Source organism: Eleutherodactylus coqui, chromosome 10 (genome assembly GCF_035609145.1).
Source record: "Eleutherodactylus coqui strain aEleCoq1 chromosome 10, aEleCoq1.hap1, whole genome shotgun sequence".
Classification (NCBI taxonomy): Eukaryota; Metazoa; Chordata; class Amphibia; order Anura; family Eleutherodactylidae; genus Eleutherodactylus; species Eleutherodactylus coqui.
Genome location: NC_089846.1, coordinates 121,911,118 through 121,983,206, shown reverse-complemented (window position 1 = coordinate 121,983,206; position 72,089 = coordinate 121,911,118).

Sequence of the window (72,089 nt, the reverse complement as noted above, 5' to 3'; positions counted from 1 at the left end):
AGTTTATATAATAAATCAATGTAAGGGTATGTTCACACAGATTTTCACACAGATTTTGACAAGGATCTATAACAGACTTCACCTGAACATTTGAACGGGTGAAATTAGCTGCGGATCCACGTCAAAATTCACACCAAATGAAGGGACAATGAAGTTTTGCATCACAGGAGTTGCAGAAAGGGATACTAATCACTCAACTGTCTGGCCATTCCACAATTACTCAACATGGGCAGGGGGGTGAATATGGGCAAGGATAGTGGGTGTCTTCAATACGTTTCTCCACCCATGGAGGGGGAGAAACATACGAAGGGGGATTCAAGTGTCCGCACACCTACATTTGGAGTGAGATTCAGGTGTCCGCACACAACCACGGATGGAGGGGGAATAGGATGTCCGCACACCTATGGACAGAGGAGGATTCAGGCGTTCACACACCTATGGACGGAATGGGATTCAGGCATCCACAAACCTATGAACGGAGGGTATTCAGGCATTAATACACCTCTGAATGAAGGGGATTCAGGCATCAACACACCTCTGGATGAAGGGGATTCCGGCCTCAACACACCTCGGGATGAAGGGGATTCAGGCATCAACACACCTCGGGATGAAGGGGATTCAGGCATCAACACACCTCTGGATGAAGGGGATTTAGGCATCAACACACCTCTGGATGAAGGGGATTCAGGTGTTTACACCCCTATGGATAGAGGGGCACAAACAGCACCATGGCTGTAATTGTCAAGGGACAACCATTGCACTTATGATAGTAATAATATACCTTCAAAAATGTGAAACTTGGAGGCTTGCTATTTATTTCTACAAATTCATCCTAAACTGTGTTAATGTATAGCACATGTTTACTTCTCAACAGTGCCTGTAATGCCTAGATGTCTCCTTTATACAAAACTTGGATGCTCAACTTTCTTCTGAAAAACAGGTACAACATTATGGTGCAAAGAACTGCTTTTTTATTTGCCTGATATACATTGCATACTGTATATTGTGCATTAAATATGATTATAGTAACTGGATCTAATATCACCATTTGCCTCTAAACAAACAACAGTGGAAATAAAATAACAAAGGCTTCCTTATTGCCTTCCCTAAATAGAATCGGCCACAGCATATATTTGAGTTTGCTATGTGATAATATGGGCGCAGACAACAGATCATGAATTAGAATGTGAAGACTAGAGATGAGCGAGCACACTCGTCCGAGCTTGATAGTCGTTCGAGTATTAGGGCGCCCACCCACTGGCGATTTTTGTTTCTCTGCGTTTTGCGTTTTTTCTCAAGAGCAATTAGAATTGAATGTTCTCCTGTCCACTGGCGTTTTGCGTTGCGTTGCGTTTTTTAACATAGGAACTGTCAGTTGCATATGTGTCCTTATTTTTCTCCTAATGCACCCATGAAAGTCAATGGAAATTAATGGAAAAGCCGCGAAAACGCGGCAAAAAACGCCGCGAAAGACGCGCGAAAAACGCGGGAAAAACGCTGCGAAAACGCGGCGTTTTCACGCACGAAAATCGCAAACGCCAGTGGGTGGGCGCTCTTAGGGTGTTCGAGATGCTCGTTACTCGTAACGAGTACCACGCGATGTTCGAGTTACTTTCATTTTCTTCACTGAGAAATTTGCGCGCTTTTCTGGCCAATAGAAAGACAGGGAAGGCATTACAACTTCCCCCTGCAACGTTCAAGCCCTATACCACCCCCATGCAGTGAGTGGCTGGGAAGATCAGGTGTCACCCGAGTATTAAAATCTGCCGGCCCGCGGCTCGCCACAGATGCGTTCTCACTTAGCTGAGGGAAAGTGCTGTTGATGCCTGGGCTGCTATAGGGAGAGTGTTAGGAGTGATTTTAGGCTTCAAGAACCCCAATGGTCCTTCTTCTCTATATGCGCTCAATGGGGCCGGCGGCAACAGCGCCGACCCCATTGAGAACATATAGAAGACAAATCATTCTTCTCTGCCACAGCTGTAACAGCTGTGGCAGAGAAGAACGATGTTTGCCCATTGAATTCAATGAAGCCGGCAATACAGCAGGTTCCACTGAAAGCAATGGGCTGCCGGCGTGCGCTGGATGAATTGTCGGGAAGGGCTTAAATATATAAGCCCTTCCCTGCAATTCATCCAGAAACGTGTTAAACTAAAAAATATATATATACTGACCTGCTACCGGCAGCCGGAGTTCCGCGCGGCCGTCCTGCAGTGGGTGTGAGTCAGTCCTGCCCCCTGATTGGCTCAGCGCTGAGCCAATCAGAGGCAGGTCTCACTCACACCCATTCAGTGGGTGTGAAGGGGGTGTGAGTCAGACCTGCCCCCTGATTGGCTCAGCGCTGAGCCAATCAGGGGGCAGTTCTGACTCACACCCCCTTCACAGCCACTGCAGGACGGCCGCGCGGAACTCCGGCTGCCGGGAGCAGGTCAGTATATATATATTTTTTAGTTTAACACTTTTCTGGATGAATTGCAGGGAAGGGCTTATATATTTAAGCCCTTCCCGACAATTCATCCCACACTCGCCCGCAGCGCGTTGCTTTCTATGGAGCGGGCTGTATTGCCGGCTCCATTGAATGCAATGCGCTGGACAGCTCCGCCCGATTTTCGGGTGATTTTAGGGCACCGGTCACGCGATTTGCGGATGCGCATCCTTAGTCAGACGGGCGTTTTTCGCGCGATTTGCGCATGCGTCCGGCGAATTTTTATCGGACACATGAGCACTTTTTATGCGCTCGTCCGATAAATTATAGAATAGAAATCGCAGATCGCACCTATCTGCGATTCCTGTTCTCTTCTCTATATGCTCTCAATGGGGCCGGCGGCAGCAGCGCCGACCCCATTGAGAACATATAGAAGACAAATCATTCTTCTCTGCCACAGCTGTAACAGCTGTAGCAGAGAAGAACGATGTTAGCTCATTGAATTCAATGGAGCCAGCAATACAGCCGACTCCATTGAAAGCAATGGGCTGCCGACTTTCGCGGGATGAATTGTCGGGAAGGGCTTAAATATATAAGCCCTTCCCTGCAATTCTTCCCGCGATCGTCGGCAGCCCATTGCTTTCAATGGAGTCGGCTGTATTGCTGGCTCCATTGAATTCAATGGGCTAACATCGTTCTTCTCGGCCACAGCTGTTACTGCTGCGGCAGAGAAGAACGATCTTTATGCTGACAGTGCGGGGGGGGGGGGGGTGCCCACTCTTGCCGCTATTGTGGCTTAATAGTGGGACCTGTGAACTTGAGATGCAGCCCAACATGTAGCCCCTCGCCTGCCCTATCCGTTGCTGTGTCGTTCCCATCACTTTCTTGAATTGCCCCGATTTTCACAAATGAAAACCTTAGCGAGCATCGGCGATATACAAAAATGCTTGGGTCGCCCATTGACTTCAATGGGGTTCGTTACTCGAAACGAACCCTCGAGCATCGCGGAAATTTCGTCCCGAGTAACGAGCACCCGAGCATTTTGGTGCTCGCTCATCTCTAGTGAAGACCAATGTTTGTACATATACCAACAGTCTAGGGTTATTTATATATGGAGTATGCATGACTAGTTTTGCTCTAAGGGCTCAGTCACAGGAGCGAAGTTACGAGTGTATCAGCGGCGATACGCGCGTATTTCCGCGCGGAAAAACATCCGAACCTGACAAAAAAAATAACATATGGGTGACAATGGAGCTGGTCATGTGGATTTTCATCCACACATAATGCGGGCGTTTTTCCGCGCGGAAATGCAAGTGAATCGTGGCCCATATGACTGAGCCCTAAATGTGATCTCAGTTTTTAAAATATTCTACAGTATTTAAATTCAGACCACTACCGTGTTTCCCCCAAAATAAGACAGTGTCTTATATTAATTTTTGTTCAAAAAGGTTTAACTTTTTTACATGTATAGCTGCCTGGGCACTATTTAAATTGACTTTTTAAATTAACTGTTAGCAGGGCTTAATTTTGGAGTAGGGCTTATATTTCAAGTATCCTCAAAAAGCCTAAAAAATCATTTTGCATCCTCAAAAATTCAGGAAAATCATGCTATGTCTTATTTTCAGGGTATGTCTTATTTTCAGGGAAACGGGGTACATGGACAGGCAAACTATATGAATTAGTATTTATGAGCAATATGCATCCTTATCTGCAGGTGCAGTTTCTAGTAAAGAGACATGAGTCTTCTTGTAACTCCCAACAGCATTCCTTTAAGCAAAAGTAAAACCATGATCAGATGAGTAATGAGCACAAATAAACATTGTTTTACAAATGGTTGTATGACCTGGATAGCCATCGAAAGTTCCACAGGCACATCATATATATACAGCTGCATATTGACTTGCTAAGGAATGACTTAATTTACACGTACCGTTCATTTCACAAGAATTAATTTCACAGTTCCAAGGGACAAGAAGAACTCACAGCTTGACAGATATTAAGTGCCTGAAGGAACATTGAAGTACCTGAAGGTCAATAAATCCATATAATGTCATTCAGTTTTGTGAAAGTTATTAGACATATGGTAATTCTGTTTTTAACGGATATTTTCTTTGTATACATGTAATCAATATTTATGACAAATGCAAACATGTAAACTATGCTAGTGATACATTGGATAGCTTGGTATAGACAGGTGGAATTGTCTACATACATTTCTTTCTAGAACTATTGTTATGTTGGTGTAATTGAAGTATCTTACATAATTCTTAAGGGTGGGGGTACTTTGTAATTTTCTGCGAACCATCTGATTAATTCCAACTATATCTAGTTGCATTTCTTTCATAGCGATGACGTATAATAAGTAGGTTTTTTTTTTCTCAATAGACAATAAGGCTGGCTTCACATGTAGTGATAGTGTGCCACACAGCCAAAAACATCACAGTATGTGGGAGTTCACTCTAAGGGCTCAGTCAGACGGGCGTTTTTTCGCGCGATTTGCGGATCGCATGACGGATGCGCATCCGCAAATCGCGTGACCGGTGCGCGCAAGTCGCCTGCAAATCGCCCGAAAATCTGCTCCTAGCCGCGTTTCATTAGAAACGGGCCGGAGCTGTCCAGCGCAGTGCATTCAATGGAGACGGCAATACAGCCGTCTCCATTGAAAGCAATGCGCTGCGGGCGAGCCCGGGATGAATTGTCGGTAAGGGCTTAAATATATAAGCCCTTACCTGCAATTCATCCTAAAATGTGTTAAAATAAAAAACAATTGTATACTCACCTTCTCCCGGCAGCCGGAGCTCTGCGTGGCCGTCCTGCAGTGGGTGTGAAGGGGGTGTGAGTCAGACCTGCCCCCTGATTGGCTCAGCGCTGAGCCAATCAGAGGCATGCCTCACTCACACCCATTCATGAATTCATGAATGGATGTGAGTCAGACCTGCCCCTAAGGCAGCAGTCACTCACCCATTCATGAATTCATGAATGGGTGTGTGAGTGTTTTCAGCCTCTGATTGGTCAGGGCTGTGACCAATCAGAGGCAGATCATTCAGCAGGCGGGGATTTTAAAGCCCCGCCGGCTGAATAGTGCCGAGAAGCAGTTCAGGAGAACTGACAGCGGCCGCGGCTGGACTCTGGCTGCAGCGGAAAGGTGAGTACACAATTTTTTTTTTATTTTAACACATTTTAGGATGAATTGCAGGGAAGGGCTTACATATTTAACCCCTTCCCGACAATTCACCCTGCGCACGCCGGCAGCCCATTGCTTTCAATGGAGCGGCTGTATTGCCGCTCCATTGAATTCAATGGGCAAACATCGTTCTTCTCTGCCACAGCTGTTACAGCTGTGGCAGAGAAGAATGATTTGTCTTCTATATGTTCTCAATGGGGTCGGCGCTGCTGCCGCCAGCCCCATTGAGCGCATATACAGAAGAGAACAGAAATCGCAGATCGCAGATAGGTGCGATCTGCGATTTTTTGTTCTATAATTTATCGGACGAGCGCATAAAAAGCGCTCATGTGTCCGATACCATTGCAAAGCAATGGTTTTAAAAAATCGCCGGACACATGCGCATGCGCAAATCGCGGCTAAAAACGCCCGTCTGACTAAGCCCTAAAACACATGCATCTTTGCAGTGTGGCACTACTACATAGTGTATGAACTCAGTCTAAACATTTCTTGTGAAATGAAGCATTTGTGCCAAAACAAATAAATCATCACCATTACAAATATTAGATTTAAATCAAACAAAATGAAGTTTGTACACAATTGTTAGATTGCTAGTCAGATTTTGGCAACTTTGCAAAGTGATATTATGGCTTCATGCAGAAGACATATTTTAAGGGGCACCAACTTTTCAGACAACTCATGGTCATCTACTAGTTTGTGTTGGTCTCATTATTTTTGTAATATGCTTGCATAAAAAATGTTGTTGCTTTACCACTATAAATCACATTTGAAGTGGCTGCCACTAGGGGTCTCCCTTCCAGCTTCTCTGCAATTGCCTCTCTGTCACTAGGTTCAGAGCTTCTGTCATAACAAAGACAGAAGTACATTTCAATAGCAACTAGAGAAGGGGCTATATTCACAAGCAGCATCCATTCACTAGGGCCTCATGTCCACAGGCAAAATAGCATTTAAAATCCGCAGCGGATCACCTGCATGCGGATCCGCACCCCATAGGCCTCATGTCCACGGGGAAAATCAGGCCCGCTACTGATTCTCCATAGAGAATCCGCAGCGGGCCCCTCTTGCCCCGCGGACATGAGGGCTGAAAATAAGAATTACTCACCTCTCGCACGCTCCAGATCTTCCCTTCTTCGCGGCTTCATCTTCTCTCCATCGCGGCCGGATCTTCTTTCTTCGGCCTGGCGGATGTGCACGGCACGTTGGTTGCGTGCTGCACGCATGCGCCGTTCCGAAGAAAAAAGATCCGGCCGCGATGGAGAGGAGATGATGCCGCGAAGAAGGGAAGATCCGGAGCAGGTGAGTATATTCTGATTTTGGTCTCCCGCGGATCCGGACGGCTTCCATAGGCTTCAATAGAAGCCTGCGGGAGCTGTCCGCGCAGGAGACCCGCACCAAATGGAGCATGGTCCGGATTTTTTCATGCTCTATTTTTTTTTAAATCACTTTTATTGACCATCTGCGGGTATTTATCTACCCGCGGATGGTCAATGCATCCCTATGGAAGCCGTCCGGATCCGCGGGAGACCTAAAATAAGAATAACTTACCCGCAGCGGACCGGGCAGTTCTTCTCTTCTTCACGGCCGGATCTTCTTTCTTCGGCCCAGCGGATGTGCCGGGCGCATGCGCGCGGCACGCAGCCAGCGTATCGAGCACATCCGTCAACCGAAGAGAGAAGATTCGGTCTGCTGCGGGTGAGTTAATTCTTATTTTAAGCGCTCATGTCCGCGGGGCAGGAGGGACCCGCTACGGATTCTCCATGTAGAATCCGTAGCGGGCCTGGTTTTCCCTGTGGACATGAGGCCTAAGGCTGCAAGCTGACAGATCTACAGACACTATGATAAGGATTCCCACAGTCTTTGCCATTCCTGCTCTTACAGCATGTTGATATTTGTGTGTGTGCACACATTACACAGAGTAACCATTTGGCCAGAATGTCTTTAAACGTTGTCCTGAAAAATAAGAAGAGTGGGCATTCAGGTTTTGCTTCCCTGCTGATTTGACCAGAGACAGTGCAATTCTGCATGTGAAGTAAGGGCAAGGAAGTCAGGACAGTGAACTATAGATAGAATGTTAGGCTTGCTACATGCCCCCTCTGTGAAAGTAAATTGCAGCCAGCAAAGAAGCAGAAAAATAGAAAAAGACAACCTGGAAAACAGACATGAAACAGGGTGCCTAAAGCAGCAAATGAGTAGGTAAGAAGAACCTGGGGGTATTTTAGAAAAAGTTTTAAAAACTCAGGTATGCTTTAAAGCCAAGAACTGGATCAAATTGTATCCTGTTATCTCAGAAAACTGTTTCCTAAAGCTAACTTCAGGTAAAGTCTCAAGTAATATAGCTACATGCAACCCTGTATAGAGCTCTAATATGTCACCCAAAGACCTTTATGTGGTCCTACTGTACCCCCATATGTCTCTAGTTTGATGTTGAGGCCACTGAGTTTTTATTCTGTCTTATTTTAGATAGTGTGTTTCATTAAACGCCCTGATATGGAAGCATTTTTTCCCTAGAAGCATTGATGTTTCTATTATATGGCGTGATACCTACACATCATTTGTCTCATTTGTATAGTGAGGCATGTAGACATTTAAACTTAATCAGAGAAGCGTGAATAACACTAGGCATACAGGCAGTTACTGCACGGGATGTACAACGTTTCAGACCTTTAAAATGTAATGTCAGACAGACATAGGATTAGAAACTGAGTTTTATCTGATTACACTTCAAAGGTTAGTGAAAGTTTTCATAAAAGTGTTTGACCTTTCCTAGAATACAGAGTACTTCCTGGACACCTGCCAGAATGCAAAAATGAAATTGAATTATTGATTCTCCTCTGAATGACAAAGCAATAAAGTACTTCCATTTTATTACCATCTGGATGTAACCAGCTGCTGCAGATACTGTTTAGATATTTAAACTGTACAATAAATATGAATTGACCTGTTGCCCATTTATATGCCCACACACATTTGAACCTTTGGATTAATGCTAATCTGATCAAAATAATTTTTATTAGATAAATATTAGACATTCTGCAAAGTATTGAGCATGGAGAACAGTAGTGTTGTTAGAGCAAAGTACAATAAAAAGTTGGGTTTTAGCACAATGGTGAATGCTTATCAATTAAAGATTCCATCAAGTATAGTTTCAGTTTGCATTGCTTTTTAGTAGTGTTGTCAATTGTAAAGCATAAGGAATAGAGATGAGCGAGCACCAAAATGCTTGGGTGCGCGTTACTCGAGCTAAGCTTTTTCTAATGCTCGAGAGCTCATTTCGAGTAACAAACCCATTTGAAGTCAATGGGGACCCGAGCATTTTTCAACGGAGCTGCGGCTGCTGCTGGCGGCTCCATTGAAGACAATGGTCTGCTGGCACCCCTGGATTGTTTTTCATGGAAGGGCTTTACATATAAGCCCTTCCCTGAAAAACAAGGATTTTAGTGTAAAAGAAAAAAAAGGACCTATCCGTCGCTGCTCTGTCCCCCGCAAAGATGAAGAACACATCTGCTATATGTTTCCTTCATCCCCGCTAGTAAAAAGAATTCCCTGCTGCTACATCTGCCCCATCTGAATGAATGACAGGCCAGAGCTGCCTGTGATTGGCTGAGCGCCTCAGCCAATCACAATCAGCTCTTTCAGCAGGCGGGGATTTTAAATCTCCGCCTGCTGATAGATCAGCACTAGAGAGTCAGGGACAGCGAAGAGAAGACCCATACTATTAATGGGCAAGAATACCACTAGTGAAAACAAAACCATTGAAATCAATGGTTTCATTTGTCCCGTTATGTGGCCGAGATTTTCATGGCCGCATAATGGGACAAAATCATGCCCATCTGTTTAAGTCCTAAGAACCTGATATATATATATATATATATATATATATATATATATATATATATATGGGGGGGGGGTTGATATGCGTAAGTGGGAATCATCATGTTTGTATTCACCTTCAATTCAGTGCATATGCCTGCTTTTGGGTGTTTCAGAAAGCGGCATAGCACAAGCGTTGGACTTCACCACTGCTTGCGCTGACATAAGCAATAAAGGGCAGTGCCAGAATGTTGGAGGGGTGGGGCACTTTCCCTTGGCTTATTTAGGTAGGAATTCAACACTTTCCTTGGACTCTTTTAGTTAGGAATGCACAAGGGCACAGACTGAGGGCGTCTGAATCCTACCTTCTTGTTCTTCTTCTTGTGTTCCTTTGAGTTACAGCATTTGGAGCTTATAATTGGCTGTTGCCACTTGAATGCAAGAAGGAGGAGAAAGGAGTGCAAAGAGGTCTTTGCTCTGTCTGCTATGGCTCCCTCTCCATTACAGGGATGTGACATATCTAAGTATTTGTAATATATATAAATATATGTCTGTGTATCTAATATGTATGTAATGTGATTTTATATGTGTAATGTGTATCTGCATGTGTTCAACCTTTAACTGTGGACATGAAGCTTCACAGACCACTCCAGATACTAGATTTCTGAGAATGTGGTTTTGGCACATTGTCACTAAATGAGCTTCTGAGCTCTGATGCCCTGACTTATATGTGGAAGATATTCCATGAGTCGTTGTATACTGTATCAGACTACTCAATAGCTATTTAGTTTTCACAATAGGTGAATTTATAAATAACGTTTATGTGATACCGAAAAAAAAGGGTTTTCCAATGATCCCCTATACGCATATTGCTGAAGCCCTCACGCTAATTTTATCTCCCACACTTATCAAATGATGTGCAAGAAAACAAAGTTGATTTGAGAATTAGGGCTCAGCCACACGGGCGCATTGGCACCTGTACACAGGTGCTGATGCGCCCCTGTGACTGAGCCCTCACTGCAGGAGGAAGACGGCTGTACCTCAAGATTGACGTCTCTCTGCAGCGCTGAAGAAAGAACTCATGATCGGCAATGAAGCCGGTCACATGCTCTTTCTCCCGGCGCTGCAGAGAGACGTCCGTCTTGAAGTACAGCCGCCTTCTTCCTGCAGTAACACGGGCGCTGATGCACCCGTGTGACTGAGCCCTTAAAGGGCTTCAAAAATACTTTGTAACATATAGGAAGTGTGAAGGTTATTCAACTGTGATTCTTCTCTTCAGAATTGTGAAATATAAATGATGCAGTTTAGTCAATTATCAGATACCCGTGAACCATAGATGATACTTTCATTTGTCTTTTAGTTAGGTCATTGCTACATTTTTCAAGTTTTTTCATGTTTATTTCCAACATAAATCAAACTGGAAAAAAGACAGCGAATAGAAAGAGCATTTCAAGGTTAACGTTACGTTAATATTTTTAAACTATTGAATCAATTCTTTACAATCATGCTTGTGTTATTATTATAATAGATTTTATAACTTGTATATATTTTAATTTCTTATACTTTTTTGAATGAGTATATCTACAACATTCAAGATCACTAAACTTTGGCTTTGGGGACATCCATTTTACTTGACTGAAGATCTTAATTATGGAAAAGCTGAGTACAAAATGAATTAGTTGATATAAACTGTGGCAAGTAATATTGTAAATGTTGCCATTTAAACTTTACGTTACAATTAATAAAATATCTTAAGGGAGAGTTATATCATTTCTGACCTATATGACAGATTGGAAGGGAAGGCGATGAGAAAAAGTTAAGGACAAACATTAAAAATATGAAAATTGTAGTATTTGACACTTACAAAATAAAAACTTTTACAAAACTTGTTTTTATATTTTCCTACCATTAAAAGTGCTGACATATATTTGGAAAATAAAACATGCATCAGTCAAATGTCAAAACCATACATACACATTCCCATGACACTTTCATGGTGTCAGAGTTCAGTAAAAACTCATCGCAAAATAGGCACTAGAGATGAGCGAGCATACTCGATAAGGCAAATTACTCGAGCAAGTAGTGCCTTATTCGAGTACCTGACCACTTGTCTCTAAAGATTCAGCGCGGGTGACAGGTGAGTTGCGGCGGTGAGCAGGGGGTAGCGGGGGGGAGAGAGGGAGAGAGAGATCTCCCCTCCGTTCCTCCCCGCTCTCTTCCCCACCACTCACCGCCCCTCGCCGGCACCCGAATCTTTAGAGATGAGCGGGCAGGTACTTGAATAAGGCACTACTCGCTCGAGTAGTTTGCCTTATCGAGTATGCTCGCTCATCTCTAATAGGCACATACAGTCTATCCATGTATGCTGGACCTACCCAGAAATTCTGCAGTTTTATATAAACCAATTGAGAATGAGTCTATAGTTCTGGGAATAATAGAATCAATTGCCAGGGCAATGTTCCCATGGTATCTTGGGTTGCCCTTTATATAAAGATAAAAAAGGAATATAGGTGCCACTGCAATTATCTATGTTATATACTATATATTCCTCTCACAGAACACCATCTGATATACCATTTGAAATGTATTCCCTTGACCTTGCATTCATAGTAATTACACAAAACAGTGGTAATGTATCCTATACTAAGTTTGCTAAAAAGCAGCTTTTTGATTTATGTACCTATTTCAGAATATACCCCACTTCGTCTAAAATTACATTAAAAGCTACATTTTAGTATTTTCAGTTTGTTTATGATTTAAGCAGAATAGATTAAACTAGGGTTCACAGTCTACATCACTACTGAGCCTTTCATTAATATTGGGGACATTGGAAGTCTGTAGAAAGGTAATATTGCTAAAATGAACTGTACTAATACAGTTCAAAAAGAGTTTTCTTGCTCACATTACCTCTGGAACTCATTTCTGAAAGTACAAGATCATATTAATTTAGAAGGAAATTAATTCTTCAAGCCAGTAGGAAGTTCATAGCAGGCAACTGATTTACTAAAAAAAACGTACCTAAAAGTTGCTATGAGATTATACAATACGTGTTATAGAATAGTTGTGATTGCAAGTTATAGATTCAAATAGCATACTGACATACAGACTTCACATACCCAATTAACAAGGAAGTGACAAGGGTTGTTTCTTTCCTTCAAAGTGAGTTTCCAGTTGAGGCTTTACCTAGAGAGTAACATAAGAATATAGAAGAGAGTTTGCTTTTGGCAGCCATTGAGAAGACATGTGAAGTATAATGAGACATTTTCATTAGGAAACCCCTTGAACCATGTTCAAAGGGACTGGTCAAGTATCAGACACCCAAGTCTGTTGCAACAGTGGATGTTAAAGGTACCCTTACATGTGATGATCAGTCAAATAATTGCTCAATAGACTAAATCGAAGTGATAGTTGTTCAGTGTAAACTAGGCTACCAACAGGGTGACAAGCAATACATCACTAGTCATTTGTTTCAGCTTGCCCAAAAAGTAGTTGCTGATTGATCAAAAGATGTCTGATATAAAGTCACAGTCCTGCATATTTGAAAGACTTGCAAATGAATTTGCATGGAGATCCCCAGTACGACCCATATCTTGGCAAGCAACTAATGAACAATCATCGCTCCATATTAAAGCAAACAAATGACTGTCAATTAGAGATGAGCGAACGTACTCGGTAAGGGCGATTTCGCAATCGAGCACTGCGATTTTCGAGTACTTCACTACTCGGGTGAAAAGTACTCGGGTGCGCTGTGGGTGAGCGGGGGGTTGCAGCGGGGAGTGGGGGGAAGAGGGAGAGAGAGAGGGCTCCCCCCTGTTCCCCGCTGCTACCCCCCACTCCCCTCTGCAACCCCCCGCCCCACAGCGCACCCGAGTACTTTTCACCCGAGTAGTGAAGTACTCGTAAATCGCGGTGCTCGATTGCGAAATCGCCCTTACCGAGTACGTTCGCTCATCTCTACTGTCAATCTTATGCTTCAATGACTTTTCTGAGTGACTATCTGAATGAAATTTGCTCCGTGTAAAGGTACCGTAATCTAGCAAGTCCAGGCTATAATATATAAATACTTGGTCTACAATGTACTACATTTGCCCTGATGCTTGGATATGTCCTGAAGTTGCAGAATAAGAAAACTGAAGCAGCAACTACAAGGTGCAATGAATCCTTGAAAAGATACTCACATCGGCTGCAGACTGTGCAGATTCTTTACTGAAAATCACAAAGCCACTGCATGTCCTGCAACGATTCGACTGTTGAGGTCAGTCTTTTTCAAGCATGTCCTGAAGATGGATAAAATGTATATATGTTTGAAATGGCACCTTAAAATACAGACATTTCAGTATGCTTCATTGATACGACACTTAAATATACCTACTGTGGCAACCATTTAAGTTGTCTAATCTTAAAGACTACCATGACTGATCAAAGTAGTTAATGAAAAGATCTAATACTTTCCCCAGGTATGCCTCCTTATTAAAACCACAACAGCATAAAACTAAAGATTGCCTGTGGCATAATTGTGACCTCTTTGATTTTTTTTCTCATTTCATTCCCAAGAAAAACCCTTTAGTTAATGTCAGACTCAATGGAGCAATCATTCCATATTCTTTCTATGTATAAGCAAAATTATTTTTCAGAGAAATCAATCTTGGATAAAGGGCTTGAAATTCACCTCTATCAAAAGGAAGATTACATCCCTGAAGCTTTCAATATTTAATTAAATCTAAAATGAACTTAAATGGTACAGTTTTCCAGTCCTCATACAAGTTACAATAGGAAGTTATAGAAAATAGTCTAATAAAATAGTAAGCCCCATGTCTCTTCAATCCTTTGATCTCAAATTCCATTTCACTGTCAAAATGTAACCAGGGTTATAAGGCGACTCTTGCTAGAGTGGAATTTTAAAATTAAATGGACAGTTTTCCTCTGTGTGGTAATTCACTTTTGAACTGCAGGTGAGTCAAATTTGACAGACATGAGACCAGGCTGCAAGATAAAACTATTGAGGGGTGACAGACCATTTTCTTTTTCAGCTGCAGGTTTACAGGAACATATATTTTCTATGTGCATTTATATTTTAAGGCTTTTAAGCAAATTCACAATTTAACTTTAAAAATAATGTTAGCTACCTGGGCCACATGTACACCTGTGTTATAATACAGACATCTAATCAACCAATCACATGGTAGAAATAAAACAATTGGCGAAGCCCAGCCAGCTCCACAAGGTGCCAGGACAAAATAAAAAGAAATAACTACATCCTGTTATTTGTATAGCGACCACATTATTCTGCAGCGCTTTTGAGTATTTTATTTATTACACCCCTCCAAGCTGGGTACTCATTTTACTGATCTCAAAAGGATGAAAGGCTAAGTCAACCCTGAGCTGGCTATCTTAACCATGCGGGGATTGAACCTGCAACTGTCAGGTCGTGAGCGAGAGCATTTCTGCTGTCTTAGCACTCTGCACCGCACGAGGCTCTTCATGCAAATTTTGGTGCAGATTTTTCCACACGGTGGAATACTCTGAATTATCCTGCGGAATGTTCCCTCGTGAAAGTACACTGATAGGATACAATATAGTGTGGCTGTCAAAAACTGTCATGGTACTGGGTGGGGGCGTGGCTTGGATGGCAGAGAGAATTGCTGCTTTGCTGTGAGCTTTATGGAATGAACGCCTCAAAGGGATGTTAAACAGCTGTTCTGGATGACTACAGTAACAGAGAAATAGTTCAAAATACCACAGGATGACAAGAAGAAGAGGAGCCCAAGCGGCTAACCAACTTCTACCTAGTGCAGAAGATAGGAGGAGAGGAGGCAGAGCATCCTGCAGGCTTGAGGAGGGCAAGCACAACTAAAGTACAGGAGCTGGAGAAAGCCGTGGTGGGACAAGAATGACCCGTTCACAGCAGACCTGGTAAGAAAACATTACCCAGCCCCTCAACTCCCCAATGACAGACACAGTGCAGGCCACAAACATGGAGATGACACCGCATGCCTTCTCAGTATAAAAGCGGCAGCTGGAGGCAGCGGGCCCAGGGGATGCCGTTCCACATAAAAACTGTGGGGAGTCTTCTCCCTGTCCCTCACCAACTAAGCACATGAAGAATCCCTACATGCAGCAAATTTAAGAGGGAGTAGAACTAGTGAACAAACAAGGAGGCAGCTGACAATTCAACAGAGGAGGAGAGAGAGACAGGGATTACAGAAAATGAAAACACTAGCAAGAAGCTGGAGTAGTAGATCCTCTCCAAGCCCATCACCCCTAAGTCTCACCTGAAATGGAAGTTTGACTTACCATACGTCAGTCTCCTCAAGTGGGAAACAAACGCCCCTGAGCTGCAAAACTAATCCCTGAGAGGGAATCCTGAAAGAAAAAAGTACAACTTAGGGTGGCTTCACACGAGCGTGTTTTTGCGCTTATATAGGTGCGTACATAGGTGCGCACTCATGTACGTGCAAAAACACGCGTGAATGCAGGTCTGTGCACTGTCTGTGCAATGACCTGCCGACACCCCTGAGTTGTCTTTCAGGGAAGGGCTTTACATATAAGTTCTTCCCTATAAGGGCTTTACATATAAGCTCTTCTTTTTCAGGGAAAAGCTTTACATATAAGCCCTTCCCTGAGAAAAAAAAGATTTTAGTGTAAAAAAAATAAAAAATATACTTACTTCTCCGCTGCTGCCGTCACCCCCGCTGGGATGAAGAACACATCTGCCTCATGCGGCAGATGTTTCCTTCATCCTTGCTAGTTAAAAGAATTCCCTGCTGCCACATCTGCCACATCTGTGACAGATGCAGCAGAGGAATTCTTCAATTCTCTACCGCAGCTGTCACACATGTCAGCTGCAGTAGAGGATTGTGCTGCCAGCAACCCCTTCAATTGATTTCAGGGAAGGGCTTTAAATATAAGTCTTTCCCTGAAAATCCAGTAAAAGTGCTTTAAAAAACAAAAAAAATAGATACTCACCTCCCTTCCGCTGCCTGGGCTTAGCCGTGTCTTCTCCTGCTGTCCCCTGCACTGTGAATGACGGGCGAGAGCTGCCTTTGGTTGGCTAAGCACCTCAGCCAATCACATTCAGCTCTTTCAGCAGGGGGGGGGGATTTTAAATCCCTGCCTGCTGATAGATCAGCACCACAGTGCAGGGCAGCAGAAGGGAGGTGAATATCTATTTTTTTTTTTTAAAGCACTTTTACTGGATTTTCAGGGAAGAGCTTATATTTAAAGCCCTTCCCTGAGTTTAAATGAAGCGGTTGCCGTCAGCACAATCCTCTACTGCAGCTGACATGTGTGACATGGCCAAACTATTTTGTATGTTTTCTCTCAGAAAGTAGATGTAACATCAACTGATCTTGACTGTGATATTGGGGGAATAAAATAATGCAGGTTATCTATAAGCAGAGAAATGATGAGGGAACACATAGCTAAATTAAATGAATTCAAGTCTCAAGGTCTAGATGAATTGCATCCTAGGATAATAAAGAAAGCAGTGGAGGTAATTACTGAACCACTCACCATAATCTTTGAAAATTCCTGGAGAACAGGAGAAGTCCCAGAAGATTGGAAAAAGGCAAATTGTGTCCCTATCTTCGAAAAAGGGTATAAGGTGGATCCAGGAAACTACAGGCATGTGAGCCTGGCTTCTATACCAGAAAAGATCTTTAAACAAATTATTAAACAGCATGTATGCAAGTACTTGGATAAAAATGGAGAAATTAACCAGAGCCAGCATGGATTTGTAACAAACAAGTCATGCCAGATGAATCTAATTTCCTTCTATGACAGAATCAACAACTGGGTTGATCAGGAAAATGCTGTGGATATAGTATATCTTGACTTTAGTAAAGCATTTGACAAAGTATCTCATACCATCCTTATTGAAAAAATGACCAAATATGGGATTGACAAGGCAACTGTTAGGTGGATTCACAACTGGCTGAGTGATCGTACTCATAGAGTGGTCATAAAGGGCTGGACATCCAAGTGGAAGAATGTATCAAGTGGGGTACCACAAGGTTCTGTCCTAGGCCCAGTGTTGTTCAACATTTTTATAAATAATCTGGAGGAGGGAATTGATGGGAAACTCATTTGCCGAGGACACAAAGCTTGGAGGGATAGCTAACACTAGGGAAGAGAGAGCGAGAGAGAGAGAGAGTTCAAAAAGATCTAGAAAAGCTTGAACAGTGGGCAGCAACTAAGAGAATGATATTTAACAAGCAGAAATGCAAAGTGCTACATCTGGGCAAGAAAAATGAAAAACACACATACAGAATGGGAGGAATTGGGCTAAGCAGCAGCACGTGAGAAAAAGACTTTGGTATACTAATAGATCATAGACTGAACATGAGTCAACAATGTGATGCAGCAGCCAAAAAGGCAAACACAATTTTGGGATGTATTAAGAGAGGCATAGAGTCTAGATCACGTGAGGTCATTATCCCCCTCTACTTTTCCTTAGTCAGACCTCATCTGGAATACTATGTCCAGTGCTGGACACCCCACTTTAAAAAAGACATAGACAAACTGGAGCATGTTCAGAGAAGAGTTACCAAGATGGTGAGCGGTCTGCAAATCATGTCCTATAAGGAACGGTTAAGTGATCTCGGAATGGTTAACTTGCAAAAAAGGCTGAGAGGAGACTTAATAGCTGTCTACAAATATCTGAAGGGCTGTCACAGTACAGAGGGATCAGCCCTATTCTTATTTGCACAAGGAAAGACTAGAAACAATGGGATGAAACTGAAAGGGAGGAGACACAAATTAGATATTAGAAAAAACTTTCTGACAGTAAGGGTGACCAATGAGCGGAACACGTTACCATGGGAGGTGATGAGTTCTCCTTTGATGAAAGTGTTCAAACAAAGGCTGGGAAAAGGATATAGGCGCATATTTTTTTACCCCAGCAATGGGCTACTGCTTTTACATGGGCACACAAGTGCTCCAAGAGCACTAACCTTATAGAATCCCACTATAAGACAGTATCAAGGTGGTATTATACCCCTACCAGAATAAATAGGATTAGCCCAGATATATCTCCATTGTGTTGCAGTGAATGCGGGAGTTCAGGCTCTTGATTCTACATTGTGTGGGAATGCCCTCCTGTACAAACCTTATGGAGTTCAGTGTTCACAATGATCTCCAGGATTGTGAGGTTTCAGTTAAAACCCTCCCCTCAGCTAGCTTTACTGTTGTTGGCGATAGAAAATGTACCAACCAAACACAAAAAACTCACCTCCCACATTCTCCTCTTGGTGAAGCACTCTTTAACCAGATGTTGGGGGTTTCCTAACATCCCCTCTATTCAGTCTATTATATTGAAGGTTTCTGAATACTGCTGCTATGAGAAGATGTTTTCCATTGAAAACAATAGCTGGAAATCTTACAATTCAACATGGAGTCATTGGAAGCTCTTTATGCAACACAAACCATGCCTTTACAGGCCAGGGTTGTTGGGAGATCCCTCTCATTTCATTTCATCATTCATATACCTCTAAGTTATATCAGATGCATATATGGTAAACATTTGAACAAAAATTTTGCCACCCACCTTAACCTCATTATCTCATCCCATATTTTCCGAGCCTTCCCAGTTTCCTTACCATCTCCCCACCTTCCCTTACCTCCCTCCCTACGTAACTTCCCGCCCTACTACGATCCCTTTCTCAGGTTAATTTAGACGAAAGTTAGCTTCATACAATTTTGAATTAATATAACAGATAAGATAAAATGTACCCACGAATGTTGTTAGTATGAGAAATTTATTGTTATGTATTATCATGCGACTCCTTTATTGAGCATCTCATGCATATATATGGTTGTACAATTGCCACTCTGAATACAACTTCATTGGAGAAAAAAAAAACTGTCATGGTGTTGACAGAGCACTGACTTTCTAGTATCAAGTACTGGTCTGGGATGACATCACCTCGTCATACTCAGACCACATGACGAGTTGGACAGTACATGCCTAGTGTCATTCTGCGCTGGACACCAAGGGAGTAACATCTTCCCTTGGTTTTAGTACCTATAGGCTGGCTGTGTTGCCTTTCAGTCGACTCAGCCTACCAGGGTATTTGTGAGAGTATTTTAGATGTCTCCCTTGCAGTATCGGAATGGGGTGTCCAAGGCACCAGAAAAATTAATTATACAGCTACATGCAAATATTACCTGATTCTAATTCACAAATTATTTGTCATTGTGTTCTCCATATAGCTCAATAGAAAAGTGGCTGTGTTTACTTTGCTTTTGTTTCCAGTGAAGTATACAGAAAATGCCATTATCCAACATTTGCAAATCTTGTGGCATAGCTTGTGATAAGGGTGGGGGGCTGAGGAGTGACTCATATAGTACTGTGGCTGCACAACTGCTTCTCCCTGCCTGGATTGACAAGTCTTTTCCTATTTATGTATAGGGAGAGATCTGTCAATCTCAACAGAGCTGAGAATTGATGTCTGTAATGTGGGAGCCTGTTGGAATTTTATATTGCCCACAGTTCAGGCAGCAGAAAACTTCTGACAGGCTCCCTTTAATACTTGTCAGTGAGAAAATAATGATAAAGTGGACAACCCCTAAAATATGTAAGCCACACCTTCAATACATAATGGAAAATAATAGTCGAACATATAAATACCTTATCACACAGCCAAAAACAGGCACATATGTTTTTCGAAGGCAGGGCAAGTATACCCTAGTACTATATAAGTACTAATATAACCTATAATGCTGCCATACACAACACAGTGAACAGAGAGTGGTTAGATTTTTACATACTATTGCTGAACAAAATTAATTATGCAAATGCAAATAATACTGCCCTGTAAGGCCAAAATATCACCATAGTATGGCAAAAAATACTGATTACTTTTCAGTAGTGACTGAAAAATACCACCATACTGTTACAGGGAAAAAAAACACACACCCTACAAAGACCAATATTAGTGGCAGATACCATCTCCATACAGGTGCTCTGTGATCACAGTACAGTTTACTTAGTGACTCACAGGCAAAGATCTCTGTCTGGAGTCATTCACTTTTCTGATCTTTTCTATCTGGCCCAGACCACCATGAAGATTTCTTCCATCCACAACTTGCTTCTGCACACCTTCCTCATCCTGCTGCTGCTGCTACTACTACCCCTAATCAACTTTTCAGTGCCTCCGATAGAATAAAAAATTGGGTCAAACCAGAGGATGGAAAAACGGTCAAACATAGGTGACTGGAATGGGCAAATGCTTGGAACTGTGATTGTGGTGACAAACATGTCTTCTGAATAGAGATGAGCGAGCACCAAAATGCTCGAGTGCTCGTTACTCGGGACGAAACTTTCGCGATGCTCGAGGGTTCGTTTCGAGTAACGAACCCCATTGAAGTCAATGGGCGACCCGAGCATTTTTGTATATCGCCGATGCTCGCTAAGGTTTCCATTTGTGAAAATCTGGGCAATTCAAGAAAGTGATGGGAACGACACAGCAACGGATAGGGCAGGCGAGGGGCTACATGTTGGGCTGCATCTCAAGTTCCCAGGTCCCACTATTAAGCCACAATAGCGGCAAGAGTGGGCCCCCCACCCTCCCAACAATTTTTACTTCTGAAAAGCCCTCATTAGCAAGGCATACCTTAGCTAAGCACCACACTACCTCCAACAAAGCACAATCACTGCCTGCATGACACTCCGCTGCCACTTCTCCTGGGTTACATGCTGCCCAACCCTCCCCTGCACGACCCAGTGTCCACAGCGCACACCAAATAGTCCCTGCGCAGCCTTCAGCTGCCCTCATGCCACGCCACCCTCATGTCTATTTATAAGTGCGTCTGCCATGAGGAGGAACCGCAGGCACACACTGCAGAGGGTTGGCACGCCTAGGCAGCGACCCTCTTTAAAAGGGGCGGGGCGATAGCCCACAATGTTGTACAGAAGCAGTGAGAAATATAATCCTGTGCCACCGCCGTCAGGAGCTGCACACGTGGGCATAGCAATGGGGAACCTATGTGCCACACACTATTCATTCTGTCAAGGTGTCTGCATGCCCCAGTCAGACCGCGTTTTTTTATAAATAGTCACAGGCAGGTACAACTCCACAATGGGAATTCCGTGTGCACCCACAGCATGGGTGGCTCCCTGGAACCCACCGGCTATACATAAATGTATCCCATTGCAGTGCCCTGGACAGCAGAGCTAACGTCAGATTAAATGCAGGTGGGCTTTGGCCCACACTGCATGCCCTAACCTGACCGGGCTTTTTAATTCATAGACACAGGCAGGTACAACTCCCTATTGTGAAGTCCCTGTGGACCGACAGCATGGGTGGGTGCCAGGAAGCCACCGGCGGCACATAAATATATCCCATAGCATTGCCCATCACAGATGAGGTAATGTCATGTTTAATGCAGGTGGGCTTCGGCCCACACTGCATGCCCCAGTCAGGCTGGGGTTCTTTAGAAGTGGACACATGCAGTTACAACTCCATGTGGACCGACAGCATGGGTGGCTCCCTGGAACCCACCGGCGGTACATAAAAATATCCCATTGCATTGCCCATCACAGCTGAGGTAATGTCATGTTTAATGCAGGTGGGCTTCGGCCCACACTGCATGCCCCAGTCAGACTGGGGTTCTTTAGAAGTGGACACATGTAGTTACAACTCCGTGTGGACTGACAGCCTGGGTGGCTCCCTGGAACCCACCGGCGGTACATAAATATATCTCATTGCAGTAACGTCAGCTGTAATGCAGGTGGGCAAAAAATTAATTGGATTACACTGTAGGCGAGGGCCCACAAAAAATTGGTGTACCAACAGTACTAATGTACCTCAGAAAAATTGCCCATGCCCAACCAAGAGGGCAGGTGAAACCCATTAATCGCTTTGGTTAATGTGGCTTAATTGGTAACTAGGCCTGGAGGTAGCCCAGTTAAAATAAAAATTGGTTCAGGTGCAAGTTTCAACGCTTTTAAGAGCATTGAAATGTATAAAAATTGTTTAGAAAAATTATATGACTGAGCCTTGTGGGCCTAAGAAAAATTGCCCGTTCGGCGTGATTACGTGAGGTTTCAGGAGGAGGAGCAGGAGGAGGAGGATGAATATTATACACAGATTGATGAAGCTAAAATGTCCCCGTTTTTGATGGTGATAGAAAACGATGCTTCCATCCGCGGGTGCAGCCTACGTATTGCTTAGGTATCGCTGCTGTCCGCTGGTGAAGAAGAGAAGTCTGGGGAAATCCAGGCTTTGTTCATCTTGATGAGTGTAAGCCTGTCGGCACTGTCGGTTGACAGGCGGATACGCTTATCCGTGATGATTCCCCCAGCCACACTAAACACACTCTCTGACAAGACGCTAGCCGCAGGACAAGCAAGCACCTCCAGGGCATACAGCGCGAGTTCAGGCCACGTGTCCAGCTTCGACACCCAGTAGTTGTAGGGGGCAGAGGCGTCACCGAGGATGGTCGTGCGATCGGCTACGTACTCCCTCACCAACCTTTTACAGTGCTCCTGCCAACTCAGCCTTGACTGGGGAGCGGTGACACAGTCTTGCTGGGGAGCCAGAAAGCTGGCAAAGGCCTTGGAGAATGTTCCCCTGCCTGCGCTGTAAATGCTGCCTGATCTCTGCGCCTCCCCTGCTACCTGGCCCTCGGAACTGCGCCTTCTGCCACTAGCGCTGTCGGATGGGAAGTTTACCATCAGTTTGTCCACCAGCGCCCTGTGGTATAGCATCATTCTCGAACCCCTTTCATCTTCGGGAATCAGAGTGGAAAGGTTCTCCTTATACCGTGGGTCAAGCAGTGTGTACACCCAGTAATCCGTAGTGGCCAGAATGCGTGTAACGCGAGGGTTACAAGAAAGGCATCCTAAAATGAAGTTAGCCATGTGTGCCAGGGTACCTGTACGCAACACATGGCTGTCCTCACTCGGAAGATCACTTTCAGGATCCTCCTCCTCCTCCGGCCATACACGCTGAAAGGATGACAGGCAAGCAGCATGGGTACCCTCAGCAGTGGGCCAAGCTGTCTCTTCCCCCTCCTTCTCATGCTCCTCCCCCTCCTCCTCCTCCTCAACGCGCTGAGATATAGACAGGAGGGTGCTCTGACTATCCAGCGACATACTGTCTTCCCCCGTCTCTGTTTCTGAGCGCAAAGCGTCTGCCTTTATGCTTTGCAGGGAACTTCTCAAGAGGCATAGCAGAGGAATGGTGATGCTAATGATTGCAGCATCCCCGCTCACCATCTGGGTAGACTCCTCAAAGTTTCCAAGGACCTGGCAGATGTCTGCCAACCAGACCCCCTCTTCTGTAAATAATTGAGGAGGCTGACTCCCACTGCGCCGCCCATGTTGGAGTTGGTATTCCACTATAGCTCTACGCTGCTCATAGAGCCTGGCCAACATGTGGAGCGTAGAGTTCCACCGTGTGGGCACGTCGCACAGCAGTCGGTGCACTGGCAGATTAAACCGATGTTGCAGGGTCCGCAGGGTGGCAGAGTCCGTCTTGGAGTTGCGGAAATGTGCGCTGACCCGGCGCACCTTTCCGAGCAGGTATGACAAGTGTGGGTAGCTTTTCAGAAAGCGCTGAACCACCAAATTAAAGACATGGGCCAGGCATGGCACGTGCGTGAGGCTGCCAAGCTGCAGAGCCGCCACCAGGTTACGGCCGTTGTCACACACGACCATGCCCGGTTGGAGGGTCAGCGGCGCAAGCCAGCGGTCTGTCTGCTCTGTTAGACCCTGCAGCAGTTCGTGGGCCATGTGCCTCTTCTCTCCTAAGCAGAGTAGTTTCAGCACGGCCTGCTGACGCTTGCCCACCGCTGTGCTGCCACACCGCGTGACAGCGACTGCTGGCGACATGCTGCTGCTGCTGACACATCTTGATTGCGAGACAGAGGTTGCATTGGAGGAGGAGGAGGAGGGTGGTTTAGTGGAGGAAGCATACACCGCCGCAGATACCACCACCGAGCTGGGGCCCGCAATTCTGGGGGTGGGTAGGACGTGAGTGGTCCCAGGCTCTGACTCGGTCCCAGCCTCCACTAAATTCACCCAATGTGCCGTCACGGAGATATAGTGGCCCTGCCCGCCTGTGCTTGTCCACATGTCCGTTGTTAAGTGGACCTTGCCAGTAACCGCGTTGGTGAGGGCGCGTACAATGTTGCGGGAGACGTGGTCGTGTAGGGCTGGGACGGCACATCGGGAAAAGTAGTGGCAACTGGGAACCGAGTAGCGTGGGGCCGCCGCCGCCATCATGCTTTTGAAAGCCTCCGTTTCCACAAGCCTATACGGCAGCATCTCCAGGCTGATCAATTTGGCAATGTGCGTGTTTAACGCTTGAGCGTGCGGGTGCGTGGCGGCGTACTTGCGCTTGCGACATCTGGACGCTGCGCTGAGAGACATTGCTGGATGGGGCCGATGACAGCGGAGGTGAGGGTGTGGGTACAGGCCAGGAGACGGTAGTGCCTGTGTCCTCAGAGGGGGGTTGGATCTCAGTGGCAAGTTGGGGCACAGGGGGAGAGGCAGTGGTGCAAATCGGAGGCGGTGAACGGCCGTCGTCCCACCTTGTGGGGTGCTTGGTCATCATATGCCTGCGCATGCTGCTGGTGGTGGCTCCCCAGCTGATCTTGGCGTGACAAAGGTTGCACACCACTGTTCGTCGGTCGTCAGGCGTCTCTGTGAAAAACTGCCACACCGTAGAGCACCTTGACCTCTGCAGGGTGGCATGGCGCGAGGGGGCGCTTTGGGAAACAGTTGGTGGATTATTCGGTCTGGCCCTGCCTCTACCCCAGGCCACTGCACTGGCTCGGCCTGTGCCCACACCCTGACTTGGGCCTCCGTGTCCTCGCCCGCGTCCACGTCCTCTAGGCCTACCCCTCCCCCTCAGCATGCTGTATTACCAGTAGTGCAGAAACAGAACACTGTACTTAAATGTGCCGCTTATTGGCCTGTGGTTGGAGGCTGACTTCGCTTACGGAACGCACAGCAGAGCCAGGAAATAATTTTGCGCAAGCCTGCTGTAACACTTAGCTGGCTGCGTATGAATTAGGACAACTACCCCCAGCACAGACCCAGTACACTGAGGACAGTCACAGGCAGCCCAAATAGATTTTTTTCCCCAAATGTTTTTGGAAAGGCCCACTGCCTATATTCAATAAATATGTCTTCTGTCCCTGCCTCACCACTACTGGCCCTGGAGTATGTAAAATAACTGCAGACTGTTGCACTGTGGACTGGAATACAGCGGTGATGTAACAGCCAACACAGAGCCAGAAAATAATTTTGCGCAAGCCTGCTGTAACACTTAGCTGGCTGCGTATGAATTAGGACAACTACCCCCAGCACAGACCCAGTACACTGAGGACAGTCACAGGCAGCCCAAATAGATTTTTTTTCCCAAATGTTTTTGGAAAGGCCCACTGTCTATATTCAATAAATATGTCTTCTGTCCCTGCCTCACCACTACTGGCCCTGGAGTATGTAAAATAACTGCAGATTATTGCACTGTGGACTGGAATACAGCGGTGACGTAACAGCCAACACAGAGCCAGGAAATAATTTTGCGCAAGCCTGCTGTAACACTTAGCTGGCTGCGTATGAATTAGGACAACTACCCCCAGCACAGACCCAGTACACTGAGGACAGTCACAGGTAGCCCAAATAGATTTTTTTCCCAAAATGTTTTTGGAAAGGCCCACTGCCTATATTCAATAAATATGTCTTCTGTCCCTGCCTCACCACTACTGGCCCTGGACTATGTATAATTACTGCAGGGCGCAATGCTCTGCACGGCCGATATACAAAAAAAAAAAAAGTGCAACACTGCAAAAAGCAGCCTCCACACTACTGCACACGGTTAGATGTGGCCCTAAGAAGGACCGTTGGGGTTCTTGAAGCCTAAAATACTCCTAACACTCTCCCTATAGCAACTCCAGCAAGACAGCACTTTCCCTGATCTCTGTCAGAACGCATCTGTGGCGAGCCGCGGGAGGGGCCGATTTATATACTCGGGTGACACCTGATCTCGCCAGCCACTCACTGCAGGGGGGTGGTATAGGGCTTGAACGTCGCAGGGGGAAGTTGTAATGCCTTCCCTGTCTTTCTATTGGCCAGAAAAGCGCGCTAACGTCTCAGAGATGAAAGTGAAAGTAACCCGAACATCGCGTGGTACTCGTCAGAGTAACAAGCATCTCGAACACGCTAATACTCAAACGAGTATCAAGCTCGGACGAGTACGTTCGCTCATCTCTAGTGACCTCAGCTTCCTCTTATATGTTTTATTAGAAAACTGGAGGAGGACAGAATGTGGCAGTCAGTACTATCTACTACAGATTAAGGTACCAATGAGATGATCATTTTAAAGTGACATAGCACAGGAGACATCTTCTTTCTGTCTCACATATAATGTTCGAAGGGTTCTTAAATGATGCTGTTCTGGACTACCTCAATGAAATTAGCTGTATAACTCCATATCAGCATGGGTTTATGAGGGGGTTGCTCCTGTCAAATCAATCGGATCAACTTCAACGAGGAGGTAAACTGTAGACTGAACGGGAGAAGTAATTAGATAACATAGCTATTGATTTTTCCAAGTATTTAACACTGTGCTACACAAAAGGTTGGTATATAAGCTGAGAATGCTTGGCTGGGCAAAAATGTGTGTAAGAGCTTAGTCACACAGGTGTATCGGTGCACATGTTACTGCAGGTAGAAGACGCCCGTACTTCAGGACTGATGTCTCTCTGCAGCGCTGGAAGAAAGAACATGTGACCAGCTTCATTGCCGGCCATGTGTTCTTTCTTCAGCGCTGCAGAGAGACGTCCATCTTGAAGTACGGCCGCCTTCTTCCTGCAGTAAGGGCTCAGTCACATGGGCGCATCGGCGCCGATGTGATGCCGATGCGCCAGTGTGACTAAGCCCTTAGCGTGCATTTACATGGGCATTTGTGAGATGCACAGAAATCACATTGGAAAATAATCCAATGTTTTGAATGGGTGCATTTACATGTGGAATTTGTCTCTCACTGTGCAAGAGAAAAATTGCATCATGCGCTATTTTAGGGTGATTCTGTTGAAAAATCGCCCATTCTGTTCTATGGGAGCAGGAATAAAAATTGCAACACGATGTGAGTTTCATGAGAGTGTGATGCGTTTTTGCTCCCATAGGGAACAAGGGTGAATTTTCATGTGTGTTTTTCACACTCATTAAAACGGCAAGTGCCGTGATGCAAGCGTAATGTGATTTTCTCGCAAAATGCATCACAATAGCATAAATGTCACAGGTTTGCACATGTGATACTGGAAAAAAAAATTGTTTTATTTAACACAGTTGTTAAACAAGAACAGTATACAATAATGTAGCATTAAAAGTACCTATGATACATTTTGTCTTTCCAATAGTGTCAAAAATAAGATATTTCTGTTATTGCAAAACATTAAAATCAGTAAATTGGTAGATTTACAAACTCAAACTTAAATTCAAATTCACTGGCATACAAGGGTGAGAAAAAGAAATTGACCAGGGGAGAAAAATAAACAGTTAATTGGTGTGTAGTGTGGAATCCGTATCCAGCCAAGAGCTCCATATTTTTTGGAACTTACCAGGGCAGCCCCTATGTTGGTATATGACTTTCCCATAAGTAATAATTGTGTTGACCAGCCTCTATAGAGTTACATTAGCTTGATATCGTCAGATGGGGTTCTAATTTACTGGTCCAATTTTCTGGGACTGATATTGCACTCGCACGTGTAAATTCACCCTAAGTGGGTAAGAAATTGGTTCAGTTTCAGAAAACAGAATGTGTACACAGTACATACTCTGATCGGGTCGATTTCCAGTGGGGTACTACAAGGTCAATAATGGGCCCTATTCTTTTAACATACTTAACAACCTTGTAGAAGGATTATACAGTAAGTTATGAATATTTTCAAATTATATGAAACCATGTAAAGTAATTGCCACAAAAGAGGACAACTTATGGTTGCAAATGAATCTGGATAAATTGGGAGATTGGGCAGAAAAGTGGTAAATGAGTTTCAACACTGATAAATGTAAGGTTATGCACATGGACTGGGGGAATGCATGTCACCATTACACACTAAATGGGAAACGAATCACTGAGTAGATAAAACTGACAAGGAAAAGGATGTTAGCGCATTATTGTCTAGTTGGTATGTTTTTAGGTGGCCAAATTCAAAGAGTCAATGCTCGAGCTCGAGAAAGCTTACAAATCACACACAGCATTGAATGTGATAGGAAGTCATATTTTTATTAGTTAATCAGCAGAAGTATTTATACTGGGTCTGAGGGTAAGAGACTCATATGTTCTGTGTACGGGGACAGATATAGCATGAGGAAACACAACATAATCATTTAGTTTTGTCTGGGCTGGATTTTCCATAAAATTAATTGCGGTCCTGTGTGTTTGTGGACCGGTGTACCAACTATTACACAAACTCATTAGATTTAGGCCCGATGCCCACTGATGTATTTTTGCTGCGGAATTCGCGGCCAGACACCCGACACTAATTCCACAGCAATTTCCGTCCATAGACATGCTATGTTAGAAGATTTTTACCTGCTAATGAGCGGAAATCAACTGCAATTTTTTGCACGCGGGGGAGAATCGCAGTATGCTCTATTTGGTGCATTAAATCACACAGATGGCTTCCATTGCATTTCTTGAGTATAACAATGACATATTATAGTCACTGATTACTTTAGAATGGTTGTTAATCCAGAGATTATTCTGAATGTTAGATTGTAGTTGGGAAATAATTTTTTCCCCTAAAATTAGAAAAAATGGCTTTATTTTGCCTTCCTCTGGTTAAACATTGCAATTAGAGATGAGCGAGCATACTCGAAAAGGCAAACTACTCGAGCGAGCAGTGCCTTATTCGAGTACCTGCCCGCTCGTCTCTAAAGATTCGGGTGCCGGCAGGGGGCGGGGAGCAGCGGGGAGGAATGGAGGGGAGATCTCTCTCTCCCTCTCTCCCCCCTGCTCACTGCCATGACTCACCTGTCACAAGTGGGCAGGTACTCGAATAAGGCACTAATCGCTTGAGTAGTTTGCCTTATCGAGTATGCTCGCTCATCTCTAATCGCAATATAATAGGCTGAACTGGATGGACATATGTACTTTTTCAGCCTCACATAATATGTTACTGTATTACTGCTACACACTGGTAACTATAGTTCTTTAAACGGCAGCCCCTAGTGCTCTAGTGATTTTATACAGTATAATACACCATAATGAAAAGAGCATTCAAAGAAAGTAGTGCATAGGGCACCAACCAACCAATATTAAGTTGTCCTAACAGTGTACATCAGATTTTGTAGTCTATTGCTGAGGCCGGACTCACACAAGTACTGTAGGCTTCTTCCATTTACTTCAATTGATCCTGAATACCTGTGTCTCGGTATGTCACTTCAGTGGAGAATGCAGGAGCTTTGAATGGTAACCAGATGCCAGGCCTTCATATTTCACATTACTCGTTATAACTTGAATGCAATGTGCTTCATAATAAAAAATAATCCATAACATAACTAAGATATAAAACTATTGTACTTTCCAAAATGATCCTGACATATATAAAATCTCCCTCACAAGCAATCCGTAATAAAAAAAATTGTACTATAGACACAGTATTTCCCGCAATGTTACAGCATGTCTATAAATTGCATTGGGACAAAGATTGCATATAGCATGAAAAATCCACAGGGCTGTTCCAAGAACAGAGAGTTTGTGTACTCCTGAAAAATACAGCACCATGTCCCCAGAGGAAACAGTTTTTGCTGTGTATACGATGCTTAAAATAAATCCAATTTTGTTGTGGACTAGTTTTGAAAGACATCACTTAATGAAATATAAATGTTAAATTGCTGAAAGGTCAGGCTGCTCCACAGTTCTTGCTATGAGCATATGTGTCTGTATAAATATTCAATGATATTTTGCTTAGTTTAATGTTCACAGTATAAATAAAAGCAGTGAAAATTGTCTATTTGTGAATATTTCACATTTTTACTTGTTAGCGACAATAGGGTAGTTCTCAGCCGTATTCGGTAGTCTCAGGATTCTTGTATGCATTGGCCATTGTTATCTAATTTTGCAATTCCGCAACTAATTTTGCCGTCTGAATATTCACTGTGTGAGTCCCCTAAAATATAACTTTTATTTAAAGATTTCTTAAAAACGTTAGGTGCCTCACAACACACAAATTCAACAAAGAAGAGACAAACAACGGAACAATAAGTTCCACACTGAATCAGAACCAATATGGTAAGACCACAGCCCCTCAACCAAATAGGTCGGGAAGCCGGGTTGTGTCTAAGGCCACAGAAACCCGAAGCAGTGGCCACTCAATCAGCCCCTCAAAGAAAGGGGTAGACCCACAATGGGGAATCGTTACCAAACTGCGTATTTCTGGGCAAAGAAAGGCCCCATTGTATAATTATGTTGTGGTCAGGGCCAACAGCTTTATTCAGTGATTGGTTACTCTCAATAGTCCCTAGTCCTGAAGTATGTAGGTACAGGAGATTATTAGATATTGGTAGAGTAGAGACCAGAGTGAACTTCGCCAATCAGGATAGGGAGACACAAATCATTGATGGGTGCCCAGGAAGAACGGGTCTGATTCAATCAGGGTACGAGCCCTTGTTTCTGGAAAATGAGACTGGATGATACCAGCAACAGATAAGAACTGGGCCAGAAAATAAGAAGGCCCAGCCGGAATGACAAATAAGGTATCGGTCAATAGGAATCAATGTTAAATTCTCACCAAGTTTAAACTCTATGATGACACAATAAATATCGGTCCGTGAGGATCAATAAGTATTTGCGATTCCCACCAGGTATTAGTTCAACGCGTTTCTGTCTTATTAAGACTCATCAGGAGCCTTAGTCTATCCAAAAATATGTCATCTAGTAGATGTGCAAATAATAATGCTCGATGGAATACCCTTGATGTAAAGAATTAGATAAATGCTGTAGGTGTCCAACGGGGACCCTATCGTCATATAATGGAGGCGTATAGACTATAGTGTCTACCTAATGACTGAATAGAGCAACCTTAATTTTGCCATCTGCACTCACACACAGATGTTCCAATCTTTCGTTTAACTTCATGCAACTTCTTTTTAGTTTGGGACTACATGATGAAACTCTGAAAGGGATTGACTGGGACTTTTATTATGGATGACCAATTTTCAGGATAGGTCATCAATAGTTGATTTGTGTCAGTCTGCCATTTAAGATCTCCGCCAATCAGCTGTCCATATTGAAGCGTCCCGGGTTGGTGCTGCAGGCACAGCTCCCATTAGATTTAGTGGGAACTATGTCTGTAATGCTAACCCAGGCCACTGCAATGTTGACAACACTCTTTGCTTTCAATGCTGTCTGCACTGATAGCAGTACAGATGATAAGATAATGGGGAGGGATCCAGAATGGTGGACCCCTACCAATCAGCTCTTGATGATCTATCCTAATTAGGGCTTGCTTATCTTTACATAAGACAAAAAGACTGCGGCACAAGTAAAGACTTCTATTTTCTAAACGTTTCATTCTAGTTGAATATTAGTGACTTGGGTTAAAATAATTTGTAGAAGAATCATAAAAATGTAGTAAAATGAATGAAGTATAGTCATTGCTTAATTTATAATGGCTTCAGGATTCAATATTTTCAACATACAAAGTTCTTTCCCGCCATGGTAACTTAAAACCAGATTCAACATACAATGCTAAAGACAGTCTGGATCTGCCGTGCATGCAATCAGTTGAAAAATCCCGCCAATCGGCATGGGAATTTCACTGGTAAACCACCTGTATTACCAACGTGTCTGCACTGATTACCTGTCTAGTAGTTCCTCTCAACGGTTCAGTCCTGTACAGCTCGGTACCTATGAGAGGATAAGTGTCTCGTTTGGACACCAGATGAGGACGACTTTGTGTACTGTACAGAACCCTGAAGAAACTACTATTCTCACACAGAAAGTGATTTACAGACTCCTGCGTCTGGTCCTAGTTCTTATATATTAGCACTCACGTTATCTGTATTGTAGCACAGCGGGGGTTAAAGAGCACGCCAAACGGTCACTTTTCTTCTTGTTTGGTTTATTCATATAATCTTTAACAGAAAACAGACTGCGTCTCCAGAGAAACAATAAATGATGGCAACAACAAAGTCTCTTTTCAAGTTTAACCCCCCACAGTCCGTAGGTGAAGCAAGTAAGTCCTCAGCTAAGGAAATAATACAAATACAAGTCCATAGGATTGCACAGACCTGTGGATGTCCAGAGCGCAGCCGGTCCTTACGCCTTCAGTATCCTCAGACTCTAGTCCAAGGGCAGGCGTACCCCAGGGGTCCTGCTGGAACCATGCAGCGCCTCGTCCACAGCGCCTCTCTGCTCACAAAGGAAGTCACAGTTTAACTGCAGCCTGAATCTCCCAGGCACACACACACCTCCCTCTACCTTCCACCTGTCTCCTTAAATGGCATGCTGGACTCGTTGTAAGATCTGGCCTGGAGTAAAAGAGGACCAGACTACATCACAGAGGCTAATAACCTCTGTGACATATACCTTCCACTCCAGACCACACCTCTCACCCTGTTACAGTATGTATCTGCTTCATTCTCTTTATATCGTAATTTTGCATTACTTTTGCTTGACATTTGGGGGCTTTAGAACCAATTACAGGTTTTCCATAAAGTTATGGTTTCAATTTACAATATTTTCATCAAGTTGTTCCAGAAACAATTAGCATTGTATTAACGCTACAAGGGCCAGACTTTGCAAGCCCCCTGATTAGGTCAACGGGACAAACATTTCCCATTAGTAATCAGGCGTGTGAAGTATATTTTTTAAATATCTTCATGTAGTGTTAACTGAACAAAACAATTCTCGACTGCAAGCGAATAAATGAAAACATAATAACATGTAAATGAACAATGGTACAAATGGCAAATCTTAGCCTAATTACCATTATGGCATTCTCAATAGTTTGAGGATTACAAGAGGCACAAACATAAGAAACTGAACAACACATTTCTTGCACACGGGTGTTTCACATGATGCACATTTAGAAAAACGTTTCCCTTTTTAACAGGATATTTACTTACGGTAGCGGCGACTGGGACCACCTATTTCTGATGGTTCCACTTGAGCAGTTAGTGCATTGACATGGTTTTTGCATTATCTTTGATAAGTTCCTCTGCATATTTTAGAAGGAAATTTTGCCTTGTTATTTTGGCATTTGTATATATTTTAACACGCAAAGACATATCATGCATGTACAGGTGCAAAAAGACCCCCATGCAAAATATGTAGCAGGGACCACCACTTAACATATGCCATTTAGAATCCTTGGGCCTCCTGTATGGCAGAAGGATTTTTAAGCCCTTGAGCCAAGGTACTACTGCTTCTACCACTCCCCATATACCATGTTCAAGATCATGCAAACATGCATGTTATTGGGCAAATCACAGTTAATAGCTGATAGCTACATGATTTTCAAGCTGACAGCCATCATGCTGAATTCCGGTGATCAAGGAGAGAAGACGACATATTCTAAAACCCATGTCTATCACATTAAAACAATCTCATCCTACCCCTGTTTGTTCTTTGTTGCACCAGGATCCCATACACACAATTTTCAGGAACACAAATATATTTTGTTTTAGGTATCTTGAACTAAATAAGGACCACTGGTTTGGAGATACTATATAGGCTATAAATTATAGTCTAGTTTGTATACAGGAAGCTGCCCTACTCTATATTCATATCCTACTGCTACAATACTAAAATAAGTAGTTCCAGCAGTAAAATATATGAGAAAATCATTGTGTATGATATCCCCGATATTGTATATAAAACATTCCCATTCTAATGGTCTCTTTAACTCATATCCCCAATGATTACAAAATGGAGTAACAATTTTCTCCACTAGTGGATTAGTGATGTACTATCTGCTGTAAATATGGGGGGTAAACTATTTACAATGAACTCTTCAGTTGCTAACAAAAGGAAATAATTATGTTATTTCATATAAAGATTCATTTTGGATCCTACACTCGCGAAGGTGGCAGCAAGCCTGTTTCTACTGTGAAACCCAAGCTTCTCCAGGAAAGGTTTCCGGGAACAGTAAGGACTTGGAAATCTTAAACTCTTCTCAATGTACTGCCATAAAGCCAGCTAATACATACTAAGTAAGATTATGAAACCATTCACAGCTTTGTTCAAATCTCGTAGTACACCTTGGCACATATTCATTTCTTCATTTTTTCTGATTCTGAGCAAGAAATCCAAAAGGAAAAGAAGTGAAACCTTAAATCAACTTCTCCCTTAGTTAAGATAATTTCTTTACTCTACATTTGAAAATTCCCATAAAATATATAGAAAATAATTAAAGGGGTTGTCCCGCGCCGAAACGTTTTTTTGTTTTTTTTCAATAGCCCCCCCGTTCGGCGCGAGACAAACCCGATGCAGGGGTTTAAAAAAAAAAAACCGGATAGTACTTACCGAATCCCCGCGCTCCGGTGACTTCTTACTTACCTTGCGAAGATGGCCGCCGGGATCTTCACCCACGGTGGACCGCAGGTCTTCTCCCATGGTGCACCGTGGGCTCTGTGCGTTCCATTGCCGATTTCAGCCTCCTGATTGGCTGGAATCGGCACACGTGACGGGGCGGAGCTACGAGGAGCAGCTCTCCGGCACGAGCGGCCCCATTCAGAAGGGAGAAGACCGGACTGCGCAAGCGCGTCTAATCGGGCGATTAGACACTGAAATTAGACGGCACCATGGAGACGGGGACGCCAGCAACGGAACAGGTAAGTGAATAACTTCTGTATGGCTCATAATTAATGCACGATGTACATTACAAAGTGCATTAATATGGCCATACAGAAGTGTATAACCCCACTTGCTTTCCCGGAACAACCCCTTTAAGTATTGTATGATTATCAGTGATGTCTTATTTAAAAATTGCGCTTTTGTACTAAATTATACATTAACAATATTGCTGTACATATTTCTTTTTCTATGACAAAAATAAGTAATTATACTGTATACTTTGAATACCACTTTAGTGTTTATTACTGCATACAAAGATAAACTAGAAGGTTGGGAAACTCTGTATATCCAACACATCCGGAAGGTCTTTAGACCCTTTCAATTTTTTACATTTTGTTATGTTGTAGACTTTTCCCCGTCATTCTGCACTCAGTACCCCATTATGACATTATGTGCCATTCAGGGACATTCACAGAGTTGTCCCTAAGTCACTCCTGTATTGTCTTGGCTGTGTCATGGTCTAGTTGAAAGATAAACCTTCTGCCCAGTCTGAGGTCCCTTACGCTCTGGATCAAGTTTTCATTAAGAATATCTATGTACTTTGCTCCATTCAGCTTTCCATCAACCCTGACCAGTCTCTCTGTCCCAGCTACTGAAAAACACCTCAACAGCATGATGCTGCCACCACCGTGCTTCCCTGTAGGGATGGTCTTATCAAGTGACTAGCAGTGCCTGATTATCGCCAGACATAAAGCTTAGAATTGGGACCAAAATGTTCATTCTTTGTTTCATCAGGCCAGAGAATCTTGTATCTCGCTGTCTAAGTGTCCTTTAGGTGCTTTTTGGCAAAATCCAGGTTGGTTTTCATGTGTATTTTTCTAAGGAGAGGCTTCATTCTGGCCAATGTGCCCTAAAGCACAGATTGGTGGAGTGCAACAGTTAAGTTTGGCCTATGGGAAGTTTCTTCCATTTACACACACGATCCACAGAGCTCAGCTGGAGTGACCCCTGGGTTCTTGGTCACCTCTCTTAGCAAGGTGCTTCTCCTCTGATTACTTATTTTAGTGCGTTGGTCAATTCTAGGAAGAATCCTGATTGCTCCAACTTTCTTCATTTAGGAATTCTGTAGGCCACTCTGCTGTAGCGAACTTCCAGTGCAATGAAATTATTTTTACAGCCTACTCCACACCTGTGGCTACACACAATCCTGTCCTTGAGCTCTACAAGCAGTTCTTTTTTCATCATGGCTTGTTTTTGGTATGCACTGTGAGCTTTGAGATCTTATATAGGTATGGGTGTGTCTTTTAAAATGATGTCCAATTAACTGAATATACCAAAGATGGACTACAATGAAGGTGTAGAAACATCTCAAAGATGATCAAGAGAAAAGGAAAGACACCAGAACTAAATTTCAAATTCAATTAAAAAGGGTATGAATATTTATGTCAATGCAAAATGTAAGTTTGTAAGATTTCTACAATTCTGTTTTCACTTTTGTCATTATGGGATTTTGAGTGAGAATTGTGGGAAAAAATACTTGAATTTATTTTTTCACAAGGCTTCAACCTAACAAAGTGTAAAAATAAATGAAAGGCTTTGAAGACATCCTAAATGCATTGTATGTAAACCTCCTGGTTAATGGGAGCCAGGATAACCCAGGACCAGCAGAATCACAGGCAGAATTAGAGGTTATCCAATCTTCTGCCTATGTATCAGCAAAGAAGTCACAGTTTCTCAATGAAGACAGACTGTTGGCAGAGCAAAGGTTGTAAGTGCCATATTCCGTGCCTCCTAGGTATCCAGCAGCTTAACCCTAGGAACAAGCCTATCTCATTTTATTGACTAACATTTCTTTCATATCACCTTAAGGCCTTATCCACGCAAACATTTTTATGCAGCTAATTTAGCCAAGATAAAAAATCATGACCATCTGATGCATTGGTTTCCAAAATATTCATTCAGATGTGCGATTTTTAGCTGTGTAAAAACATTGCACAGGGAAAAATAGGACATCGATGACCAAAAACGGCAACCGACTTTATGCACAGCCGACAAAGATATGTCTTGCTCTATCTTTTGCCGAGATTTCCTGGAGGTTCCCATAGGCGTCTATGGGAACTAGAAAAAAAAGGAGGGGGATGGAGTTTAGCAGCATCCAATGCTGCAAAAAGATTACAGATGTCTCTAGTTATTTATTAGAAGTCATTCTGAGGATTTGTGCCGACCAAGGAATTTCCGTGCTGCAGTGTATATTTTTGCTATTATGCTGCAGCCATCCATGAAAACACACAAATTCTTCATTCACACGATATTCAGTGGCAAAATGCAGCATGCAAAACGCATCACTTGTGTGAAAGAGGCCTGAGGGTGCATTCCCACGAACGTATATTGGCTTGGTTTTCACGCCGAGCCGATGTATGTTGTCCTCGTGTGCAGGGGGGGGGGGGGGGATAGAAGAGCCAGGAGCAGGAACTGAGCTCCTGCCCCCTCTCTGCCTCCTCTCCACCCCTCTGCACTATTAGCCGATATACGTTCGTCTGAATGCAGCCTTGACATCCTGCCACTGTTTATTACAGTTGTTGATTACAATTACTTTAACTCTGTTGTAAAAAGTATATAAGAATCATTTATTTTACACCCTACATTTTTGTCATCCATTATATTCATGTAAATTGTATTTGTACCTAACTCAACGAATAAGCACTGACTATAGAATTACAATAAGGAAACTCTTTTGTGATTTCAGGACTATGCAGAGTTGCAGATTTTGTAAACATGAGAATGAACTAGACCCTGAGAAATCACTAGTGATTCATATATTAGTTCAATAATGGTTAAATAATGATTTCCTCTTGAAATAATGTATTGATCGAAAATATGGGAAATATCTTAATAACTTTAATTATAGCATGAAGAGATATAACAAATGCACTAATTAAAAGAAAATATTTGCATGACATTCAGGGCTGCATAATTACCATTAATTGACTTTTCAGGCTTAGGGTTCTAGAGAAAAACAATGATGAATATTGAAATACATAATAATGTCATGCATCATAATGAAAGATAAAAACAATGAGATTTATAGGAGCCTGCAAAAAAGATTATGTATCAAAGAAGATGAATATCCACTGTAATAGAGCTATTTAATGGAAGCCAAAAACTATTAAAGTAGTTATGCAAGAGAAAAGTTAATTCTACATAACTTTAAGAAGTAAATATGAGTGAAGTTCAGGAAGCTTGTGTAAAAGGCAATGATAGCTATTTGAAATCATTAGAAAAAAAATAAGATATGCTGCATATCAATATAGAAAATATTAAGAAAGTGTCTCCAAGTTTTAAATATCCAGTCAACAATTGAGTTGAAGTAGAAAAAGATTCCTAAGTGCAGGAGAAGGAAAACCTCTTAACGTGAGCAAACTGAAACAGTCGAACGTTGCTAAACGCTCATTTAAACATAAATCTAAACTTTGGACAAACTCAGTATAAGGCCTTAGTCAGACGGGCGTTTTTTCGCGCGATTTGCGGATCGCATGACGGATGCGCATCCGCAAATCGCGTGACCGGCGCGCGCAAGTCGCCCGCAAATCGCCCGAAAATCTGCTCCTAGCCGCGTTTCATTAGAAACGGGCCGGAGCTGTCCAGCACATTGCATTCAATGGAGACGGCAATAGAGCCGCCTCCATTGAAAGCAATGCGCTGCGGGCGAGCCCGGGATGAATTGTCGGGAAGGGCTTAAATATATAAGCCCTTCCCTGCAATTCATCCTAAAATGTGTTAAAATAAAAAAAAATTGTATACTCACCTTCTCCCGGCAGCCGGAGCTCCGCGCGGCCGTCCTGCAGTGGGTGTGAAGGGGGTGTGAGTCAGACCTGCCCCCTGATTGGCTCAGCGCTGAGCCGATCAGAGGCATGCCTCACTCACACCCATTCATGAATTCATGAATGGATGTGAGTCAGACCTGCCCCTGATTGGCTCAGCGCTGAGAGGCAGCAGTCACTCACCCATTCATGAATTCATGAATGGGTGTGTGAGTGAAACCGGCCTCTGATTTGTCAGGGCTGTGACCAATCAGAGGCAGATCATTCAGCAGGCGGAGATTTTAAAGCCCCGCCGGCTGAATAGTGCCAAGAAGCAGTTCAGGAGAACTGACAGCGGCCGCGGCTGAACTCCGGCTGCAGTGGAAAGGTGAGTATACAATTTTTTTTTATTTTAACACATTTTAGGATGAATTGCAGGGAAGGGCTTATATATTTAAGCCCTTCCCGACAATTAACCCCGCGCACGCCGGCAGCCCATTGCTTTCAATGGAGCGGCTGTATTGCCGCTCCATTGAATTCAATGGGCAAACATCGTTCTTCTCTGTCACAGCTGTTACAGCTGTGGCAGAGAAGAATGATTTGTCTTCTATATGTTCTCAATGGGGTCGGCGCTGCTGCCTCCGGCCCCATTGAGCGCATATAGAGTAGAGAACAGGAATTGCAGATCGCAGATAGGTGCGATCTGCGATTTTTTGTTCTATAATTAATCGGACGAGCGCATAAAAAGCGCTCATGTGTCCGATACCATTGCAAAGCAATGGTTTTATAAAATCGCCGGACGCATGCGCATGCGCAAATCGCGGCTAAAAACGCCCGTCTGACTAAGGCCTAAGGGTGCATTCCCACGAACGTATATCGGCTTGGTTTTCACGCAGAGCCGATATACGTCATCCTCATCTGCAGGGGGAAAGGATGGAAGAGCCAGGAGCAGGAACTTCGCTCCCGCCCCCTCTCTGCCTCCTCTTCGCCCCTCTGCACTATTTGCAATGAGGAGAGGTGGAACGGGGGCGGGGCTAATTCTCAGAACTTAGCCCTGACCCCGTTCCGCCTCCTTTCATTGCAAATAGTGCAGACGGGCGGAGAGGAGGCAGAGAGGGGGCAGGAGCTCAGTTCCTGCTCCTGGCTCTTCCATCCTTCCCCCCCCCCCCCCCTGCAGATGAGGACGACGTATATCGGCTCGAGCCGATATACCTACGTGGGAATGCAGCCTAAGCTAGTAATCATGTACTGTAGCTCAGCGGTTAATACTGTTGTCTTGCAATGCTTCTAGGTTCAAATTTTACCAGCAATAGCATCTGCATGGAGTTTGTGGGTTTAGCTTGTGTTTCTTCTCAAAAAATGTATGCACTATATAAGATGATTATTGGGAAGAAACTCACAAAAACATGCACAGGGAGAACATACAGACTCCATGCATATGTTGTCCTTGGTCAGATTTGAACCTAGGATCTCAGTGCTGCAAGACAACAGTGCTAGGCACTAAATGGGGAAAGGGGAGAAAGAGGAAGAGCAAGAGGAGGATAACTTCTTCATCTCTCTTTCCTCCAGAGGCAGAAGGGGAAAACGGAAGAAGGAGGAAGGAGAGAGACAGAAGAAGCAAAGTAGTTCAGTGGTTAGCAATCTTGTCTTGCTGCACTGGGGTCTTAGGTTCATATCTTACCAAGAACAGCATCCGCGTAGAGTTTTTATGTTCTGTCTGTGTTTGTGTGTCTACTCCACTTAAGTCAGAAGAAGCATGTTGGCTCAGTGGATAACACTGTTGCCTTGCAGAACTGGGGTCCTTGGTTCAAATCCGACCAAGACAATGGCATTGAGTTTGAATGTTCTCCTAGTTTTGGGGTTTCTTCATAATAATACTCACCTGATATAGTGCATACCTTTATTGAGAAGAAACACAGGAATAAACATACAAACTCCATGCAGATGTGGTCATCAGTCAGATGTGAGTCACACTGGAGGACCATCAGTGCAAAACCCACTAGTTGTAGGGGTATTGGTGAATGTAAGGTTGCTACTCGTGTATGCCACCCTTATGTGGTTCCAGGCAGCTGCAAGCATCGCTCTACTCTCTTTGTCTACTTTCAACCAGCACTGAGAGGGCTTATCAGCTTTCTGTCTCTCAGCTCACCTGTGGGTTAAATAGGCATTACTCCTCTATTTAAGGTGAGCCGTGGCACTTCCTCTGCGCCTCAGAATTGGTGTGTGTTTGGTTCTGACACTCAGCTTTCTTTAGTCATCTACTTCTGTCTGAGTCCTATCTGTGTGGTCTCATTTCTGCCCCCCTCTCTAAATTCTGTGTATGCAGTCTGAATTCTGTCTGTGTTCCTGAGTTTCAGTTCTGTCTGTGTTGCTCAGTTCTGTATTGCTTTCTGAGTTCTGTCTGTATTCCCGGAGTTTGTGTACGGATTGTTTTTATGCTGCCTGATCTGTGTATATTTGTTTTCTGTCAGTTCCCATTCCTGTCTATGGTTTGCCCCTGTCCTTTCCTGTGTCTGTGTGCTCCTTTGTCTGCTGCCAGTCCCTGTGTTTACTACCCCATCAGGGATAGTCAGACCCAAGGTTTCGTTGCAGGGCCGCCCTAATTGGGGCGATTGCCTTGCTTATAGGTAAGGGGTGTCCATTCCTCTGCAGCCAAGGGTCAGTCTCTCTTGTACTAGCAACAGTCTATCTATCTGAGGAGTCAGCTGCCAACCACTCCAGGACTGGTTTAGGCTTGGTTGGTTGGTCCAGTGGATCCACATTTCCATAAATCCGTAGCAGTGAAGCTCAGTTCAAGCTAATTCAAACCTAAATTCAGTGAACCGGCTAAAAAAAAACTTTTGCAAGGTTCAGTCATCTCTGCTCTTAACCATGCAGAAAACTTATTTGATTTACAGTACTGTGTAGGTTTAGGCAGATGTAGAAAAAAATGCTGGAAAATAATAATCATTTCAAAAATAGAAGAATTCATAGTTTTGGGGCTAATTAACAAAATAAAAATGAAATCAATATTTGGTATGACCACCCTTTGCCTTCAAAGCAACATCAATTCTTCTGGATACACTTGCACTCAGTTGTTGAAGGAACTTGGCAGGGTGTGTTTTTTTTTTTTCAAAGACCTTGGAGAACTAACTACAGACCTTGTATCTCTTCATGTTATACTAGACATACTCAATGATCTTAAGATTGGGGCTCTGTGGGGACCATATCATCACTTCAAGGACCACCTGTTCTTCTTAATGCCGAAGACAGTTCTTGGTGATGCTGGCTGTATATTTGGGGTCATTGTCCTGCTGTAGAATAAATTTGGAGGCAATCAGATGCCCTCTATTTTTAAAACAAAATTTTACTTTGCAGCATTTTTTTCACACTTGCCTAAAACTTTTACACAGTACACGACATCACTGATAGTTGACATAAGGGGCTATATTACTTCTAATGGAATTCTTGACAGTAGCTCCTACTCAAAAGTAGAATAAAGACAAATGTTTGATAAACAATTGAGTTAAAAAAAGACAAGAATGTAAGGTATGTAGGATGCTTCTGTTAGTAATGGAACCCGATTAATAAGGGTACTCACAAGCAGTGGAGTGGGAAATGTATTAGTCAAATGTTATGAATCATACTTTGGAGCTAAACAGGCTCATTTAAATGCAAAATGGTCTCATGCCTTAGAAAGGAGCTATTAGGCACTGAATTGCATTATATATGTACAATCACTTTTGTGATATCATACTTAGCTATAATGGGCTAACTTTATTAGGGACATCCATATCAGAATGGACCTTCATTGGTCTTCGGAACTGCAGTAATTTGCCATGGCATAGATTCCCACTTGGGTTTGAAATAATTCTGCAGATTGGAAAGGTTCTTCAAAACTCTGCAAATTGCAAGCTGTGACAGAAATCTAGATTCATAATCCCAATTTTGTGCTCTTTTGCTCACTGGAGTTTTGCCTTTTCATTTCTATTAGCAATGAATAGTATCTAAGCTGGTCATTAGCTGCCGAAGGCACTCTGTGCTGAGGAACCACAAGTGGTACATTCAGACACATTAGCTGGAGCATCAGTGATGTATTTAGCTGCAATGTGTCAAACAATTCTTGACATCCTCCTCTGACCCCTTTTGCTGACAAGTTGTTTACATCCACAGGATCCCCTTTCACTGGATGTTTTTTCCTCAATCCCAGCATTATTGTTATACTCTTCACACAGCTGCACAAGAAAATACTGCAAGGTTGGCAGTTTTTAAAATATTGGCCCCAGCTAGTCTAGCACCAATGACCACGCCTCATTCAAAATAGCTTCATTTTCTCATTCTGATGTGGATACCCACTGTAACTGATACATGGAAAATTTGCTCACTTGATTTTATGCTGCACTCTAGGGTCATGGGTCTAATTTCTGCTTGAAAGGGTACGTGTCTCTAAAAAGTGTCTAATCTGTGTGTGTATGTCCATAGTAACAGTGCAGCTACGGAAGTGGTCACTAGAGGGCCTAATCATAGACATGCCAGGTGGTCTGTGTGGCAAGACCACCTGATATGTCTGTGATTTGGTTTCAGTGCTTGCCAGTTAGAATAATTATACTAAGAGTGCTCTTGATGAGAAGAGTAAGCTTCTCAGACCTGGCTCCAGCCTGGGAAGAAGAGGTGATATGAGTCTCAGGCAGCCAGAACACCAAGAGTATGCAGATTGTTGATCTTTAACCATAGTCAGCTAGGAAAGCTGAGTGTTTAGTTAGAGGTAAGATGTTGTTTTAAATATTGTGCACTCCCACTATGCGAAGAAGCAATAAGGTTTTCAGAAGGAGAATTTGTGTTGATGGAATGAGTTCCTATTAGAGATGAGCGAGCATACTCGTCCGAGCTTGATGCTCGTTCGAGTATTAGGGTGCTCGAGATGCTCGTTACTCGAGACGAGCACCACGCGGTACTCGTCTCGATTAAACGAGCACTGACCATTGAATTCAATGGAGCCGGCAATACAACCGACTCCATTGAAAGCAATGGGCTGCCGGCGATCGCGGGATGAATTGTTGGGAAGGGGTTAAATATCTAAGCCCTTCCCTGCAATTCATCCAGAAATGTGTAAAAATAAAAAAAATATATATACTTACCTGGTCCCGGCAGACGGAGTTCAGCGCGGCAGGCTGCAGTTCTCCTGAACTGCTCTAAACAGCTGTGAGTAGTATTCAGCAGCCGGGGATTTAAAATCCCCGCCTGCTGAATGAGATGCCTCTGATTGGTCACAGCCTGACCAATCAGAGGCATCCCTCACTCACACCCATTCATGAATTCATGAATGGGTGAGTGAGGGCTGCCTCTGATTTCCATCACTTTCTTGTGTTTTGCAGATTTTCACAAATGAAAACCTTGGCGAGCATCGGCGATATACAAAAATGCTCGAGTCACCCATTGACTTCAATGGGGTTCGTTACTCGAAACGAACCCTCGAGCATCACTGAAAGTTCGACTCGAGTAACGAGCACCCGAGCATTTTGGTGCTCGCTCATCTCTAGTTTCTATGGGTATGTGCCAACTATCTTATGGAAGAAGCTAATGATCCTAAGTGACTACATCCACAGTCAGTTGACTAAACTATCTTATGGATAGTGCCAATTACCTTATGGAAGAAGATAATGATCTTGAGTGACTAAATGCCCAGGAGCAATAGCCATTTAAAAGAATGGAGGTCATCCTGGCCTCCATTGAGAGTAAACGGGCAGTCCCTCAAACATTGAGCGACTCCTGTTTACACTGAGCAAGAAACCACTAAGCAATCATTCCGTTTCAGCTCACTGAATAGGAACGACTAGCAAGAACTGAGTGACTTTTCGGTCAGTACCTTGTCTGTCGCTCATTTGAGTGATTATTTGGGCGACTATCAGCCTGTGTAAAGGTACCTTTGGAAGAGATATGCTTTCATATTCTACTATTAGCATAAAGAAACTGTACAAGGTCACAGACTATAAATTAGAAAGATGGAGGAGTCAGCTCCACAAACAAATTGGAGTAATGATGCAAAACCTGTGTGAACTAATGCTGGGAGACTGATGTGTCAGCTATAGCAAGAGACAAAAAATAAATTACATCCATATATATTACTTTCCAACAGTTTCTTCAAGGACAAAATTATAAAATATACAGTACATAAACTGTTCTGCCAGCTAAAAAATATATTCATGTAAACTCACAAGTTTTCTAATACATTAATCTAGGAATATTCACATAAAATCTGAGGCATATTATGTCAGTGCAGATTTGGGGACTTTTAATATTCTACAAATGTACTGTCAATACTGCATTGATTAGGGGCAAAGACAGGAATGGTCTATTCACTGCCTAGTTGATAGCGAATTTCGACTTTAGCAACAATCTGATGGATAGCAGTGTTATATAGCTGATCTAAAGAAACTAAAGCAACTAGATCATTTTTCCTCATAAAAAAGCAAGTTCTTTGCATTTGATTGGGACTCTCAGCCTCTAGGACTCACAGTGGCTATGATGGCTAACATTGCTATGGTTAGAATAACACAATCATAGATTCATAAAGTTGGAAGGGATCTACAGGGTCATCGGGTCCAACCCCCTGTTTAATGCAGTTCACTAAGGCCTCATGTCCACGGGCAAAAGATTATTTTAAATCCGCAGCGGATCACCCACACGCGGATCCGCACCCCATAGGGATGCATTGACCACCCGCGGGTAGATAAATACCCGCAGATAGTCAATAAAAGTGATTAAAAAAAATATGGAGCATGAAAAAAAATGGACATGCTCCATTTAGGTGCGGGTCTCCCGTGGGGACGGCTCCCACAGGCTTCTATTGAAGCCTATGGAAACTGTACGGAACCGCGGGAGACCAAAATCAGAATATACTCACCTGCTCCGGATCTTCCCTTCTTGGCGGCTTCATCTTCTCTCCGTCGCGGCCATTTTTTTTTTCTTCGGGCTGGCGCATGTGCACAGCACGCAACCGGCGTGCCGTGCACATCCGCCGGGCAGAAGAAAGGAGATCCGGCCGCGACGGAGAGAAGATGAAGCCGCGAAGAAGGGAAGATCCGGAGCGTGCGGAGAGGTGAGTCATTGCTATTTTCAGCCCTGGTGTGCGCGGGCCAGGAGGGACCCGCTGCGGATTCTCCATGGAGAATCCGTAGCCGGCCTGATTTTCCCTGTGGACATGAGGCCTAAATCATCCCAGACAGATGTCTGTCCAGCCTCTGTTTGAAGACTTCCATTGAAGGAAAACTCACTACCTCCCGTGGTAACCTGTTCCACTCATTCATCATCCTCACTGTCAGAAAGTTTTTACAACCAATGAGGATTAGCAGAAGATTAACTCATTATTACTGCTTTCAAATGAGCTTCTTTTGCTTTGTATTAGGTCTGTGTTGAGAGAACTGTAGTATCGAGCTAATGAAACTCCATAGGGCTAATCAATAGAAAATAATACTTGAACAAGGTTGAACTGTATCCCAGTATCTTCTCTATCAGACCTCTAATCCTCAGAAGGGTCCATCAAAGAGGACTCTCGACGATCAGCTGTTTTCTGCAGGAAGCAAATAGCTCTGTTTCCATCTGCAATACCAGCCAGTCCAATGCAGTAAGAAAAGAGATATGTCTGATTTGTGCAAAAATCAGCCAATTGCAGGAGCAAACTAGCCCAAAGAACAGATGATCAGTGGGGGTCCCATGTGAAGCACCCTGCCAATCTGCTATTGACAACCTATCCAGAAGATAACAAGGCTAGTTTTTTTTTTTTTGCCTTCCTTTGGACCAACAAAAGAGGAAGGAGAGGGGGGGGGGGTTGAAACAGGCTGAACTAGATGGACATTGTCTTCATTCAGCCTAACATACTATGTTACTATGTTAAAGAAGGACTCAAGAGAAACAACCTTTCCTAAGGCTGTGGATAGAGGAAGCAATTTTCCATGCAGAGACAGGATAGGGTGCTGCTTGTCCACTATTCACCAAATGTATGAAACAGGGCATAGTAAATGGGCTGAAGAGACGTAAAACGTCATCTACTAAAGGCACAATACTTGTAATAAAATAGAATATGGCAGTGAGTGATAATTGTGGTTCTTCTTTATTAAAAACAGCCAATATTAACACGATTTGGGGACGCAGCACCTTCTTCAGAAATGGCGGTGAGAAAGTGTGGACTCTATGAGGAAAGAGGTTTCCTGCTGCTGTTCTTTCCAGTGTGGCTGTAATAAATAATCTAATAAAGAAGAACTGGATAATCGCTCATTGTAATAGTCACTTTTTATTACAAGTGTTGCGCCTTCAGTCCATGACATTTTACTTCTCGTCAGCCCTATGCGGAGGATAGGCCATCAATAATTTACAACTGGTCAACACTTTTAATTAAAAGCAAGTAGTTAACATACTGCGAAAATCTTAGGAAAGGTGACCAGATACAGACAAATAATTGACACTAAATCACATGTAATGTTAAACAATTGTCCATATCTGTGTACTGGTATACAAGTTTTGTTATATTTTATGTGAAATAATTTGACATTTTGATGATGAGTTCCCAAGATCTGGCAGGAGCATTGTAATCTGCTATCTTGCATTTAGTTGTTCTCAGCCAATAAGCATCACTATTCTTAGCATTGCTTTTTGGTTGACAGCAGAAAAACTGAGCAATGCCCCTCACATATCTCCAATTCATTCTCTGATTGTCTCTATTTATTACATTCAATTTATAATTCATAACAAAAAAGAGACACATGCCATGTCCTATAACATTTGCAATACATAATATTGTTATCATAACATAATTCAATACAGTATAATGCATTATTGATATGATATAATTGTTTTTGATGCTGTATCTTTTTTTTTTCTTCAGTGTTTGAACTGAATTAACTCTGGAACTCCTAAGGTTTTGACTCACGTTGACCCCCAAGGTGAGTCTGTTAGACTCACAGTTAATTCTGAGCACTCTATTGCACATTTTGCAGTAAATGTGGTTTCAAAGGACCCCCTTTGTCAAGTATTTATTACTTTCAGTTATTTCATCACTAAGTAGTTGAGAATATCACTAACACACATTATAACTTATCCTTAAAACTGTTTATTAATCTCTTTTCTTCCACAAGATATTGAAACTAGTGTTACCAAATAATATTGCATTGCTGATTAACTTTTTTGATATTCTATCATCAGTCCTTTTCAATCTGTATGTAGAAATGATCATGAGGCGATGCAATTTGGGCGTATTAAAAATTGGAGTCAAAATCAGTGGCAGAAATGTCAACAACTTTCGATATGCAGATGACACAACCTTGTTTACGGAAAGTGAAACGGACCTGGAATACCTTATCCAACAAGTGCAAAAGGAAAGCGAACACATGGGGCCGTATCTCAATAGCAAGAAAACGAAAGTCATGACCATGGTAGGCAACGGTCCAGTGAACATAAAAATTAACAATGCAAAAGTTGAGATGGTCCAAGATTTAATAATAATAATAATAATAATAATCTTTATTTGTATAGTGACAACTTATTCCACAGCACTTTCCTTGGATCCAAAATCAATTGCAACGGACAATCTGGACCTGAAATCAAGAGACGGATTATACTTGGTAGGAATGCAATGCAAGGATTGAAAAAGATCTGGAAAAACAAGGATATTAGCTTTGCAACAAAAACCAGACTGGTCAATGCAATTGTCTTTCCCATAACGATGTAATGTTGGGAAAGTTGGTTGCTCAGAAAAACAGACAATAGGAAATTTGATGCATTTGAACTATGGTGCTGGAAGAGAATGCTACGGATACCTTGGACTGCCATGACAACGAACAAGATAGTGTTAGATCATGTCAAACCAAAAACATCACTAGAGGAGAAAATCAACAAACAGGGGCTCACTTTTTTTGGACATGTGATTCGTGCTAACTCACTGGAAACAGTACTGATGCTGGCAAAGTCAGTGGAAAGAGAAGATCAGGACGACAAAGAACTAAATGGCTAGATACAATCAAGGCCACCGCGAACATGTCAGTCACAGAATTGAAAGAAGCTGTGAAAGACAGAAATGCGTGGAGAACATTGATCCACATAGATTGACCAAGGGTCAAATGCGACTGAATGGATAATCATTATCACATGTGGTCTCAGATATGTGGGGGCGTACCACGAATATACTCAGGGTTAGAGTGAATAACCACTGTTACCATGCAGCGGTTGCTGGTCCTCCCGTGGAGGCAGTGTGCAGGGTCCCACGGTCGCGGCACGTCCCCCCTGGATTGTTGTCCGGCTACCAGGGACGTGGGTGCCCGGCCGGCGTGGGCGGCGTGGTGCAGGGGGCACGCGGCACTGTGCACACGCACCTGTGAGTGCATCTGCCATGCACGAGCTCCCTTTTATTATTTTCTGTTGGGAGTTGGCTGTCTCCCCCTTTCCCCCCTGGGCGGAGGCTTTTGTTTAAAGGTCGGGCAGAGACTTGCAATCACTGCCAGTTTTTGGTTTCACTCAGTGTGCTAGCTAGTCTGCCTCTGTCATCTTGTCTGCATACACTTGCTATTGTCCGCCAGGTTTTTCCACCTGCCTCAGTTCTGCTTAGCATTGTTCGTGTTGGTTATTTTCATCTGCCTTTTCTGTTGGTATTCTACCCTTTCCATCCTGGTATGCCAGAGTCCCTTTTCGGTCCTTAGTGAGAGTAGGGACCACCGCCCAGTTGCCTGCCTAGGGTTAGCCAGGAGTGGAGGCAAGCAGGCAGGGACAGGGGTTGTGGGTGAGATCTAGTGTAGCCGGGCTGGCGTATCAAAGGTGGTACACCGTAACATAATAACTGGCCCTTAAAATTGCTCTCCAATGGAGGCAATGAGTACCCTTGCAAGTCAGTTGCAGGATTTAGTGGTCGTGATCCAAGACCTGTCCGGTCGTATAGTGGCCCGGGAGCAGCGGGAGTTAGTGCATATTTCTATCACCCATTCTATTCCCTAGCCCAAGTGTCCTCTGCCTGAGGTATTTTCAGGGCAAAGGAGCAATTTTTTTGTTTTTCAGCAGGCATGTAGATTGTATTTTTGGATCCGGCCCGCTCCTCCAGCTCAGAATCCCAGAAAGTTGGATTAATTTTGTCCTTACTTCGGGGTTCCCCCCAGACATGAGCCTACTCCTTGCCCGAGAGTTCGACTTGCCTGAAGTCAGTTGTGTGTTTTTTCAGGAACTTGGAGGGACCGTGTGGGGTTGGCGTTATCTCATCTCATGTCTCTACGTCAGGGGCAGCAGTGGGTAGAAGACTATTGCTCTAAATTTAGACTGTATGCAGGTGAAACCTCTTGGAACGATAGCACCCTTAAAGAGATGTTCTCGTTGGGTCTTTCTGACGCTGTCAAGAATCTACTCATTTCTCATACCGGTCCCGTGACACTCAATGATGCAATGAAATTGGCGGTCAAAGCTGACAGGAGGCTGAGATCTAGAAAAGAGGAACATCAGGCCCATAAAACTAGGGAATCCGGCAGGCCCGCTCCTCCTTCTTCCATGCCAATGTCTGGTGCTGAGCCTAAGGAAGTGGATCAGCTAAGTCCCGAGGAACGCGACGGTTCCGGATGACTCATCGCCTCTGCTTCTATTGTGGGAAAGGCGGACATCAGGTAGCAGCCTGTCCTCAGAAGTGTCTGCAACATCAGACTGAACCGGCGGAAAACTTCAGATCCTAGGCGATCTTTGGGAGGATCGCCTAGGATCACAGGTACTTCCTAAGTTGTTGGTGCCTTGTCAGATTGGCTTCCGGAATTTCACTCAGTCCAGTCAAGCTTTTATTGATTCGGGTGCTGTCGCCAATTTGATTAGTTTAAGTTTTGTCAGACCTCTGATGACTGAATTCTGGGCGTTAAAAATTCCTATATGCTTCACTAGTATTGATTCTACCCCCTGTCTGCAGGGGTTGTACAATGGAGGACTTCCATGTTACAGTTCACTGTGGGTGTTATCCATTCTGATAATCTGTCGTTCTTGGTAATGGAAAGGATGACTGTTGATGTGGTGCTTGGTATACCCTGGTTGGCACTGCACAATCCCCGATTTGATTGGTCCACTCGGGAATTGACACATTGGGGGTTCTCCTGTCATAATCACTTAGCTACTATATCCATGTGTTCAGCAGATACCATATTTATTCCTGAGTATTTGTCCGATTTTAATGACATATTTTCTGTGCCTGCCTTATGGCGATCGTGCCTATAGCGACCGTGTCTGCTTTGCAGACCTTCAGGTATTGTATTTTTGGCTTTTTCTGTGAATAATGTCTTTGTTTTTTCCCTCACCTCTGTGATTTTATGTAATTTATAGTGAGTTAGCGTAGGTACTGACGGAAGCGGTTTGGCCTCGGCGCGGCCCGTCAGCCTATGCGTTTTGGCCAAAATGCAGTACCAACACCCGCATTTTATTAGTATGCATTAGTACTTTTGTATGTAGTTTGCTAGTTGGTGGGAGAGCCCAAGATGTCAGCCAGTGTGGCCCAGTTTAGAGATACAGGGCAACCCGCTGTTATATCAGTCAGGGTTGATATCCTGTATGGTGGGTCACCATCCATCTATGGCTGGCATCTTTGGTATCGTTCACATGTGCAGGCTATTAGTATATGCAGTCACTCCTCCCCAATCTGGGCTGGGTTGAGAGGGTGACTGCATATTAGCCTGCCAAGAACAAGCTGCTCCTCCACTTTATTGTCTGGCTGACTGCATATCTCCAGGGCTTACGGCCATTGCGTCTGCCCTACCGCGATTGTGCCTGCCTTATGGCGATCGTGCCTATCGCGACCGTGTCTGCTTTGCAGACCTTCAGGTATTGTATTTTTGGCTTTTTCTGTGAATAATGTCTTTGTTTTTTCCCTCACCTCTGTGATTTAATGATATATTTTCCAAGAAACTGTCTGAGAATTTGCCTCCCCATAGGGAGTGGGACTGTGGTATTGATTTGATCCCCTACAGTCCCATCCCTTAAGTTCTATATCTCAGAGTCTCTGGCCAAATGACATATCAGGCCATCCAGTTCCCCTGCTGGGGCAGGTCTCTTCTTTGTAGGGAAGAAGGATTGGACATTGAGGCCTTGTGTGGAATATCGGGCTTTGAATAAAATTACAGTGAAGAACCAGTGCTCCTTGCCCCTGATTCCTGATTTACTGATTCAGGTGTTAGGGGCCCACTGGCTTTCCAAATTGGACTTGAGGGGGGCTTGCAATTTAATTTGCATCCGAAAGGGAGTGAAGTGTAAGACCGTGTTCAACACCTCGTTCGGAAATTTTGAATGTTTAGTCATGCCCTTAGGACTTTGTAATGCCCCGCTGTGTTCCAGAGATTTATGAACGCGGTCTTCCATGACTTCCTGGGTGTATTTTTGGTCATATGTCTAGATGACATTCTGGTGTACTCCCCAGACTGGGACTCACATGGGACTGGGACTCACGTGAGGCTGGTTCTGAGTTGGAGAAATGCATTTTTGGTATTAAATAGAGATGAGCGAGCGTACTCGCTAAGGCAAATTACTCGAGCGAGTATTGCCTTTTGCGAGGACCTGCTCGCTTGTCTCAAAAGATTTGGGTGTTGGCGGGGAGCGGTGGGGAGAGTGGGTGAGGAACGGGGGGGGGGGGGGAGATCTCTCTCTCTCCCCCCTCGCTCCCCCTGCTCACTCCTGCAACTCACCACTCACCCCCACCAGCACCCGAATCTTTTGAGACGAGCGGGCAGGTACTCGCAAAAGGCAATACTCGTTTGAGTAATTTGCCTTAGCGAGTACGCTCGCTCATCTCCAATACTAAACAAGTGTCTTTCCTTGGTTATATGATTTCACCCACGGGAATTAAAATCAAGTCTGATAAAGTGGCAGCAATCTCCCAATGGGTCAGACCAGATAACCTGAAAGATCTCCAGCGTTTTTTAGGCTTCGCTAATTTCTACCATAGATTCATTAAGAATTATTCTGTTACTGCTCAATCCCTTACCAATCTTACCAAGAAGGGTGCCGACATGGTAAGATGGTCGCCTTAGGCCCTAGAGGCTTTTAGTCATCACAAAAGCGTGTTTACTGCTGCCCCGGTGCTAGTACAGCCTGACGCGCAGCGACCATTCTTCATTGAGGTCAATGCGTCTGAGGTGGGGGCGGGGGCTGTATTGTCTTAGGAAGTCAGCGGGAGACCTGGGTATAGTCCATGTGCGTTCTTCTCGCGGAAGTTCAGTTCGGCAGTGCGTAACTACGACGTGAGTAATCGTGAGTTATTGGCGATTAAGTGGTCTCTAGAAGAGTGGCGTCACCATCTTGAGGGGGGTAAGGCATCCCATTACCGTGTATACTGATCATAAAAACTTGGTATATCTCGCCAATGCTAAGAGACTCATGGCTCGTCAGGCCAGGTGGGCGTTGTTTTTTGCCAGGTTTAACCTCGTCATTACATATATTCCAGGGGAGAAGAACGTGAAGGCAGACGCCCTCTCACGGAGTTTCGGTTCGCCGAAAAGTGAGACAGTGGCTCCCAAAAATATCTTGGCACCTTGGGTGATGGTGGCAGCTGTAGAATCTAATCTTGTAACTCATCTACAAAATTGTCAGCAGGACGCTCCCTTGGGGGTGCCGAAGGGCAGATGGTTTGTGCCAGAGACCTTGCGTCTCAGAGTCATTGAAGAGTCTCACTCATCTGTTCTCGCAGGTCATCTGGGGCTTAGGGGACTCTGGATCTTTGTACTAGACACTGCCAGGTGGCCAGGCATCTCTCGAGAGATCCACGACTTTGTTAAGGGATGCTCTGTTTGTGCACGTGGTAAAAGTCGGCGGTGTCTTCTGGAGGGGTCTCTGAGACCTTTACCGTTGCCTTTTCGTCCGTGGTCGCATTTATCGGTAGATTTTATCACCGATCTACCTGAATCTCAGAAGTTCACCACCATTCTAGTTGTTGTAGACCGTTTCTCAAAGATGGCACATTTCCTGGTGTTAAAGAGCTATCTTCTGCAATAAAATTTTCCAAGATTTTTGTAAAAGAAATCATTTGTCTACACTGGGTTACCGAGAACATTGTATCTGATCGCGATGTTCAGTTTGTTGCGCAATTTTTGCAACCCTTCTTTAGAAACCTGGGAACATCGCTTTCCGTCTCGTCAGCATTCCACCCGCAGACTAATGGTCAGACTGAATGAAAGAACCAGGATTTAGTGCAATATTTACGGTTGTTTGCTAGCGAAAAGGCTCATCAGTGGGCAGAGTTCCTGCTGTTGGCAGAGTTTGCACTAGACAACCGTACTTGTTCTTCCACTGGGGTATTTCCATTCTTTTGCATATATGGTCAGCATCCTCACTTCCTTACAGCTATTTCTACTCTGTCTGCCTGTCCTGCAGCTGATGTCGCCACAGATGCACTGCAGGGGGTATGGAAAGAAGTACAGAAGAACCTGGTAGCAACAGGGGCTCATATGCAGTTGCGTAGTGGGAGGAGTCTGTCAGTATCTGAACCTTAAAGGATGGGGCAGAAGGTATATTTGTCTTCTAGAAATTTCAAATTGAGGGTTCCGTCTTTGAAACTGGCGCCGCGTTACGTGAGTCCCTTTGTCATCACGCGTGTAATAAATCCGCTTGCTTATGAACTTGATTTGCCAGCTACATGTAGGGTTCATGGGGTTTTTCATAAGTCATTATTGAAACCTTTTGTCCCTTCGGTGACAAATCTGATTGTCTCTTACCCCTACTTGTTGAGGGGCCTTTTTCTTTTCATACATATACTGCTCTACACTGATGTGGATTTTATGAGGATTTGAGAAGAATCTCCAGAAGGTCATTTCCTGGGAACATTTTTTGTATCCCTTCAAGGTGCTGTCCTTCCCTCTACATATATGTACAGTATAGTATAATATATATTGTTTTTTTCTAAACTCTAGTTGATATATTTGTGTGGGCTCTAGTTTATAGGTTGTATATAAATTTAGTATGTGACAACAGCTTGGAGCATTAATACTAAAGATTATAACATTGCTGCACAATGTATGAATTATAGTAGGCTAATAATGATGAATCAGTATTGATAATTAGTTGGATGGTTGTATCTATTATAATTGCTAGTGAGCTAACTCCTATTAACACCAGGGAGGGCAATTTAGGCAACTCATTTCTATATCCCCTCTTGGAAGGAGGTCCATAGCTTAGGGCCCCTCTTTGGGAGCTGGAGCAGAGAGCCACTGAAAACAAGAGCTCCTGCTCTGGCAGACTCAACGTGATACAATTCAATACTAAATAAGCAGTTTTTCAAAGCTTTCCCAAGTGATATAAGCTTATTATACTAAAGGGATTGTCCAAGTTAAAAATAATAATTTGGTCACAGTCAGGAAAAACAATAAAATAACAAGAGAAGGTATACTCATCCATTCAATTCCCCATTGGTGCAGCTCCACCACTTTTATCCTCCCCACTGAACTTAGTTTAATTAGCTTCAGCCAATTAATGTTCTGAGTGGTAAATGGCAGAAGACTGCTGAGGACAATGATTGGATGCAGTAGTCACATGGGGTATATGGACATGTCCCTACTGCAACTATATAAACTTAGGGCTCATGTCCACGGGCAAAATAAGAATTAAAATCCGCAGCCGATTTTAACTCTTCTTCTGCCCGCGGATCCGCACCCCATAGGGATGCATTGACCACCCGCGGGGTAGATAAATACCCGCGGATCGTCAATAAAAGGGATTTTAAAAAAAATGGAGCATGAAAAAATCTGGACCATGCTCCATTTTCATGCGGGTCTCCCACGGGGACGGCTCCCGCGGGCTTCTATTGAAGCCTATGGAAGCCGTCCGGATCCGCGGGACACAAAAATCTGATTTTACTCACACGCTCCAATTCTTCTCTTCGCCGCGGCGCCATCTTCTTTCAGTCGCGGCCGGATCATTTTGCTTCGGCCCGGCGCATGCGCAGGGCACGTCACCGACGTCATCATGCACATCCGCCGAGCCGAAGAAAGAAGATCCGGCCGCGACGAGAGAAGATGACGCCGCAGCGAAGAGAAGAACCGGAGCGTGTGAGAGGTAAGTTTATTCTTATTTATTCCTATTTTCAGCCCTCATGTCCGCGGGGCAGGAGGGACCCGCTGCAGATTCTACATGGAGAATCCGTAGCGGGCCTGATTTTCCCCGTGGACATGAGGCCTAAGTCTGTCAGGGTGATATTTTCTAACAGGATCAAATTTGTTATTTTCTAGTATTAAATTACCCAGTTATTTGTTACTTATCACCTAGAAAATAGCAACTCTTCCTAAATAATCAAAGAGAAGAGGTGTGTTGAAGCTCAGACAATAATTTATGCAATACTAATATGTATATTTTATGAGCTTATGCACAATGTATTTAAGAAACCATTAACATTCATTGCCTCATTGAAACCTTACCATGCTGATGTGGCTGTGATTTATGTGAAAAGACATGTTACATTTAATTCTATGCTGTTAAAAAAGACAGTTAAATGGATCTATTATCTCAGTGTCAGACTATGGACTGCATACCAGGATTATAACAACAACCCAAAATGGAGATACTTGTTATTATGGGAATACAATTGAGATTATTTTATTTCTATTATAATTTTTTAGAAAAATGTCCTAAATGTATTAATTTTATAATGTCTAGTAATTTTTTTTTTTAGTTAATAATCAGTGATAGAACTGGAGAGAGTAGAACGCATTCACTGCTGTAAATTTCAACTTTGTAGAAAATCAGAGTTATTCCTTTTTTGAGGGCTTAAAGGGGTTGTCCCGCGAAAGCAAGTGGGGGTATACACTTCTGTATGGCCATATTAATGCACTTTGTAATGTACATTGTGCATTAATTATGAGCCATACAGAAGTTATTCACTTACCTGCTCCGTTGCTGGCGTCCCCGTTTCCATGGTGCCGTCTAATCTTCAGCGTCTAATTGCCCGATTAGACGCGCTTGCGCAGTCCTGTCTTCTGTCTTCTGAATGGGGCCGCTCGTGCCAGAGACCGGCTCCTTGTAGCTCCGCCCCGTCACGTGTGCCGATTCCAGCCAATCAGGAGGCTGGAATCGGCAATGGACCGCACAGAAGACCTGCGATCCACCGAGGGTGAAGATCCCGGCGGCGATCTTCACAAGGTAAGTCAGAAGTCACCGGAGCGCGGGGATTCGGGTAAGTACTACCCGTTTTTTTTTTTTTTATCCCTGCATAGGGTTTGTCTCGCGCCGAACCCCCCTATTGAAAAAAAAAAACCCGTTTCGGCGCAGGACAACCCCTTTAACACAGAAAAGGGAGTTTTGAATATTTGATTATCTTCAAATAGAGCTTGTTGAATTTACAAAGTGACTAAATATATGAAAACACTTCCTTAGGGTTAATTCACACAACCGTATATGCGCAGCTATTTAGCCACGTTAAAAAAAATCACCCAAAAGTCGCAAATGATTTCTGGACTTGTAAAAAAATCACGCCGGGAAAAATAGCACATCAGCAACCGTTTATGGTCGCCGATTTTATACGACGCGTCAAAAGATAGGTCTAAGGTCTCAGTCACACGGGCGCATCTGGGTGCCAATGCACCCGTCTTCCTGCAGGATAAGACGGACGCACTGCAGGTACAGACGATTCTCCGCACCGTCGGCAGAAGGAACACATGACCAGCTCCATTGCCGGTCATGTGTTCTTTCTTCCGGCGCTGCAGAGAGTCGTCCGCACTGCAGGTGTGGCCGTCTTCTTCGTGCAGGAAGACGGGGGCATCGGCGCCCGGATGCATCCATGTGATTGAGCCCTAAGTGGGAAGATCCCATCGATCAGACTGCTATCCTCCATCCTATGGGTAATTGATAAAAGTTGATTCTGGCACAACACCTTTAAGATGTTTTTTCTATTTGTTTATGCCATTCTTCAATGGAGTAGTGGTGCATTGGGCGAGATATGAAAAATGTAAAAACTTGATAAGATATATGTGCCTCCAGTCTACAATATTTATTTTTTGCAGCTTAAAGGGGTTGTCCCGAGGCAGCAAGTGGGTCTATACACTTCTGCATGGCCATAATAATTCACTTTGTAATATACATTGTGCATTAATTATGAGCCATACAGAAGTTATAAAAAGTTTTATACTTACCTGCTCCGTTGCTGGCGTCCTCGTCTCCATGGTGCCGACTAATTTTCGCCCTCCGATGGCCAAATTAGCCGCGCTTGCGCAGTCCTGGTCTTCTTCTTTTCTGAATGGGGCTCCGTGTAGCTCCGCCCCGTCACGTGCCGATTCCAGCCAATCAGGAGGCTGGAATCGGCAATGGACCGCACAGAAGCCCTGCGGTCCATGGAGACAGAGGATCCCGGCAGCCATCTTCAGCAGGTGAGTATGAAGACGACGGACCGCCAGGATTCAGGTAAGCGCTGTGCGGGTTGTTTTTTTAACCCCTGCATCGGGGTTGTCTCGCGCCGAACGGGGGGGGGGGGGGGGGTGTTTAAAAAAAAAAAAACCCGTTTCGGCACGGGACAACCCCTTTAATACTCAATATACGGAAATATTTACCCCCACAAATGACCCCATTTTAAAAACTACACCCTGTAATGTATTCACTGAGGAGGGTCATGAGTATTTTACCCCACATTTTTTTTCAGGAATTAATACAATTTAGAGGAGAAAAAATAAAATGTTATATTTTTGCAAATACGTCATTTTAAAAGCATTTTTTTTCTATAGTGCACATGAAAATGAAGACTTACACCTCAAAATGGATACCTCTGTTTGCCCTGTGTTCAGAAACATCCCCATTGCGGCCCTAATATTATGTCCTTATGCACAACGGGGCCCAAAATGAAAGGAGCAGCTGTTGGCTTTCAGAACAGACATTTTGCTTGAAGGCGTTTTAGGCCCCGTAGCACACTGGTAGAATACTTGAGTTGCCAAAACCATAGCGAACCCCCAGAAATGACCCCATTTTGAAAACTAGACGCCTCAACAAATTCATCTAGGGATGTACTGCGCATTTTACCCCACCATTTTCAAATGAATCTATGCAAAGCAGTAGGAAAAACAGTTTTCATTTTTTGGCAATTGTGTCAATTTAAAAACAGGGTTTTTTTGTACAGCACACATATGAATGAAGATTTTCACCCCAAAATGGATACCCCCTGTTTGTCCTGTGTTCAGGAACATACCCATTGTGGCTTTCAGAACTGATATTTTGCTTGAAGGTGATTTAGGCCCTATTGCCCACTTGTAGAGCCCTTGAGCAGCCAAAACTATGAAGAACCCCCACAAATGACCCCCTTTTGAAAACTAGACCCCCGGTAACCTACAGCATGTAGCTGTCATGTCCAGAGCCCACGTGGCATTAATCCTCAGGGGATGCATGTTTTTACGCCCCTGAGGATTAAAGCTCACTTAGCTAGGATGTAAAACGGCAACGGGGACATCACTAAGGAGTTAATAAACACTAGAATGCCAGCATCCCAATTAAAATGATTTTTTTCCCATTCCCACAGTTTTATTATCAAGATTTCCAAATACCCTAAATATACTTAAAAATTTGATTGTATATACATAAATTTTGTTATTCCTTATATGAAATTTAGACATAAAAAAAGTATCAAAAAGTGATAGAAATATCACTTATTACAATATGCCTAAATTTACAAGCTGTAAGATAGAGCAGCAACAGTGCTCTGGAACGCACTACCAAAGGTTATCCGGGCAATCCAGGAATAACAAAACTTCAGGTGCGCTTTAAAAACGTACCTCTTCAGGGAAGAATACCGCAATCCCTAAACAAACCCCTCTCTACTCTGCCTGATAACATGCTCCCTGACCTACTGACTGCAAACCTTGCTAGCCATCATCAACATCTCCTGCAGTCATACTGATTCTGCCACCACATGGCTAAATGTCTCACCATTGTTTGTGTATAGCATCCCTCACTCTCCACCTCTCTACACCGTGCACTTCTCCAGCCCCTTTACCTTCTGTATCCCCCCATTACTTGTAGTATGTAAGCTCGTTGGAGCAGGACCCTCACCCCTATTGTTTCCATCAGCTGATTACTATGTAACCGTGGTTCTGTAATGTTTGTACTTTTGTCTTTCTGTATTTCCCCTGTCTATGTAAGCGCTGCGGAATATGTTGGCGATATACAAATAAAGATTATTATTATTACAATTATTTACTTTTTCACTTTCATGGTCAGTAACATCCATGTATATACCAAAATTTGACAGATTACATTTTAAAGAAAGAAAAAAAGAACCATGAATTAGTTTAAGGCTTCTTTCACACAACCGTATGCATTTTTACGTTCGCTGTACACACTGAAAAATCGCATGAAGAATAGCCACGTTCAAGTCCCAACCTTTAGCCTCATATTTTCTCCCTTTCAAATGGGCGGCTGCAGCATATCGGCAAGAAAATACGCTGCAGTGCGCAAATCCCTCGGTCATCAGAAATCCTCAGAATGACTGCTAATTCTAAATAGAGCCAGCGCGCCCTGCAATGATTTTCGAGTAAGGGCTTTAAATATAAGGCCTTCCCTGAAAATCATCCCTAAAATGTGTAAAAAATAAAACTATATAGATATACTCCTCTCTCTGCAGCAGCCGGGGCTCAGGCGCGTCTAGCTGGGTCTTCTCCCTGCGCTGCTCTGAAGTACTTTCAGCAGGTGGGGATTTAAAAATGTAGTGCCAGCTCCAATGAATTCAATGGGATAGCATTGCAGTCCTCTGGCACAGCTGTCACAGCTGTGCCAGAGGATTTCTTCATCTCCTCGGTGAGTCCCATTGTCACTGGACACTGTGACAATGCTGTCACAGTGTTCAGTGACAAGAGGACTCCCCGCAGAGATGAAGAAATCTTCTGCCACAGCTGTTACAGGTGTGGCAGAGGATCGCGATCTTCGCTATATGTCAATGGGGCAGCCACTGCTGCCATTAGTCCCATTGACCACAAAGTGAAATCCCTGGATGTGACAGCATCCAGGGGTTTCACATCCAAGGAATCCCCTGCTGCAGCTGTCACAGCCGCTGCAGGGGATAGCAGGCAGCACACTTAATGTGCACAAGTTTGTGCACAAGCAAGCGCAGTCTTTTTCTTTGTGACACCCGCCTTGGTCCCGTGAACTTTTTTTAGGCATGCGTTTCTTCGCACATAAATTCGCACATTAAAACGCCCATCTGACTGAGCCCCAAATAGAATTATATAGACAGCACACGTTCCTCAGAACAAGAGACACTCTTTGCTAATGCCTTTCCGCTCTGGTTAGAAAACTGACCAAATCAGAGGCCCCTATGTTATGTCGTGCTCCTGGGACCTTTAGTTCTATTGGTTTGCACAGTGCTGCAGGTTTGGTTGATTTGTCTGGCTGAGGGCTCCTACCCACTTGTGTTTTTTTAATGCCGCGATATTGCTGTGTTTTTTTTAACGCAATTATCAATGGGACTTTTTAATGTTAAAAACGCATCACAAGTCCAACTGACAATTGCGCTAAAAAAACGCAAGTGGGTTAGAGCTCTAAGGCCTTAGTCAGACGGGCGTTTTTTGCCGCAATTTGCGCATGCACATGCGTCCGGCGATTTTATAAAACCATTGCTTTGCAATGGTATCGGACACATGAGCGCTTTTTATGCGCTCGTCCGATAAATTATAGAACAAAAAATCGCAGATCGCACCTATCTGCGATCTGCGATTCCTGTTCTCTTCTCTATATGCGCTCAATGGGGCCGGCGGCAGCAGCGCCGACCCCATTGAGAACATATAGAAGACAAATCATTCTTCTCTGCCACAGCTGTAACAGCTGTGGCAGAGAAGAACGATGTTTGCCCATTGAATTCAATGGAGCCGGCAATAGAGCCGACTCCATTGAAAGCAATGGGCTGCCGGCGTGCGCGGGATGAATTGTCAGGAAGGGCTTAAATATATAAGCCCTTCCCTGCAATTCATCCAGAAATGTGTTAAAATAAAAAATATATATATACTCACATGCTCCTGGCAGCCGGAGTGCCGTGCGGCCGGCCTGCAGTGGGTGTGAAGGGGGTGTGAGTCAGACCCGCCCCCTGATTGGCTCAGCGCTGATTGGCTCCCGACAATTCATCCCACACTCGCCCGCAGCGCATTGCTTTCAATGGAGCGGGCTGTATTGCTGGCTCCATTGAATGCAATGCGCTGGACAGCTCCGGCCCGTTTCTAATGAAACGCGGCTAGGAGCAGATTTTCGGGCGATTTTCGGGCACCGGTCACGCGATTTGCGGATGCGCATCCGTCATGCGATCCGCAAATCGCGCGAAAAAACGCCCGTCTGACTAAGGCCTAAGTCTGTGCAATTACATATTAGCCCTTCTTGCTAGAGGGTGCTGCTCATTTATCCCTGCAACATCTCCAAAAGTACCTGGGTGTTAGGATGCATGCTATTTATGTCTTGTTCTGTCAGGCTGTTTGTGGTCTGCATGCATTCGGTTCATTTTGGGTTCTCTCTATATTTCCCTTGTCTGAGCTCCGTCTGATGTTCTGGTTTGGTTTATGCCTGAATTACATCTTGTCTATTCCACTCATCTGTTGGTTTCATCTAGATATCTAGCCAAGGGGTATCAACAGAGTCTGCAACACATGAGGAGGACTGACTGCAGGTATCTGAACTAATATGGAGCATACCTTGATAGGGACTAGAGATGAGCGAGCGTACTCGGAAAAGCACTACTCGCTTGAGTAATTTGCTTTGTCCGAGTATCGCTGTGCTCGGGTCTGAAGATTCGGGTGCCGGCACGGAGCGGGGAGCTGCAGGGGAGAGCGGGGAGGAACGGAGGGGGGATCTTTCTCTCCCTCTCTCCCGCCCGCTCTCCCCTGCTCCCCGCTGCGACTCACCTGTCAGCCGCAGCGGCACCCGAATTTTCAGGGACGAGCACAGCGATACTCGGATAAAGCAAATTACTCGAGCGAGTAGTGCTTTTCCGAGTACGCTCGCTCATCTCTAATAGGGACCTATTTTATGCATGTGGAGCCTTTGGACCTCTATTTAATAGAATTGACAGTTCCGTGTTATTCAACTTGGATTATTTATGATGGTGAAATAATGGATAAAATCTATCCTCTCAATGTATTTTTGAAGTGATTTAACAAAGATATTTATGGTCAAAGTCAGTCCTCCTCATGTGTTGCACACTCTGTTGATACCCCTTGGCTAGATATCTATAAGTCCACACCCCTATGCATGTATTTGGCAGGAGAATTATATTGAGATCTTTTTGCGCTCATTGTGAGTAATACCGACAATTTTATTGGTCGGCATATGACTAACCAATCCTGCGATTGTAGGTTTGGGAGTGATTCTGAGGAATCGATAAGCGATTAAGGGAAATATTATTATCTAATAAAAATCCAAAATTATATGCGGTTGGGGACTAGTACATTCTCTGTATATTAATGAGGCTATTTTTTGGGGGGGTCTCCCGAGTAGGTATTATAGGATAAGATAAGTAGATTTGGTAAAAGCAGGAAAATTGAGGAGTTAATATGGGGTCACAAGTTGTAATACCCGAATTTCGGGGGTTATGGTGTATGTGAACATTGAATTGTGGCGTTTAGTTTGTTGCGCAGGCTGCCGCACACTGCGATGAGTCCTTCGCTTATGCGGATATATTAGGGGAGACGAATATCTATTTATTTGATTGCGAGGTAGTTGGACTTCTACACATGCGCAATGTCCAGGCCCCGCTTGACAAGGGCAATATGCAGGTGCATTGCGCGCCACGTGATGCACATCGGGTGACGTACATTGAGTGGGCGGGACGGCTCCCTAGTCTTCTAGAGGCTGGTATATCGCGAGAGGATGTAATTCCTGCACATGCGCGGTCCTCGATGGTCGCCCCGAGATAATGACGCGTTAGTGGGCGTACCTTGTGACGCACAGTACACGTCACGTGACATATCATGTGACGCGCTTAATGGGGGAGTCAGACGTAGTGTGCACACAGTGAGGATGATGGCAGCTGCAGGTTAATCAAGAGGCAAGGGCAATGAAGGATGTGCTTTCTGACTCATGTGAAAGGTATGCTCCACACCTGTTATAAATGTCTTTTAACTTTGTGGGTGGTGTCTTGGGATATAAAAGTACCTAGGAATATGCATTGTATTAGCTTGACAAAGACCAGCACAGAAGGTCGAAACGTCGCTATTCACTTTGATGTAGAGGTATTTGCCTGTATTCTGATGGATACATAAAACAATTTGCACCGGTAACCTGCTGCCTGACGCTTCTTCATTGATTATCTGTATATTACACAAGGCATAAGGAAAAGAGCAACTGCTTTAACCCCTTCAGTGGCAGGTTTATTATTATCAAGCCTGGGAGATGTTCCAGAGGTAATTTGAAGTGACAAACATGTACAGTGGCACAATAACTATGTATCCTGGCCAGCATTTCAGCATTATAACTGTCCACGGAAATCTTCCGGGTCTTAACTGCATGGTCTGTGCAGCAAGCCCTGAGATTTTCCAGGTGTGCCACTACAGGTGTTAAAACATACTAATTTTCTTAAGGATATAATATGCAGATATAGTAAAGTTAACTCAAACTGCCTTTGGTAACCCTAATGCTGTGTCATTCCTATTGTGTTTGCAAAGATATAACATGCACTACACAAGTAGCATAGAGTGCCAAATGAACATTTGGTATGCTAAAGGGAAACTGTCATCAACTATAAGCACAATAAACTAAGTTATAGTGCTTAAAATGTAAATATGGAGTCTGGGGAGAGTCTTTTCATACTCACCTGGACCCCCATTCCTGAAGTGTCTACTGACAGTAAGCATGTGCATACCAGCTTGACTCTTTACAGAAGGCTATGTGCAGTAAGCTCATTCAACTCTATGGGAGTGTGTGCACATAGTTTTCTAAAAATAATCAAGATGCTGTTTGCACTGACTTTGCTGGGGGACATTGCAGGAATGGGGACCAGGTGCATATGAAAAGAGGCTCCAAGGATAGCACATCACCTCAACTATAAACCATAACCATGGTGCTTTTAGTTGATTATGGGTTCCCTTTAAACTAATAGTGTATCACACTGAATATTCGTATACCGCTTGTTATATCTGCAGTGTAGGTTATCAGGCATGAGATGGCGCTTGATTGCTTCTTGTTGAACATTCCACCATTTTCTTTCCATAGTAGGGTATATTGATTTCCATGATTCACCCTTTCTCTTCACCTTAACTTTTTGTTTCTTCTTCATCTTCTATTCATTCTTCTTAGTATTTATAAGGCCAAGAAAATGGTGTACGTTTTGAGGGTTGCGAGATGCACAGAAATACAACCCATTATTTACAATGAGTGTGTTTACATGTGCAATTGTTCTTACCCAGCTATACTGTGAGATAGAAAAATGGCAAAAACTTGCAATAGAATACTATTAACAAGTTTTTAAAAATTGCATCGCTCCTGCATGTATATGCGAGCTTCTTGCGACTGTGGTGCAATTTTGAAAGTTTCTTATTGAAATAACATGTGACTTTTCAAACTTGTGAAAAATGTTCGGTGACGGTATTTTTCTCGCAAAACGCATCGCACTCGCAGACAAAATCAACGGTTTTGATGTTGATACAAGTGGATCGAAACAATATTGCACTCACTTGTGTAAATATAGACTAAGGCCTCATGTCCACTTGCAGGCACGGATTACATTACTGAATTACGCAGTGGAATCCATGTGTGCCCGCGGACATGGAGAAGGAAAATACATTTTTGTTACCTCTCTGGACGCTGTGGGGCTCTCCTCTGCTCAGGCCGGATTTTCTTTCTTCTGTCCGGCGGATGTGTTTGGCATGCCGGCAGAGTGCCGTGCATGCGGCGTGCACAGCTTTTTTTTTAAAATCTCCTGCTCTCCCGCATAACCACAGCACAGCACAAAAACAGCTGCGGCTGTGCCGCGGATACGGACAGCTTCTATAGGCTTCAATGAAAGCCAAAGGAGCCATCCGTACGGGAGACCCGCAGGAAAATGGACTTGCACGCCGGGAAGAAATCACATCTGCATGCTTTTAGCTGCCCTACGGATGCAGCTAAAAGCATCCCTATGGGCAGCAGGACGCACGGATCCCCCGTTTTTAGAAGTAAAAACCACACATGGACATTTGGCTGAAGTCTTGTGCTTTTCATTGGAAAGGATTACTTTTTCGCCCCTCAGCTGAATATTTGTAGGGCCTCATTGGTTATGGTTGTTTTTGTACTTGGTGCAGTATAACTTTATACTGCTATAAGAGGTCATTTAACATAAGTGCGGTATACAGTACTTATTTATATGATGTTGAATATGATTCCAGTGATTTACATATTTTTTTCTGTCCATGATAGGATTTTTCATATTTGCAATGCCTCTACTGCAATTATACTTAAAGGGGTTGTCTCGCGCCGAAACGGTTTATTTTTTTTCCATAGGCCCCCCGTTCGGCACAGGACAACCCCAAGGAATGTGTTAAAAAAAAGTAAAAATTATTACTTACCTGAATCCCCGCTTTGCGACGTCTTCCTTCTTCCTACTTCTTCCTTCACCAAGATGGCCACCGGGATCTTCACCCACGATGCACCGTGGGTCTTCTCCCATGCACCGTGGGCTCTGTGCGGTCCATTGCCGATTCCAGCCTCCTGATTGGCTGGAATCGGCACACGCGACGGGGCGGAGCTACGAGGACCAGCTCTCCGGCATGAGCGGCCCCATTCACAAGGAAGAAGACCGCACAGTGCAAGCGCATCTAAAAAAGCAAGAAGACATCAGAATTAGACGGATCCATGGCGACGGGGACGCCAGCAACGGAGCAGATAAGTGAATAACTTCTGTATGGCTCATATTTAATGCACGATGTATATTACAAAGTGCATTAATATGGCCATACAGAAGTGTATAACCCCACTTGCTGCCGCGAGACAACCTCTTTAATGTTTTTGTGTATTATTAAAGGGGTTGTCCCGCGAAACAAAGTGGGTCTATACACTTCTGTATGGCCATATTAATGCACTTTGTAATGTACATTGTGCATTAATTATGAGCCATACAGAAGTTATCAGAAATTTTTCACTTACCTGTTCCGTTGCTAGCGTCCTCGTTTCCATGGAGCCGTCTAATTTTCAGCATCTAATCGCCAAATTAGACGCGCTTGCGCAGTCCGGGTCTTCTTCTTTTCTCAATGGGGCTCCGTGTAGCTCCGTGTAGCTCCGCCCCGTCACGTGCCGATTCCAGCCAATCAGGAGGCTGGAATCGGCAATGGACCGCACAGAAGCCCTGCGGTCCACCGAGGGAGAAGATCCCGGCGGCCATCTTCACCGGGTAAGTAAGAAGTCACCAGAGCGCGGGGATTCAGGTAAGCGCTGTCCGGTGTTCTTGTTTAACCCCTGCATCGGGGTTGTCTCGCGCCGAACGGGGGGCTGTTGAAAAAAAAAAACCCGTTTCGGCGCGGGAAAACCCCTTTAAATCAAACAAAAGATTGATATTAAAAAAAAAAACTTATGTATCTTGCTATCATGAACTCAAGTGACCAAATAACTTTCATTTTGCTTCTTAAGGTTTTGCTTCCCTTTGCATCTACAGTATACCTACTGTATGTGTTACTAGGTCTTGATAGGCAGAATGTGGCTCCACAAGCAGAAAGAGCATCTTGAATAGATACATTTGTTATAAAGCATTTATATTCAAAGGAATAATAGAAGAAATAAGTGATAATTAGAGTATAGTTAGAAGATACAAATAATAGAGTGAAATTACTTTAAGCTCGGGATCTGCAGCTGTGAAACATGATTACTATGGGTTTAAACATTTGTGAAAGAAACATATGTATCGGAATATGCTAATAGCCCCGCATTAATTCCCCATGAGTATACAGTAGATTCAAACATACATCAATTACAGTGACAACCATATGAATTGCGGTACTTTGAGTTTATTTTTGTAAAGGTGTTGCTGCACTTATAAATCTGATTTCTTATCATGCGCGAATGGACAAATGACATTAAATAGCAATATTTTCTAGAATAAACCTTAACCGCTCTAGAGTGATAAACTGTTCTGTTTTTTGAGAATATTTATTTTGTTATTGATGTATTGTTCTACAACTTTCTACCAACCAAGTCTCAAGTCATAGAGTAGTCCTTTCAATGCTTAACCCCTTAAGGGCCTGGTTATTTTGGTCCTTGATGCTTTTGGCTGCTCATGTATGCCCTCTAGTGTCAGGATTTGCATGAAGTGAGATTGGGATCCAATCCCACTACATACAGGGTGGGTGCCAACTGTGTATGACAGCTGACTTCTACCAGCAACTACCGCAATCAGCGATCACACTGATCATGGCAGTTAACCCGTTAACTGCCACTGTCAATTCTGCCCCAATCAGAGAATGCCTGCAGAAATACCCCTTATTACAACACTGAAGTACTTCAGTATATGGTATAAGCGATCAAATGATCACAACTTTAAGTCCCCTATCGGGATTTTAAAAGAAGCAAATATTTGTGAAAAATAAAAGTTTTTTATTATTATAAATAAAAGTTAGTAAAAAATGTAAAAAAAACTTTTCCCACATTCAAAATAAAAAATATCAAAATTAAATAGCCAAAACATAATTGGGACCGACGTGTCCATGAAAGTCTGATCTATCAAAATGGTGCTTGAACTGCACTTTTCTGGTCACCCCTTCTCCAACAAAAAATGTAATAAAAAAATGATCAAAAAGTCATATGTACTCCAAAATGATAACAATTAACAATAAAAACCATAGATTGTCCTGCAAAAAGCAAGCTCTTGCACAACCCTATCAATGGAAATATAAAAATGTTATTGGTGGTCATGTTTTTTTTAAAGATATTTTAGTTTTTAAATAAGTAGTAGTACAGCAAAAATAAAAAAGCAAAACAAATTTGCTATTGCCGTAATCATACTGACCCACAAAATAAAGTTATCATGACCTTTTTCAGTACTTTATATGGTACATTAAGTTATATCATGAAAAATACAACTCATCCCACAAAAAAACAAGCTCTCAGAAATATATGTTGATGGAAAAATAAAAGACTTATGATTTTCTTTAAAGTACTGAGAAACAAAAAAAGGGTTTTTTAAAAAAGGGCTGTGTCCTTAAGGCGATACAGTCAGGAGGATGAGCTCCTTTATCATATCTGGGTTTCAGGATCTGTGTGATCATTATCAATAACCTGTGGAAGTGCCTGTGCCCCCTCTACACAATTTCTGTGGTACACTTCATTTAACAGCATCACACAAACTGAGAAATTGAATAGTCTCAGACAACATAAACCCAAATAAATCTGAGCTGGTCTGAACTGAGATGACATGACCATCTAAGGAAAAAGAGGCCAAGAGTTTTAGGGCTTCTACAGATGAGCGCATGCTCCAATATGTGCTGCTATGGAGCGTATTTGAGCATGTACCAGTCAAAAGTCTTTTCTCTTTAATGTTCAAATTTTGCGCTATTGTGTGTGAAAAAAAAGCAAAACAACAGTTCCTACCCTATCTGCACTCACACGTATAAAAATTATGTGCGAGCTAGAAAGGGCAATGCCTATTTTCTCATGCATAGTAATTTCACGTGAGAAACACACTAGTGAAAACAAAACCCCTGGAATTAATGGCTTTGTTTTGTCATGTTTTGCGGATATGATTTTCACATCCGCAAAACGTTCTGAAAACATGGCCATATGTTTAACCCCTTAACGGTGCAGGGCGTACAGTTACATCCTGCAGTGTCGGGGTATGTATGAAGAGAGATTGAGCAGCGATCTCTTTTCATGTAATGCAGGCACAAACTGTCTCTTAAGCCGGCGCCGGCCCGCAACAGCTCTGATAAGCCACACCACTTATCAGAGCTGTTGACCTTTTAAATTTCACCATCAATTCTGATAGCAGCATTAAAATCCCCTGGCCAATGTTCCGGGATCCTGTATGGCCCCACCACGATGAGATTGCAGGGGTCCTTGGCAGCTGGGGTCTTCTGATAGTAGAAATTAAGTCATGCTCTTGGGGTGGCTTGATAGAATGTCTGTCAGATTGCAGTATGATGTAATGCTACATCATATATGTTAAATCGTACTGCAGGAACAATCAGGGCATTGCAAGTTCTTATTCCCTCTGGGAATAAAAAAAGTAAAAATAAGTTTAAGGGCTCAGTTAGATGAGCAAATTTTTCATGCTTCTATAGGTGCGTTTTAAAAAGGGATCTATTAGAAGCAATGCTTTTCAATGAAAGGGGTCACATGTCTGTTTTTTTACAAGCATTTAAAATTTGCACTTGCAAAAGATAGGACAGAGTTTTTCGATTCGCACAAAATCATGTTTTTTGTGCGAAGCGATTAAGGATGAGCGAGCATACTCGCTAAGGCACTACTCGTCCGAGTAATGTGCCTTAGACGAGTATCTCCCTGCTCATCCCTAAAGATTGGGGGACCGCTGCAGCTGACAGGTGAGTCGCGGCGGGGAGCAGGGGAGAGTGGGCGGGAGAGAGGGAGAGAGAGATCTCCCCTCCGTTTCTCCCCGCAGCTCCCCCGCAGCGGCCCCCGAATCTTTAAGGATGAGCAGGGAGATACTTGGAGGAGTAGTGCCTTAGCGAGTATACTCGCTCATCCTTAGAAGCGATGCATCTTTGACAGTAGGAAATCTCACTGTCAAAGCCCTTAAAAAAAACATAGCTGCAGGGAAAAAAAATAATAATACATCACTTAGAAGCGCTGTCAGCTCTGGTGCATTTTCTCTCCAGGTCTGCGGCACTCTTCTTCTGCATTTTCTTCTGGCCGGGGGTTTAAAAATCCCCACCTCCTGGAAGCGCTGCCTCTAATTGGCTGATCGCTTTGACCAATAACAGCTGTGGCAGAGGAGTGCGATCTCTGACAGTTGTGGCAGGGGATTACTTTATCTGGGGAGTCCCCTCGGTACTAAACACTGCGACAGTGCTGTCACATCCAAGGAATCCACTGCTGCAGCTGTCACAGCTGTGGCAGAGGAGAGCAATGCTATCCCTTCGCTTTCAATTGGCCAGTGCTGCTACTGCTGCCCAATAAAAAGCAATGAGAAGAAGGCAACCCCTGCAGGGATTTTTGGGGGGAGGTGGGGGGGGGGGTTGAAATATAATCCCTACCCCAAAAATATCCCCTAGCTGCAAGAAAAAAATAATAATAATACATCAGTTAGAAGCGCTGTCCGGGTCAGGCGCATCTTCTCCCCTGTTCTTCTTCATTTCTTCTGGCAGCACATTAAAAAAATCCCCACTTCCTGGAAGCGCTGCCTCTGATTGGCTGAGCGATTTGACCAATCACAACCAGAATGCTGTGATTGGTCAAATCGCTCACCCAATCAGCACTTCTAGGTAATGTATTTTATTTATTTTTTCCCTGCAGGTAGGGCTTATTTAAGGGCTTTGACAGTGGAGTTTCCTACTCAAAGTTGCATCAATTCACACGAAAACTGCGTTTTTGTGCAAATCGAAAAGCACTATCCTTTCTTTTGCAAGTGCAAATTTAAAATGCTTGTAGAAAATGGACATGTGACTGCTTTCATTGGAAAGCTTTGTTTCTGATAGAGCCATTTTTTAAATGCACCTATTCATGCATGAAATAAATGCTCATCTGACTAAGCCCTAAGATAGAAAGGAATAACTAACCAAGGAAACACTAGCTCACTTTTATATACTGCAGGGCTAGCTACATAATGATAAAAAAATGATCAGAGGGGTCCTTCAATAATGACATGTGGACTCATCAAGAAAGCAAACTTACCAGCTATAACATAACAACAAGTAATTATTTGATTTGAATAAGCTCTTAGTATCTAGCTTGAAAAATGTAGAAAAATTATTTTGACCTTGGATTACCTTAAATGTCTATAAACCATGTGCATGTTCTTTTCATTATTTTCTTTAAAGCATTAGTTTCCATCGTTTATAGTTTTATTCAGAGAATGGAAAATATACCCTAATTATAATCTAGTAATAATTTACAATTCCATTTGTTGCTTAAAAGAACACCATTAATCCATCTGCAAGGTACTTTTACTATATATTAAATATTTCACATTTAATTTAGAAAACATATTATGCACTTAAACATGAATGTGACAAATTTGACCTTGATTGCGATAGCACGACGCAACACTCAAGCATGGGCCTACT